The following is a 72,089-nucleotide window of genomic DNA, read 5'->3' as shown; positions in this document are numbered from 1 at the left end:
AATTTCTTCAGTTACCCATAGTTTTTTTGGTACTCTTTCTACCTTGTCAATGCCGGTATTTTCTGTATCTTGCAAAATCCGGTTAACTTTTCCCCAGCCTTCTTCCACTCTGCCTACCCTATCGTCTACTGCACAGATTTTTCTTCACTCTCTTCTTTCACATGGCTGTCCATACTTCTTAGTCTTTCTAAATTCCATATTCGATTTCTCCTCCCATTTTTCTTGGTTGATTTTAACCAAGTCTGCACCCGCTGCTATCAGGAGATTGTAGTCCAAATCAATGTCCGCTCCAGATAGTGTCTTAAAATATCGTACAGTATTCCTGAAACGCTCCTTGACAATATTATCGATTTGGAAGTGTTATCTCCTCGACTTTTTCACATGTCCATTTGTGTCTTTCCCTTCCTAAACCACGTATTTGTAATCACCAAATCATATTACCTACAGAAGTCAACCAGCATGTGGCTTCATCCGTTCCTTTTGCCTAGTCCAAATGATATCCTAGTCCCAATGTGCATCCAAATGATGAAGTTTTATTCTCAGAATATCATATACACAAATGCACATTTACAAATGCACATTGAGACAATGCACATTTTGCACTTGCACATGTGAGAAGTCATGGAAACCTGTAAAACAGTACGTGTAGTACACGATAACCTGTACTCTGTACGTATGCAGCTGCGTTTCTCAACCAGTGACGACGCCAGAGGGGGGCAAGGGGGCGAGCGCCCCTCTAGTAGCTACTTCTGCCCCCCTGACTGCCACCTAGACTGCCCCCCCACACCCCTACAATCTTTAAGCATTCTACATGTAGTATTTTTATCAGTATCATAACCAATCTCATTGACAAATCCAATCTCATTGTATTCTACTTTCCATGCATTTACTATGTGGCAGATTAGTCCTCAAGTTTTCTTCTTTGAGCGTTTGGGTATGCACGCATATTTCTGTTTTCTAATTTAGCGCCTTTTGAGGTAAATTTTAGTTATACTTCTTTCTTATGATTTTTAATTATTGTGCCCAGCGAACAATAGTAGATTTGGTCGACTTGTTTTCTTCTCATTGGATCAACTTCGATTGAAAACAAAAGAAAGATAAAACCAGTTACGTAACTTGTTTGTATTTATCCAGGTTTGAAGTTTTCAGTTTCATATTTCAAGGTTCTATACTTCTTCTTTCTGAAACATTATTTTCGGCTCTCAATATTCAGAGGATGTCCTTATAACAGCTTAGTTTGTAACTACCAGGGCTTAATTTTTTGAAGGGGATAAAAAGAGTTGTGTTTTCCCTTCCTGCAAATGATAATAATAAATTTATGGAATTAAATTGATTCCCAATAAAACGTATTGTCAGAGTGCTGATCTTTAGTTAGTAATTGGTTTATACGTGGTCCCTTACTTATTTTGTTCGAAAGTACTGACGTGACGTCTACCATATTGACTAGGAACTGCTGAAAAATTCGTAGCCCAACCCAGAAAAAGTGCACGTGGTGAAGTTTTACTTCTTCTACACTTCCCCCGAGAGTCAATATACTACCTTGTGTAGTGCTCCAGTTTTTGCAGATTCCTCGCACCACTGTTCGTAGCATTACCCCTATCAGATCTAAAATGGCGTCCTTTCACGTGTTATTTAAGTTTGGGAAATAAGTACACGTAATAGTTAGACGGAGCTAAATCTGCGGAATAAGACTGATGATCTAGACATTGAAATCCTAGATTATGCAATGTCAGTTGTGTTCGCAGGGGCTTGATGGACAGGTGTATTCTCCTGAAGGAACAGACCTCAGACTATAATAAGTATATCGTGAGTTTACTATACACTTTAAAAACTATATAAATAATAGCTTAAATTATTTTTGTAACTCAAAAACTGGGGTGGCCTAGGCCCTCCGGTCCCGGGGTATATCCACCACTGGCTGAAATGCTGCAATTCTCAAGAATAATGTCACAAATTGCATCCATGATTTCGGGAAGAGTCATTGCTTTTAATCATCCTGGATGTAAAGCCTAATTTGTTGAGAAATCGCCACGTTTATACTAAGCCACTTACTTCTTCACCACTGTATATAACGGAGGAGAGTCCCGTGGTGTTTCACTAATTTCCTAATTAATTTACTTCGATGAGTTTCCTTGGTGGGACAAAAATGTTATAACAGTTAGGATCTGGATGTTTGTGAAATTATCTGTTTGGGCACACTTAATCACTTCAGAGGCCTGGGAAACATTAAAAAAGTCATTATTAATATGAAAATTTGTATTTGTACATACAGAGAAATGTTTTTCTAAACTACGGTTTCATTTTTCTACCACTACCTATACTCCTTCTGGATTGGACTACGACATTTTCAGCAGCTCCTCGTAAATTCTCTCTTATATATATATATATATATATATATATATATATATATATATATATATATATATATATATATATAGAGAGAGAGAGAGAGAGAGAGAGAAAGAAAGATATGTAGTATATAGTACTAGACGAATGTGTTACTTGTAGCATACGCGAAAGTAATTCAATTTATGTTTAGGCTTTAAAAGCTTCATTGAAAAATATTTCATGTGCAGACGTTACTTATTTGTTAGTTACAAATTTTACTTGAAATAAGTTTAATTTATAATCATATAGGTCTAATATGAGAACAGCAACGAAATACACAATGTAATGTAAAATAAGTCAGACGTAATAAATATGTCATTTTTGGTATGGCAAATAGCTGCTCCCCCCCCCCCCGAAAATGTTTCTGCGTCTCCTTCTCCCCCCTAAGAACTTAAAGCTGGCGTCGTCACTGTTCTCAACCCTTTGGGTAGGGGCATATAGGAGATCGCTAGAGGCATGCCTGGTTATTGAAAAGAGAGGTGATAAATGTAATTAGGACAAATTAGCGAAAAAATATATTTTTAAAGATGATTTTGAATTTCTTAATTTAACAGACGTATTTTTTGTCTATACCCATTGTGAAATACAGCAAGGAATAGAAAATTTCAAGTGGGTTTTCATTTGAAATTTTTAAGTTGCCCCTAGGGGCTCTATGATATGATCTCTGGGGGCACTTGTTGTTTACAAAATTTTATAGGCCTCTGATATGAGTACATTCTTACGTAACTAGATTTGTCACACTTTTTGTCATTTCGGAAATATTTCAGGTCGCAAAGTTAGGTGTACACACAAATATATATATATATAATTGTGTGTTTTGTGGTTATGTTCACACAAGGTTAAGACATATGTGTATAGATTTTGATGATTTTGTTTTGTTTGAAATATTATATCTTTTTGGTGGTCCCATGAAGAGTCCATCAGGTTGTAATGTGGCTTCGCATATTGACCATGAAACACTTCAACTGGTGCAATGTAAAAATGGTAACTAACCGACTTCAATGTATGTATGTTAACGCATAACTTCGACATGAGTTCACCGAATTCAATATATATTTTTTGTATAAGAGATTATAACTTTCTTACGATTTATTACTGTATTTTTAAATTCTTACACATGATAACAGCATTATTTATAGTCTATAGTGTCTGCATATAGTATACGTGGACCTAGACTGCGTATAAATTACGATAGACAACACACACACGGATGTAAACATAGTATGCGGCACATAGTTGCTTAAGATACCATGATAAATTTGTTAAAAGAGATGTTCAGCGTCACAAACAAACAAACAAAAATATTTTTGTATTACAATACCGATGAAAATCTTGAATCATTTTATAACGTTTACCTTCGGGCACTGAAGTCGTAATAAATAAGTGAAAAGTATTAAATATTCTTTTATTGTCGACTTTAAAGTAATGTACAAATTAATTATATTACAAACCACAAAGTATTCACTGTACGTAATAGTTGTATGAATGTTATAGAGTCAATTATTTATATGCAATTGTTTAAAAATGCTCAATTAAAATTAGCAATAAATTGAATGTTATTAGTTTAAATAACCATTAATAGCCAATAATACCTAACGGAGAATTTCAGCACAAAAGAGTGAATTTTTAACGCGGGATTCAGTTATTTTTTAATTTATAATGAAGCAAAGAAGATTTTATACGAATGTTAAATTAAAGACGTACATACTTAACATATGTATCTATCAGGGGGATATAATTACAATAGTTTATTGAATAACGTTATTTTCTTCTGCTCTTATAACTCTTATAAACAAATTCTTTATTAAACTTCTTCGAAAATTCTTAGAAAATTCTCCCCAACAAGAGATTAGTTTTGCTGTCATCTGTTAAATATGTTGAATATATACGGAGTGCCTATCAAGGTTTAGGCACGTAATATTATATGAAAAGTTCGTATGCAAGCACTTCTTACATACATTATACATAGTATCGCACGTGGTGAGTACTCAAACACACTGGGTATGTTTCACTGAAATGCTGAGTTACAACTCTTAAATTAGCATGTGCAGTGTTTTGTTCCCTCATCACAGATCGCTAAAGAATGGTGATTAAGTTTTGCGAAAACTCGGAAAAATACTCCAGAAACCGTTGAAATGCTAAACACTAGTTATGAGAATTAAAACGGATGTTTTCATTTGAAATTATCGATTCTAGGTGATCGGAATGATATGGCTGATAATCTCGGGGAAAGTCGTCCTCAACCCGTTCAAAATGTTGTCTGAAAGATGAATGGAAACCGTGCGCAGTCACTAAGGATGGTTACTATGGATTTTAGCATCCACAATGAGACAGTTCAAAAAATTGAGGTTAAAAAACTAAACAAAAAGGGAAAGTAAACAAAAAAACGTGATGTGCGCGTTTTGCAGAACAAAGGGAAGAACGGGCTAAAAAAAGCAAGGGAATGGTTGTCCAATAGTTTTGGGCACATAAAAACTAACTGTGTTAAACCGTCCTGTCAATTTATCAGGGTTGGTACTGGCCGACAACTTTTTCCACCAAAGAAATGCCCGACTTGAAGGGTCAATGTTCTCACTCCATTTTATAAATCGAAGAAACAATAGCGAGTTATATAAAGACAATTCTAAAAGGAAACTTTATGAAGCACCCAACAAATGTCCAGCAGTCGTGTCGCTCTATAGACATGAGGGATGCAGCTAAAAAAACTTAATATACAAACTGTATATGTATCTAATTTTGAACACTTTGTAAAAATTGTTCTCTGTTTTCATTGTTAAATTCAAAGCAAAATTATTGAATCTCTTGTTAAAAATTCACTATTTTTCCTACATTTCTTCAAAAGGTACTGCTAGTTATTAATTATACGAATAACCAACATTAACAAACTTTCTCACAATAACAAGAATGGATTCTTTACAAAATTATATGAATCAGATTTGGAATTTCGTAATAATAAAAGTATTACTCTTTAGTCCCTAGACCAATTTTATTCATTCATATTTTGTTTAATTAATCGATTTGTATTAAAAGACTCAAGTCTAGTCTCCACTTAATCACAATTATATAATTTTTGTTAAACATAATAAAGATATAACAAATTGCATTTTATGGTTTTACAGCATTGCAAAATATCCAACAGAAATGCTCTTTGCTTTAGATGTATCAATAGTTATTTAATAGCATTGTTTGCAAATATACCTTAATAATCTAAAATACTACAATTAATATTAGGAACAATTTCAAGCCAGAGATGTTATTATGTATACATGTATTCAGAGAAGTTATGAATCAAACAAGTAGGAATATTAAATGTGAATTTTAAAAAATAAAAGTTGTACTAATGTTCACATGTTGTACAGGAAACTTGTATTAGACAAAATTTAACTTTCCTCAGATGTTGCATAGAAAAATGGAACATGCCTTTTTGTTATTGTAGTCAATTCAATTCTTAATAACATAATTTTGTCAATCAATACATGGACGACGTCAAAATACGACGTCCTCGTATAGTGGGAAGCAGCATGAGTTTATTGTTACGGATTACATTAAATGCAGTATATGAACATCCAGGAAACGTTTGTCTTACCCAACCATGATTATGATATTGTGGTCTAACAATATGGTGACACATTCTATATGGTAAACTTGTAAATAATTTATTAGTCAAGCACTTTCCTAATTGCAACATTTTCACAGGGAAGAATATGTTCTTTTCCTCACTTACCCAGGGGTGCCCACAAGGGGGGGCTATGACGCAAACTGCGTCATTGAAATATTTTGGGGGGGTTAAAAATCTATATAAATATGTTTGATGGGGGGGGGGTAAAATTAATCGAAAAGAAGATTTTTTTCATGGAAGAACACCTACGGATAGACAATTGGGGGGGGTGCGTCATGGACATAAGGGGGGGTGGGCACCACTGACTTACCGATCATGTAAAGTCATATTTCTGGAGTTTCCTCAAGGGCAATTTTGTAAAAGCTCAGTTAGCGTGCATTGGCAATCTAAACAGAGTAATTACTAACGGCATCAATTGTATTAGTTTTCTAATCTTATTGCTACCGTAAGGAATACTGCACTTAGAGTAAAAACGTGTTTGACTGCGTAAGATGATTATTTCTCACATGTATATTTGGTGTTGGGGAAAGCAGAAATACGTGACCCGAGAATTGTCATTTTCCTATGAACCTGAGGAAAGATGTTAAAAATTCATCTTAAATTTATTCTAATCTAATCCACATTAAGATATGTTTTTTTTTTTTAAAAAAAAAGAAAAAGATCCTTTCTAAAAGCATTTCCTAACGTGATACAGAACTTAAGGACTTATACGTGTTTTATGTTTATATAAATTAAACTGAATAATACAAATATTACTCAAAATAGTTTTGTGTATAAAAAGACCAGATGGAAATAAGATAGCATTTTAGCTTAGCTGTTTTTGTGCCGATTAACTCAATAGGAGATAACATCAGGAAATTAGTGAAGTATCAATAAATAATTAACTATTTGCTGCAAAGTAGCATCGCAAATTCACCATCATTTTTATGATCAGTATATATTTTATTTGTGCCGATTGTTTCCAAGATAAAATAACGTTTTTCAATTGTATTTACAATTTAATTGAATTAAAAATAACAACTGTACCACATTAATATTTTACATATCTTTCAACTTTCATTCGTAGTTTTTGACATAGTTAGTACTCTTTCAGTCTATTTAAAACGTTTTGTCCAAGTTTCATTCTACGTTCTCAGCTGTTTTGTCTTTTTTGTTTCGTTCTTGTAAACGTTACAAAATCCTCAAAACGCAAGAATAACTAATCTTGTGGTTGACTAAAAGACACGAGTAATTAACACAACTATATGTACAGTATATGACATTAAAGCATATAGTACACTGTTTAGTAAGGGATTAAATTGTTGAGTTATATTACTTCACTAATTTAACTTGATGATAAACAATTTACATAAACATAGTAGATTCATGGCAAAGAATATTTGTTACTGATATTTACCCTGAAAAGAAATAATCAGACAAAATGCATTCTTGCTTCACTTGTAACAATCTCGGTTAATTCTTGTTTCCTTTATTGTATTTTTATTGTTACTTAAATATTAAAGTTTCATGGGAAAACCTATGAAAAATAACACTTGTGAATGAACAATATATAATAAAAATATAGCTTCAGCTAAGCTACTGTTTCTTGATAATAAATTGTTAAGGTTGGTTTTTCGAATTACAAATTTATGTATGTAAAGCAGGAATTGGATAACAATTGTAAATAAATATCGTTATTTTCTAATAAAAACTTTGTTCTAATCACAGACTTGATATATAATATATACGCATAGTAGTGCACTGCTTTATATACATTGTGCATATAAGTATTTACTTATATATATGTATATATATATATATATATATATATATATATATACAAATTTTACAACTGTATCTCGTTATATAATTTACGATAAGATAAAAAGGCATGTATGTATCTATATACAATATACACATCCTGAATATATACATTATATTATACATATTTTTTTGTACTGCGATATATAATCAACTTGAATGTTTGTCAAGTAACCAATTCTCAAATAGAGCTACTTCTTAGAAAGTGTATATTAAAAATAATTATAGTGCGGTCCCATTTGATAAAATTCCTTGAGGAAAGTTTGTTGAACAACTAATAGGAAATTTCCTTCTATGTAAATGAATGACAAATATTAATTTTTAGTGTACCAACAATATCAGTTGAGCAAAAACATGGCTATATTGAGAACTATATTTTGAATATTTAAAATGCGTAAATTTGCTAATTTTAAGTTCTGCTAAGAAGATGTGTTTTATTTAAACATATTATTTACAAAGTTATAACAATCTAACCAAATTCAGTCCTATTAAGTACTTGCACTAACACCATACTCTTTCTGCAAACAGTCTTCCAGCCATTTAGTCTTATATACTTGTGTACTATAATATCTAATTTACATTTTCAGAATATATAATATTATCATATTTTAACAAGTTAATTCTTTAAGTACAAAGTGAAGTTACATTGGTAAAAAGAAATATTCTATTAATTTTTAACGACTTTATGCAAACGTTTTAAAATTTATTTTTCTTAGTGATAAATCTGTAACTTGCTATTTACTACTTGGCAATATTGTATCATAAAACGGAATAATAATAATAATGACGTTGTAAGGAAATATTTATTTTCAATAATCTTGAAACTGCCCTTACGTATTTTACAGTTCTTCTGTATTATATATTTACTTTTTTGAAAGGCATATTTCAAATTTATTTTAGGCATTTCGATTTTTATGTAAACCTGACTACTGTACGTAATACTTGTTAGCTAATCCAGGATATAAGATACAGGTAAAATATATAAAATGGATTTGTAATAAGAACACTATTTTTCCAGTAACGAAAAATTCTGTTATAAACTACAGCAAATTTTACTACAAAGTTGTCTGACTCAACACAAATCAGTGATATCTATTTTCAAGCTTTCACACTTTACTCTGATATTAAATAAGTTAAATGACAAAATACTCATTATTTTACGCAAGTGGAAGTTACAAAAGTTTCTTAAAATATTTATTAATTTCTTTCAAAGAAAAATATTTACTTCTTATGAGGAAAATCATTACATAAATTATAAGTTTTAAGTGAAACACTGTAATACATAAACTTGTTTCAGATTGTTCAAGTTAGAAAACAGTAAAATTAGATAAAAATCCTAGACTTTTTACCATTTTGTAATTTCTGTTTTCTTTTATGCTCACAAAAGGTCAAATGTTCTTGTTAGTAATTAAAAACTCACTCTTTTTTAGTTGAATGTCCCACGATTATGCACCAAGGCTAAGGGAGACGGTGATTACTAGATGGACGATAACAGTGTAATGAAGGGGAAGGAAACGGGAAAAACCGATCCCTAATGAACTTCTTCACGACCATCCACCAACAATATTTAATAGACTGATTTCTCCTAATTATAGAAAAGTTCTTCTAATAGTTCCCTCTACATTGAGATGTTACAGAGCTTGTGGGAAACACGCTGAAAGGTAGAGGTTGGACGGAAACTCTCTCCTAAGCTGGTATTGTTACCCAGGTGTTGCCGAAGCATGACTCACATTATTTCATGTAAAACGATCGAGATATTTTTACGAAGTGAGCCTTACATTACTGCACTACATACAAATGCAGTCATTCCAAGTGACTGCAAATTCAAGCACAGCTTATTAAGAAATTCAGCCATGGATTTTTAAAGAGAGCACAGTTCTCACAGTTGCTTTATCTGGAATCAACTCATAGAACCAGAAAGTTTGCTTTTATACTTCGTTTTCAGCATCTTCCACCACACCCACACCACATGTTTTTGGAGACATTGGAGCAAATATGCTCATGGACGTTTCCTTTTGATGCAGTTCATTATTTTCGATGGTTGGTTATATTATATTGTTGGTTATATTTTATTGTTGATCTAAATGAACATTGTAATCAATTTGAAGGTTATATATAGATATCAATTGACATTCGGCAGGTAATATTGAAAGATGAAACGGAACAAAGGGTAAACAAACTGCATGAAAAGTGATTTATGTTGTATAAGTGATACGTAACAAATCCTCTTGACTTTGTTCAACACTCAATATACAAGGTTATTCTGAAAACTATATTTCTGTATTCAATGCACCTATTAGGGAATAAACTTCCGCAAACGACAAGATCCAAAATTTGCAAAGATTTTCAACTTTCTACTGTAAATTGTTCATCGCATCGCAACCATGTGAAAGTGATATTCATGAGTTTCTTGCTCAAGAGATCCAATTATGCACCCCCTCAGTATTTGACGGAGACTACGTAAACTTGCCAACACACAACACGTACTAGAATGTGTTAAGATCGAGGAGAAGGAGAGACCTAGCACACTTCATTTCAGTGCTAATGCTCTAGGTTGGGTAGCTACAGTGCACATTCTTAAGGTCAGAAATCCACGACGTTGTAGTTATTGGGATTTGTGTGTTTAGCAAGATACAGCACCCTGAAGAACTGTGGCTTGTCTATGAATCTGAAAAATTCAGGTATTGTATCATAGTTCCTGACATTTGTTTCCGTCAATATTCCAGGTTTAGAGAAGTCTACGTGTATTTTGGAGAAATATCATTCAAAGAAACTTTGTACAAACTGATATTGAATTCTGAAAATAGGGCTACGGTTTTATTAATCTTAAGAAATGATAGATTGTGAGGGATGTATCTGACCATTTCAGAAACTATTCTAGTTAGCTTAGCCATCTCGAAACCTATGAGTAGACACAATTTAACACTTGTATGACTTTTTTTCTCTGATTTACACTCATACTTAGGAATACAGGGCAACTATCTTGGAGATTGACTGTTTTCGGCACTCATCAGACATAATAAGAGATTATTCTAATCAACTCAGCAACCTCCAAAACTCATAAAAAGACACCAATGTTGTTTCTGTTGGGCACTTTGTATCTTATTTCACTCGCGCATAGCGTTAACATGGTTACTATCTTGGAAACTGGGTGCCAAGTTAACCTGTGGCTGGGTAAAACATGTGTTCCGGCCTTTTACGATTTCCCATTATCTATACTTATTGACCTGAAAATAACAGACTGGTACTCAGAAGTAAAATATTTTTCCGCTAAGTTATCCCACAAGTATAAGGACTATTGAATGAAATTTGCAGGAGAAGAAAATAATAAAAGAATCTGAGAAAAATACTAATACTCCAAAGAAATCAAAATGTAGATTTTTCTACAGAACTACCATGATTTTAGTTTAGAATTAGGTTATTTGATATTGTTTCAAAATATTACTGTCTTTACAATCAAGATATGAAAGATGGTTTTGAATATGATGTAATTTATGAATGAAAAATCTATTATATAAAAGAGAACGCACAAATCCTTTGTTCCCTTATCACGCTAATACGGCTGAACCAATTTCTTTTATTTTTGGGGGGTTATTAGGATTTGGACCCTAGATGGTTTTTATCATATCACTTTAATTTTTAATTACCAGTGTCTTGAGATAATTGACCATTCAAGTGTCCATAACGTACAAATCCTTTGTTAGTTCATCATAGGTAAAAATAAACGTATTTATATGCAACCCGCATGACCGTGTCACTCGGCGGGTTAACATAAATGACAGGCGATATAATGTTAACATTTACTGCAATCTACTATGGTTTTTATCATATCACTTGAAAGCGAAAACTTCCGGGGTGACCGCAGCGAAGCGGGGCGGGTTAACATAAATGACAGGCGATATAATGTTAACATTTACTGCAATCTTCTATGGTTTTTATCATATCACTTGAAAGCGAAAAAGTAAAAATTATCTAAGTAACAAAGTTTATTGCGTTCCGGGGTGACCGCAGCGAAGCGGGGTGAACGCTGCTAGTTAATAATAAATATAGCACTGTCTATGGAATAAAAGAACTATTAAAAAAGCTTTACGACATAAAATAATTTGAAAATATGAATAGATTAAATATATACGTAGGCCGAACATCAACCTTTTGTGAACATAAAATTACAAACAAAAACATTAATTAATCATCAATTAATATGCAAATTTATAATGTAATTACATACTATTTACAACTTATAACAAAAATATATAAACGACAATTTAAATATAATAAGAAAATTGAGAATGCAGAAACATGTTTCATAGTAGTTGCATATTGTGGTATCAATTCCAACCCTTATAGAGCAGATCTATTCTACAAAAATATATAAACGACAATTTATATATAATAAGAAAATTGAGAATGCAGAAACATGTTTCATAGTAGTTGCATATTGTGGTATCAATTCCAACCCTTATAGAGCAGATCTATTCTACTTAGAAGTAATGAATCCACGACCTATAGATGTGGACAAAATTGTTATTTTAAAAGTAGAATTTTATATTACAATTTAGAAGCTGGATATCATATTTTTTTAATAGGGAAGAAAATGGAGGGTTAAACATTTTATTTTATTTTTATATTATAAATTGTAAGAGTAAAAATACGATATGTATAGTAAAATTTGTATAAATTGGACCTACAAAGTGTTACGAAATTGAAGATAAAAGGCAAGATGTACATTATAGCACCATAGAGATAGAGAGAGGATAGGCCGGTATATTTGTTAATTCTTATCTCATTGAAGTAAGAAAAACTTTGGTTTCAGTAAAAAAAAAAGTATATTTTATTTGATGTTTGAATAATATATGATCAATCATATACGCTGATCAGTCAAAACATTATAATCAGTCGTTACTTATTCAATTAAGTCATTGTGCTGGCTGACGTAAGAGGCACAGGGCACGGCACAACTCTTTGCCAGACGGTGTAGGGATCTCACTCAATTGGACAGTGTGATGCTCGTGTGTAGTATGGGGAAAACTGAGCTGACATGGGCCAGATTGTGATAGCTTGGCGATAGTAAACGAGCATCTCGGAAACAGCGCGACTTGTCGGGTGTTCAGGAGCTGCAATGGTTAGTGCATTTGGAAGATGAAAAAAACGGTGAAACCAACAGCAAACCACAAAACATGTGGCGGCCACACCTCATTGAAGATGCCGGATTCGTAAAGTGTCGAGGATGGTACAACAGAATAAGGTGCAAACTATGGCTCAATTAACAGCAGACTTTAACAATGGACAAAACACGAATGTGTGTGAGCATGCAGTTCAACGTACACTGTTAGGTATGGGACTTCACAGCTACCCCACACGTGTACCAATCTTAACTGTACGGCATCATCGATAACGAATGGAACGGTATAGTCATTAGACAGTCGAGCAATGGCACAATGTTGCATGGTCCGATGGATCACGATACTGCCTTAATCACATCGATAGTCAGGTCAGAATCCGTCGTCTTCCAGGGAAACAGCTGTTCGAGACGTGCACAGTAGGATGACGACATGCTGTTGGTGGGTCCATTATGATTTGACAAATCTTCATATCGTCACGCATGGACCAGTGGTGCGTGCGGAGGGCAGCATGACAGCTCGTAGTTAGTGGCAGATCATTTCTGATCAAGTACACCCATTTATGTCGGCCATATTTCCAGTTGAGAATAATAACTTTTAGCAGGACAACACTCCTGTCACAATGCCAGCGTTCTGCTGCAGCGGTAAGAGGAACAGCAGTGAATTTGGATTGTTGCAATGGCTCCCAAAATCACCGATCTTAACCCAATTAGACACTTGGGACGTCATTGAACGTCAAATCTGAGCTCATAACTTTCTCTGCGGAATTAACACGAAGTGAGTGAGTTGTGTGAGGTGTAGATGAGATGCGCAATTTCTCCAGCACCTACCAAGGTTTTATTGCTTCAACACAAATCTACATTGCTGCTCTCCTACGAGACAAAGGTGAACATATCAGATATAAGGTAGGCGGTCATAATGTTATGGCTAGTCAGTGTGAATGATATCTCTGCCAATGTTCAAAAGTGAAATTCATACCTGATTAATTGTTAGTTTTTTTTTAAATCCTTTGTACTCAATTCATATTTGTATGAACCTCATTTTCTATCAATATTAATTTCATTATATACTTTTATCATATATTACGTACTTCAATAGTTTCATTTCCCATTATTTTTCCATTGAATAGTCAACAGTAAATTTACTTTTTGATATAAAACCTCATTCAGAGATCTTGTGAAAATGTAAAAATTGGTCAAATATTTCTTGTTAATGTTCAGATTGCATTAATTACATAACCATGATAAATAAAATAACATGATTATAGAGTATAATATAACTAGGCCATAATACATTTTCTAAAAGGATGTGAAAATAACTAGAAATCATTTTCCGAATTTGATAATATACAATATAGTACTTCTAAAAGAATTAGTTTATATTAAAGAAAAATCATTAATCTGCAAGAATATTCAACTTTGAAGCTTAAATTACATTCACTTCTTACCATAAGCTGACAATTGGCATACAAAAAATATCTTACTGGATATATTTCTGAAAAGAAGTTTTTTTTGTTGCTGGTGATACTATGACTCAAATACGATTATACTGAAGGAAAAAAGTGTTTGGAAAATTTCTTTTAGTTATTAACAGAAGTTATGATTGTTTCCAAAGATGAAATTATATTGTACTTCATGCAGCATACAAAAATAATTTTAAAAAAAACAGATGTTGCACTGTGAATGGTCATGAAGCTAATATCCTTAACATTCTTCAATTTAATATTTGATGCATCTAGTTTTGCTTACTCGTGAACATAGTCTCTAAACATAATATAAATTAGAATATTTCGTTGAATCACATATTCACCCATTTTCTCAGCGTAACTACAAAAATAATTTGTGTTCTTTATGTCTTCATTTTCTCTGCACAATTATCAGGCTCCTATAAGATATACTTTGACGAAAGACAACTACTAATACTTTTCAAACAAAGAGAGAGCGGTGTTATCGCGGTGACTTCCACACTATTTAACTACTTAAATTTTGAGGAACTTGTATATGACGCCAAATACCAACAAACTTACAAGTACCAAAACCAAAACAGTAATAACTTTAGCGAAGGCATTTAGATTCATTTCTGTTTCCATGTGCGGATCTATCCTACGTTGTTTTTCCCTTTCACCCCTAGCTAGTCCAGGAAAGGCCAAGCTTTGTGTAAAAGTAAGTTTATGGATAGATTCAGATATGCTATAAGGGCCAATGCTGCCCCTGGCAGAACGCAACATGTATTCTAAATCAACACTATCCAACATGGAATACCTGTTAGGAGATGTGCTAACAATTGAGAGTTGTCGGGAAGCTCTTCTTTCGTCGTTCCACATATCACTTCTCAAAGAATAATTAGAAGAAAATCGACGAATTCTATCATCCCCAAGTGATAGGCACGACATCTGGTCTGAAACACCTGAACAAGAGTCAACAGATTCACTACGATCATCGGCGGAAGAACGGCGACTCCAGCTGAAATGTAACTGACGAGGATCTAAGCTGTTTCTTTTCTCTTCCAAACTTCTACTTCCACTTCTGTCTCTCTTACTTTGAAGTAAAAATAGTCCGTTACTGCTAATAATAGAGCCTTGAGGAGATTTAGCGCGCGCTTCATCCACTGGCGATGAAGGAGGCTTTTCTGAGCAGTCTGAATTCACTATTATTTTTGAAGGAACTTCCACTATCTTTTTGTCAAGACTGCTTTGTGAAGAACCTGTAGACTCTGGTGGTGACGTTACTGCTGACTGTGCAGATGTTGTTGGAACTACAATGGCTATTGACCCGTCATCAGTTAAGTCCTCAAATGACTGAAAGTTAACATGTCCTCGGCTATCACTTCTGACCTTCCCAGGTCTTGCTTGTGGTAAAAGTTGTAAAGAACTATTAGAGGCACTAGTGTCCGCAGAAGATGATACTGGAAGTTTAATGTAACGAGCATCATCTGGATGAAGGCTATTGCTGTGACTTCTGGGTCTTCCAGGACCTTCTGGAGGAGCCAGAAGTCTCTGATCATTTGGCCAACTTGGATGTTGACCAGAGCGAAGGTGACGTCGTAAGGCTGGAGGTATAGGAGACATTCCATCACGTGGGCTCGCTTGGAATGAATCGATTCCCGAATCATGATGCCCAAAAGATGGCAAGTCCTGTTCACTAACACCATTTTCAGGTGGGAAGACAAAACTTTGTCCGTCAGCTTCTCCGCGTTCTCCACTGTATGGTGGAGAATCTTGACTAGGCCACACTTGCAACAAAGGAAGCGAACACGCTGCTGCTTCTTTTGAAGATTCATCTCGTCCATCAATATTGCGCCGATCTTGAGTCGAATCACTTTTTGGTTTCTTAGAGCTACTGCTTGCAGACGAATCCGATCTTCCAGAGGTTACAACATTCCAAAGTCGTATGAGACCAAGATCTTTCATGGGCATCTGTAAATTAATATAAAAGTATTAATTTTGTATTTCATTTATTATTCTTAACTACAGAAGTAAATTTAAAATGTTTAAATGTTTCAACATGTACGGAATTTTCAACGATGATTCCAATGTCGTAAAATAAGTAATCTACAGCAATTTATATCTATTGAAAATCGTCTAGCTAATCTTTATATTTAAGAGTAGTGTTTAGACACTAAGATGAGCATGTTAGTAATTCGACTCTATTAACTATATTTTGAACAGCAAAAAATTAGCACATTTATACATTCTTACTAATGAAGTTGCAGGAATAAACTCAATCATTTCAAAATAAGTACGAAATTAATCATTATAGTTGTTTGAAAATCAATTCAGGTTGCATAATTATACATTTATTCGCTAAATTGTAGACGTTAAATTTTCCAGAAAATATTAATAAACAGAAAATAGTTACTATACGACAGCCGGTGTTTACTTATTTAGGATAGCTATCAGGTTCCATACAATTAGCAAGGATGAGTAATATTACTATGTATATACAAATATAAATGAAATGATTAGTTTAGTGTCTTATGGTTATACCCTTTCGGCCAAAACAGGCACATAGATGATGGAAGTGAATAATTGTGAAAGAACTGGTACACTAAAAATGTGGCAGAAAGCGGGAGATCTTCAAGAAAATTCTCGATCACGATGTTGTTTAGCTCAAACTCGTATACAAGGTGGACCATTTACTGTACATTGAAACGCTCTCCTAATGAAATTTTGTACCATACAAACAAAAACAGCGGAACATTGTTTGACATAACTTACAATGCCACCAGATTAACAGTGTTGCCAATCCAACATAAAGTTGTACTATTTCAAATAGCACTACGTCAAGTTATTACGTACTTCAAATCTACATATAACACAAAAAGTTCCAATATCACGTTTGTTATTCGGTGTTACAAAGTAAGGTAAGGTTGCCATATTTTAAAACTCAAAAACCTGGAAGTTACTAAATTATAAGAATCTTTGAAATGCTTAAAATGAAAAGAAGTGTTATATACTAATTTACTTTCTTTCATTAGATAGAGTTGTTCAAGTATTACTTAATCATATTTTTAGTCATTTTAGTAGACCTTTTCCTCCTTATTAAGCAAACGTAAGCAGATGATTTAACTTTCGCCCGGTAATCATTTTTTTTAAATTTCTCAGGTTTCGTTGTTCTGTTTTAGCTCATTCAAGGTATATGATCTTTTCTTTCACACGTTTTCTCTCTTCGTGTCGTATCCTTGTTTTTTTCTTTCTTTTCTTTCAGAACGGTTAATTTTTGGCAAGATGGCAAAATATTTCAGAAGCAAGATGCAGATTGAAACGGAGTACTAAATATAACAGTAAGATTGAGCAGTAAGACCTTTTGTCCCTGGCCCAATGAAACAAATACTTCGTTCAATGTCAAAGTAGTTAAATCGTGAACTTAATTAAATCTATGTTTTATGCATTCAAGTTTTTTTTTTCACCTTTTGATTTGACACTCAGAAATTGAAGAGAATATTTATATAAGTAATTCTGTGAAGAAAGCAAACTATAATATTTCCTTCCTTTCTTCTTCGCTGAAATCCAAGACATTTAAGCGTTCCGAGAAATATTTTCGGGACGGAAAAAAAAGGAAATGAAATCTTTGAGTTTTACGTCCTGCGATTATGCCGACTAGGTTAAGGGAGACTGTGATGATGAAATAATGAATGAAATTTTGAAATGAAGAAAGTGGGAGGAAACGGAGATCCTCGAGAAAACCCAAGCACACGGTGTTTGTCCGCCACAAGGTTCACTTGGCGCGAGCTAAGATAGACCTAGGGACCCCAAGCACTAGAGGTGAACGCTTTACCACTGAGCCATCGCGACCTCATTTTCGGGACGCCGGGACGCAAATTTCGATTCCGTGACGTTCCCGAATTTTCCGGGACGAATGGTAACCCTAAACTAAGGGCGCTACAATATCCAAACAGCCATAAATATCCAAATTTTCGAGATATCTACAGCAATAATAATGAAAGTGAGATAAATGTAGCAATGCACTTATCGAAATTACCTTAGCGTCGAATACTATGAGCATGGTATTTCTATCAAATAAGAACAAAATGACAAGAGATTGAAAATTTTACCTTTTCTTAAAAAGATTTATTTCCAAAACTATTCAGATAAGTATCGCAACCAATTCTATAGATAGATTTCAATAAGAGTAAAAATCAGAATGTCTTCTACTAACTAACTAACTAACTAGCTAACTCTATGGCCTATGGAACCCGCAGGTTCAATGCCGCGTTCACAAAAGCTCTCCACTGACTTCTATCCTTAGCTAACTGCATCCAGTTTCTACTTTGTATTCCAATCTCTGCGAGATCCATCTTAACATTGTCCTCCCATCTGCGCCTAGGTCTTTCTCAAGGTCGTTTTCCGATTGGTCTTTCAGTCAAGACTTTGAAAGCGTTTATACTTTCTTCCATTCTAGCTACATGACCCGCCCACCTAAGCCTCCTAGACTTGACGACCCTAACAATGTTGGGTAAACCGTATAAATTATGTAGTTCCTCGTTATGAAATTTCCGCCATTCCTCATTCCTGTTAATCTTGGGTCCGAAAATTCGTCTCAGGATCTTGTTCTCAAATACTTTCAGTCTATGTTCTTCCCTCAGACTAAGTAACCATGTTTCGCAGCCATACAAAACAACAGGCATGATTATCGTTTTGTATATTTTAAGCTTCAAATTCCTCGACAGAATTCGCGACGATAAGAGATTTTGAACCGAATAGTAACACGAATTCTCTGCTTTTAGTCGACATTTAATTTCTTCGTGGATATGATTTTCCTCTGTTAATATTGATCCTAGATATTTGAAACTATCCACTTTATCAAAAGTATTATTTAATATTTTAACGCATCTATAATTTGCTGTATTACGGTCCCGACGCACTTCCATGTGTTTAGTTTTCTCTGCATTTACTTCTAAACCCATGTCCCTGCAAGCGTTTAATAAGATCTCTGCATTTCTTTCTATTGTTCTCCTATCACCCCCTATTAAATTTACATCATCAGCATATGCCATAACCTGGTGAATACCGTTCAACTCTAGGCCCTGGTTGCTATCTTTGATTTTCCTTATAGCGTATTCCAGAACAAAGTTAAATAATAATGGCGACAACGCATCTCCTTGTTTCAAGCCATTTTCGACGTGAAAGCTCGTGGACAAAAAGTTTTCTACCCGGACTTTACTTTGGGATTCATTTAAACATATTTTGATTAATCTAATTAGCTTTCTCGGTATTCCGAGTTCTGTAAGAACGTTGTATAATGTTTCTCTCCTAACCGAGTCGTACGCCTTTCTAAAATCAATAAATAGTTGATGCACTGGAGTATTGTATTCCCACTTTTTTTCGAGTATTTGGCGAATGGTAAATATTTGGTCGATATTTGATCGATTTCGTCTAAATCCACACTGATAATCTCCAATAATTTCATCTGCGTATGGGGTCAGTCTTGCTAATAAAATATTTGAAAGGATTTTATAGGATGTTGACAGAAGAGAAATGCCTCGATATTTATTACAGTCAGTTTTGTCGCCCTTCTTGTAGATTGGAACAATTATTCTTTCCACTCTTATGGCAATTCTTCCTTGTTCCAGATAAGGAAAATGAGTTTGTGTATCTTGTTCCACAATTTTTCGCCTCCAGCTAAAATTAACTCAGCCGGAACCCCACCTACACCCGGAGATTTGTGTTTCTTTAATTTCTTCATAACGGTTTCTACTTCTATTCGGTTGGGTTCTGGAATATACGGTTCTGCGGTGTGTATCTCCTTTTCTCCACGCACACTAGTTTTTGGTTGCGTGTTAAGCAAATCGTCAAAGACATCTTCCCACATATTTAAGATGCTATCCGTGTCAGTGAGAACTGTACCGTCAGATTTCTTTAATATATAAGCACGAGGTTGATAGCCTTTCTTAAATTCGTTGATTCCCTTATACATGTCCCGAATGTTTTTATTTTTACTATTATCTTCAAGTTCCTTAATTTTAGCTTTCAGAAAATCGCGTTTCTTTGTTCTAAAAGTTTTAGAAGTTTCCTGCCTGATATCTGCGAAATTTTGTGTAGTTATTTCATTCGGATTTTGTAGCCAGCGTAATTTTGCCTGTTTTCTCTTTTCTGCTAGTTTTATGCATTCCTGGTCGAACCATGGTTTGTTCCTACGTATTTCCGCGTGTCCCAATTTTTGTTTTGCTGAAATTTTAATGCTATCTCTAATTTCAATCCAGGTATCCTCAACACTAGTGCACTCCGAATCTTCTAAAGCCTAGAATCTATTCGAAACTTCAATCTGGTATTTCTCACTTACCTGGCTCTCTTCTAATTTCTTTAAATCGAATCTCTCCGTTTTCGGACAATGAATATTACCTTTATTCAACGATAACCTCTCTCGTATTATCGCTGCTACCAGGTAGTGGTCAGTGTCACAATCAGCCCCTCTAAACGACCGGACATCAATTATGCTAGATTGCCTTCTTCTATCTACTAAAACGTGATCAATTTGATTATGTGTTTTCCGTCTGGTAATGTCCAAGTGTATTTATGAATGTCACGATGTGGGAATTTTGTACTTTTCATGATTAGGTTTTTGGATGTTGCAAAGTTCACGAGTCTAACACCGTTGTCATTACTTTCCTTATGCAGACTTTCGTTCCCTATAATTGGTTTGAAAATATCCTCTCGTCCTACCTTCGCATTGAAATTCCCTAACAGAATTTTCATATGGTATCGCGGGAGTTGGTCAAATATCCGTTCTACTTCTTCGTAAAAACTGTCTTTTATATCGTCATCCTTATCTTCAGCTGGGCATGTACATTTAAAACAATAATATCACACCACCGTCCCTTAAGAGTAGTAAAAGAAAGTCTGTCAGTAACAAATTCAACCCGTTTAATTGCTGGTAATATACGTTTATGAACGAAAAACCCTGTTCCTAACTGGTGATTTTTATTTCCTTCCCCGTAAAAGAACGTAAAATTTCCGGAATTCACAGATCCATTTCCATTCCACCTAACTTCCTGAACTCCTACTACATCCATCCTGTATTTCTCTAACTCACTCGTTACGGAGTTGAACGCGCATGCCCTATAAAGACTACTAATATTCCATGTTCCAAATCTCATGTCCATTTTCTTTTGGTAAGGCCGTGCCAAGTTATCAGTTCTTGAGCAAATTAATATCTCAAACTGCTTCGGAGATGTGGGAAATATTTGTAAAAATTGCTTTACTGCTTAAATAACGTATTTGTGGGATTTTTTCAAGAGCAATTATTGCTTTCCTTTGGTTCTATATCATTACAACAGTACTTTTAGTAATTATAATTATAACAAGTTCTCAGGATAATATATTCAATAATTTTAAGCACGTCACAGACTATACCAATGTTCTTCAGAACAGTTTGAAATATCAAATTGATGAAAATCCTTAGGTCCCGAAGATCCTTAGGTCGACTGACAACTCGATATAATTGGATGTTATACTAATTTAAACAGTTTTTCGGAATAAAATCTTTTCTTAAAAAGTCAAGTTTTTGATACCATCTACCTTTCTTCCTACTTGCTAGAAATAAATCATGCCATGATCATAGTAACTGGCACTAAGGTGGTTTGATGTACATTTTCCCATCTGTCTCACGTTATTGCTGTTGTAGAGGGTTCCAAAATTTGGATTTTTATGAATGTTTGTAATATTGTAGCGTTCTTTGTTTGAAACACGGAATAATAAGTATAATATTGTAAGTTTTCATTGAACTTGTAGATTTGAAAATGTGTAAACAACCAGACCTAATGCCATTAAAAAAACTTTATGTTGGGTTAGCAACGCTGCTAACGTATTGGTATTGCAGAGTATATCAAACAATATTTCCCTGTCAATGGTTGCAAAGTACACTATTTCAGCGTTCTGTGTCTATTAGTTGAAAAATATAAAGGTGTATCAAGATAAATGATCCATCTTTACATATAGATAGATAGTTAACAAAATAATAGAAATTACTATGTACACATCGCAAACGGAAGTAACAATAAACATTCATGTACTGCAACTACCTTGTGAGTGTGCTATATTAGATAACTAGCAGCGTTCACCCCGCTTCGCTGCGGTCACCCCGGAACGCAATAAACTTTGTTACTTAGATAATTTTTACTTTTTCGCTTTCAAGTGATATGATAAAAACCATAGAAGATTGCAGTAAATGTTAACATTATATCGCCTGTCATTTATGTTAACCCGCCCCGCTTCGCTGCGGTCACCCCGGAAGTTTTCGCTTTCAAGTGATATGATAAAAACCATAGTAGATTGCAGTAAATGTTAACATTATATCGCCTGTCATTTATGTTAACCCGCCGAGTGACACGGTCATGCGGGTTGCATATAAATACGTTTATTTTTACCTATGATGAACTAACAAAGGATTTGTACGTTATGGACACTTGAATGGTCAATTATCTCAAGACACTGGTAATTAAAAATTAAAGTGATATGATAAAAACCATCTAGGGTCCAAATCCTAATAACCCCCCAAAAATAAAAGAAATTGGTTCAGCCGTATTAGCGTGATGAGGTAACAAAGGATTTGTGCGTTCTCTTTTATATATATAGATAGAGGAGGTGTAGTGCAATTTTTTGTGTAATAGGTGCGGTTCCCTATTTTTTCCACTGTAAATACAAGACGCGTGTTGTAAGAGAAAGATAGAAAAAAACTGAGGGCGAACTTTTAAATATAAATGCAATTCATGTTAATTTAACATTTAAAATCGTATTAAGTTAACTATTTTAACAGTTCGGTTAATTAATTGACAATTTTGATTAATAGTTATTACATGAAGTTCATTAAGGCCATTTCTAACACAGATTGATACTAAAAACCACGGAATTTATATGTATATTTATCTCCTGGTTCGGCATTTGGTGACTTAGAAACTTGAACTGCTGGTGCTAGTTAGTTTGGTTTGAGTTTATTGTCCGTTCACTCTAGGATGGAAAATTGTTTACAAACAACAATTGTAGTGCGAGTGTCAAAACCTTGTTTCTCAAACCTACATGGTTAATTCATGGTTGCCAGGCACATGAATCGTCAAACTGAATGCACCTACTTCTGCACTGTCATGGACCAATTATTATTACTACATAAATTGCTACTTTTGAGATGACTGAGACATTAGCATTATGACAAATAGACTTAGCTAGACCTATTATGTAATACAATCTAACATATAATGCTCACCAGAGGAAACTTTCTTATTTTATATAAAAATAAAACCAACCCCAGAGTTTGGAGCTCTTAAAAGTAACTCTAAATAGCAGTATTACAACCCACCGCCTCCAGAAGTTTGTCCTGGATCCGCCCCTGATGTTCACTCAATTTTGTATAATCGTTCTTGTTTGAAAGTGTGCGAAATCTTTGTAAGCCTGGCAATATTGGAAAGTTGCAGTTTGTGTTGTAAATAATAAACAGAGAGAGCAAAGACCGTTATGTTCGCTGGACAGGGTTATTTTCGTATTAAGGCGACAGAGAGCTCATCCGTGGCTAAGTGGTTAGCATACGCGCCTTTGGCGTGGGAGACCCGGGTTCGATTCTTGGCGGGAGCTCATGTGGTTTGGAATCAACGTTAATCAGTAGGTCCACGTCTCATATAGCCTCGCTCCTGAAAGGGACGTTAAACTCAAAATCAACTTAATAAGGCGACAGAAACGTATTGTACTGATTGTAAACAGGGGCTGAGAACTTCGATGCGAGTGTGGGTGGAAATATTCTCGCCACATATTGCCTGTTGGTGAAGGTTTGCAATGTAGCAAACTGTCAAGTCTAGAATTCTATAACAATTGAACGAGCTTTGAGGATTATGATGCAATAATTATAATGACTAACAACCATACGCTTAAAGTACTAGGAAATAAAGTATGTTGCTACAAGAAGAATATAATACACATTAAATTACGTGTTACACATTAAGTACAGTATAAAGCAAATCTTAACACATAAAGATTTTTAAGCAGTACAGATTTGCCCTCACTGTCTGTGTGCCCTTATCAGACATTGTGCAACACAAAAAGTTATTAAAATAGGTAGATCGAGCATGGGCATGAACCCGGCTCCGGCCGGTCTTCCTGATTAAGGTTTTCCTCAGTCCCACGAGGTGAATGCCTAGATGGTAGCTTCTGTGAGGCCTTCCAGAATTGGCGGGAGATTCCTCCAGAATATTAAGTTGCCAACACTTTCGCAAATATTGTGGTGGTGGGTTCCGACATCCCTCTTTGGTTTTATGACTGCTTAAATTCCTTATGAATTAAATGAAGAAGTGTTTCTTTCATTCTCTTTCTTTCTTTGTTGGAGATCCTTCGTGGCTAAGCGGTTAGCGTACGCGCCTTTGGCATGGGAGACCCGGGTTCAAGGGTTTAGCGGGAGCTCATGTGGTTCGAATTCCACGTTAATCAGTAGGTCCATGTCTCATATAGCCTCGCTGCTGAACAGGACGTTAAACTCAAAAAATCAATCAATCAAAAATTTCTTTCTTTCTTCTCATCTTTCTCATCTTCGCTCTCTTTTCCCCACCTTCTTAAAATCCGAATACTATCCTCCTGTAAGACTGTGTTTCTCTCTATGGCGCAAGGTTTAAAGAGACCAACCTGATATAGTTAACTATTAGCAGAACTCTACTAATAAATTCACATTAAAGAAGTAAACTGTTTTGAAATTTACGCAACTTGGAAATACCACACTCTACTAGTGCTAAAGTTGATGAGTTAGTGCCACTGTTACCATTGCGATAAGGGGAAAGGAACGGAAGGACTGATAAAATTCGCTAGCCAGATTTTGTGTCAAAACACAGCGCCAAGCTATAGTAAACGGACAATAGCGTCCCAATAAGAGTTGTATGAGACTTGAACATACAGCTTAATGTGGGATCCGAAACACATAAGCTTCTACTGGGAATCGGACTCGGATCTCCCACGCCACTAGTTAGTTGGCAAGTACATTGTAAAATACAGCTCAATCCTGTATATGCGGGACGTCTGGAAACCCTAGCAATAAGTGAAACGTTGCAGAACGATAGACCTCTGCGATATTCAGAAAAGGTAAATTGTGATTGCAAGGTTAGAGCAAGCTTATCCAAGATTAATAATTTATTAGGCGTATCAAAAACAACGTGTCTGAGATTATGGTTGCGTACAGAACTCGTGACATAACATCAGCAAAGGAGAACAGCGAACGAAAACGAACCTTAAAAGTGAGATATTGCCATAAAGAACCGTAGAGCTGGAACGACCAGTTTTAACAATCAGTCCGACGAAAGCTACACAACCTAAACATCCGAAGTCAGGTTTGAAATCTTGCGGCAACTTACGGTAGCGCGAAAAGATATTGCTGCCAACGTAAAACAGCAACCGCTGTTGTTATGTTTAAAGAAGACTGTTGTATACGATTCCGTTAGACATCTTTCCATTTATTTTCAAAAATAAGCTAGTTTAAGCATGGTCTTTTAGACTACATTTTTGGGTAGACATCAGGTCGATAGCCAGCCCAAAAATGTAGTGGGAGCGTTAGAAGTTAGGCGGGCGACCCAGCCATATTATAGTTCATTTGCAAGGCTACCGTGAAAATTTTAGAATGGACACGGCCCACCCTAGCCCTCCGTGGATACGGGCCTGGTGGACATCCTAAGAGGTAGACAGCTCTCTTAGCTGGTCTAGTGTATGGTGCGTGCACCTTTGTTGCACAGGGTTCCAGGTTCGATACCCTGTGGGACACTGGCGCAAATCCCGGGGGGATGAGGGGGACATGTCTCCTCCAATCTTGGAACTGGGGGAAACTGTCCCCCCAATAATCCGATTTGAAATGTGTTTTTGGGAAGAAATGTGATGATTTGTGTCCGATTGCCACAAAGGAAAGTTAGATGAAATTCATGTTCCCCAAGAATAAGCCTCAAATCTGCCCACTTCCCAATGTTGAAGACAACTCTGCTCCCCTGATCCTCCACAGCATTGTTTTTCACCTTCATAAATATTTTGAGCATCGCTAAAAAAGAAAGAAAAAAAAAGATTATGGGAACGGTCTTACCCGTCCCCACCAACCTTGAAGACAGATTTGTGCCGCTGCTGTGGGAGAGCCTTGAAACCTTTGAACGTATTACGGTTGTTCGGATTCCACGCCTTATTTATCTTAGTCACTGAAAAGAGATACTAAACAATCCTATGAGGCATACGCTAAGAACTGCTTTCTTCTTACTATTAAACATAGAGCCTGCCCTGTGTGTGAGCTGCAATTTCATGGCATTCTGTTAGCCTATTATTGTATTACTTTGAACATACGAAGTACTTTCAGTGGAATCACGATGCAGTCTTCCAAGATGACAATGGTCTAATAAACACAGTCAAGATTAAATTGTAAGCCTATGTTCTATATAGCTTTATTCCAGAACGGAAGTTCAAATTCAAAATCATAAAGATAAGAGCATGCCTTCTTCGCAACAGCCCATCAATATGTAAACAGATCTGCAAATGGATTTAACAAAACCATGTATACAGATTCAGAGATACTAAAATGACTATCCAAAAGTAAAACCTTGTATTTACCTTCTCTTTGTAGGTAATGGCATCAAACTTCACATGCAGTCGTGCAAAGTATCAGAAGTTTAACTCTGGATGTCAAGAGAATAATCCGGCATTTTCGAGATCAACTAATACATAACGCCATATACTTTGAAGCAACGGATTTTTATTCTCCAAGAGTAATAAAAATGCATTAACAGCTTGATCATTGTATTGACCGTGTGCTGTTTTGGTATGGTTCACCCTTACTGTTTGGAGAACGTTCAGTGAACTGTTTCCAGACTGTTGTTGCATTTGTATTATTGTTGAACGAGCAAAGTCCGTTGCTCCAAGGTATATTTTGCCACCTATTGGTTGACCTTAAGAGTGTTGGATTATTCTCTTGACATACAGAGCTGAAATTTTTACACTTTGTACGGTTGCCCGTGAAGTTTGATGCCTTTATATGCAACAAGAAAGGAAATATAAGACCCTTTTTTACACATTGTACTTATCTATTGGATGGAAACACCTGAAGTTGGAAACACGTGAGATGTCAGGGTTAGCAGCGGCTGTGTAGTGACAAGAGCTTCGAACTGTTGGTCTAGGGCAAACTCCATACTACATGAGGAACAGTAGGACAGCAGTCTGAAGTGAATTGAGCAGACAGTAACAGTGTAGAATGGGCGTCCTCTCTGGTTTTCAAACGGGAAAATTGTTGCCTCTCGATTTTGTAGAGCGTGCGTGGCAAAAATTGTTAAGGACATTGGTTACGCCGCGAGGGACAGTGTCCATGGGGATAATGGAATACAAAACTTAATGCAAACCCACTTCGGTGAAGAACAGTAGTAGGAAGAAAACCAGCAACAGATCTAGCCACGTATTAAAGCAGACCGTTATTTAAAACTTCCGTGCGATGGAGTGCAACTAACGGAGGAAATCAAGCAGCAGGAAATCACAGTCTGCAATGAGTTACATAATATGGATATCGGTGTCGAGTGCCACGAGGGAAACCGCTAATAACGGACCATCACGCTTTAGCAAAACGCCAATAATGATGCCGTGAGCATACAACTTGGACCGTTGATGACTGAAAACGTGTGATATGGTCGGATGAGTTATTGTTCATCTTATTTCAAACCATTGGTTGTGTTTATATGTGCGGACGGCCAAAGAATTGTATGATCTCCATTGTCTCCGTCCAGCCGTGAAACATGGCAGCAACTCTGTGATGCTGTGGGCTGCAATAACCTGGTTTTCAGTAGGTCTTCTGCTAACATTGTTAGTCGAGTCACTGCCCATTATTATTTCGCTATTTCAGAGAACCACGTGCATCCTATAATCCAGATCTTGTTTTGGGGCAATGGCGCCATATTTCAGAATTAAACAGTAATTCACAGCTCGAGTTATTGAGGCATGGTTCATTGGGAGGCATGGTTTATGAGGACATTGGAATAAAGATCACTTCCTTCTGATTGCCCAATACCCGGACCTGAACATAATCGAACAACTATTTTGAAGACATGAATCCGTCACAGATTTCCGCCTCCTTCTCTCACGGGACTGAGTGATGCCTGCACGCAAAATGATGTAATGTTACACTTGCTACCATTCACAACCTCTTTGACTCCATTATACATTGCATAAGAACTGTTCCGAGGCGAAAGGTGATCCAGCGCCACATTAATGTGGTAATTTGCACTTTCTGTAGGAGTTTCCATTAAGTTGATAATCATGTGAATATTGTCCTGTTCGGACTAATCTGAAACACAGACTATGTCAGCATGCAGAGAGAATGATGTATATAGTTTGAATGTCCATAGTTGACAGACCAGACATAATGTTTGTAGGGCATGCTGTTAGTAGTTTGAAGCTTGTTGAACAACACATGTAAGTGTATTGTGTGTGGAGCATAGTTTGTGTTTGTAGAGCCAGAATGATCTGTTGCGCAATGTGGTGTATTCAGTGGATGGCGTACAGTGGGGCTGGGCCGGATGTCGATCTGTTCAATTGTTACTTTGGGTGATTGTGACATATAAATGGTCCTCGTTGGTCCACATAATGGTTTAGAGGAAGGTGGAACTTATGTAAACTGCAGCTCATACTAGTGGAGGCGGCTTGGACTATCCTCCGAAATAGACAATTAAGACTTGTTCTTGTGTCAGGGAAATAAAATTACGTGTTACTCCAACACATCCCCAGAGTGATGGAACCAAAGAGAAGGGACTACAAGCGCGAGTGGTGCATCCTCTCGTGTCCCAGGTGGGATACTTGTATTCTAACATACACTTGGCCCCTCAAGAATATTATGAAGTATTACGGATCGTCCTGTTTATGGTTTGGCTGCCATGGATAGTTCCTCAGGAAAGATTCCAACGACCTTTCCAGGAGAGATGACGCTTCAAAATGACCTTGTCTTTAATAGCAGACATTCTACATTGGTCATTGTTGCGGTAATGTACAGAGTACTTCTGTTGTAATGAGAGATACGTGAGACATCAGTATGTAAAAGAGATGAAGTACTATATTACTTGTACTGGCTTCCTAGGGATCAACTTTGGCACACTCCCAAAAGTTCATGTCTATTATCATCAGTCATTGGTTCCAGAAATGTACGGAGTTCCTCTTCTAGAACTAGAGGAAGTCAAATATTGAGGGTGGGAACGGGCGAGATGAAGCACGATTCACTTGCTTATTTTAAACACGTGTGTTTTACATAATCTGTTAGATAGCAGGGCATCCATAGCAGTGTCTTATTCTCACTATAAAAGCAAAAGCAGAAATACTTAAGCGAAGCGCGATTTACTACCAGCCTTTATTTAAAAAGATTTTGTCCAGGAGGGCGAAATCTAAATGTTACGGGGCTAAACTGGAACACTATTTGCTTAAGAACGTGCCATGCACAAGAGTGACATGTCTAAAAGTGTTCGAGAGAAAAGAAATTGGAACTCACAATTAGACTACGTCTGAGGAAACAAAATGCTTACCTACTGAAGCAATGTTTCATTTGTTTGGGTTGAATGCATACCACTGACGTAGAATTGAACTCTTACTGCCTGTTTTCGTCCGTACGTTCACATTTATATTGATTAGACAAAAGTTAGGTATACGTCAAACATTATGGCCGACAAGTATTCGAGATATCCAGCAAGTAATATTACGTCTTTGAGAAGCTATATATTATTTACGTAGCATGTGCAATGTACTACGAAACATTGTGATTGTGAATACAGTTACACTTCAAGCGACAGAAAACAAGACCTAGCCACTGGATAACAGTACCTGAGCAAAAGAGAAAAGATGGAAAAGAAGAACTAAGCAAAAAAGACACCATTTTTATTCAAATAAGGTACACAAGATCGGTGTAAAGTGCTTGTAATTATATAAACAGAGACAGTGATCTCCCTTGAAGCATCATCAACTCAAGCCTTTGATATATGAAACAACTACGTTAGTAGTGCGTTTCGAATTTCATCGACCAAACAACGAAAACAATACTGTACGTGTCTAATCTCTCAGGAAGAGATTTTTTGATCTACTTAAAGTGCAATGACCGTTTTCGTTTAGTATAGTCTGCCCTTGAACTTGAATTGAAGGTCAGTTTGTTCATTAATTGAAAGTGCCGCTAGTTGTTTTGTGTGAAATTCAACCCAACTTTGTTAACTTTATAATGTAAGTGTTACTGGAAACCCCAAGGACAGGTATTTTTTTCTTTTTACAATCAGTACACCAAAATGTCAGTGTCGGCCGGTCGATACTCTCGGAACAGCAAGATCTCGATTCAATGACAGACAGTGACAGTGAACGTGAGAAAGCCAACGCATTTATCGGTGTAATGTACAGAAACAAGACCGCAGATAATCTCGTTCTCTCTCTCTCTCTCTCTCTCTCTCTCTCTCTCTCTCTCTCTCTGTGTGTGTGTGTGTGTGTGTATTTTCAATATACAATTTTTACTTCCTTATCAGAATCTGAATTAGTAGCGGGCTTAGGCATCTTGTTGCTCTAAGCAATTTATGATCGGAGGCCCTTCAGTTGCCATTACACCCACTCCGCGAAAAGCTTTCCGCTAATGAAATCGTCCCAGAACATTTTTGACACTATTGCTTTTGCCACAGACTGTTTTATAGTACATTTACTTTTATAAAGTAATCTTCGCGGGTCTAGATTGTTCGTTAACCTTTTTCATTAATTATGTTCAAAACAAAAGTTACAAAATTGTTAATAATTCGTCCAAACTAAACGAAACGTAAAGTTAGGAGATTATTATTATTATTATTATTTTTTTTAAAAGAGAGATTTCAAATGTTGATTTTTCTTTTGCGGCTCCTCTGAGTTCTATGGCTCTAGTAAGCTTGCTTTGTTTGCCTAGTCGGAAACCCGAAGATCAACTGAATAAGGAATATGTGTATACTTCATGTCTAAATCATATTTCAATTAGCAACATTGTAGTGAATGTTATACCATTATTTACAGGACATTCGCTCCAAATTGAGAAGTTTCTTACTTTTCCTGCTAAACTTCCCTGTCTTGATGTGAGGCTATACTCTATGATAAAGTGCAGTACATTAACTACAATACACTAAACTAGGATGCCGCAGTGTCACAAGTGATAGAGCCTTTACCTCTGGTACGTGGTATCCCTGTGTCGATCGTACGTATCGCCAAGCTTTTATCAATTTATTCATTCCGACCATCACCATCTCCTTTAGCCTATACATCATAATCATGAAATGTAAATCTGATACATTTTACATTAAACTAAACTAACCCCTGACGCAACAGGCCTTACAGGGCCAGGGGTCACCAGCCAGGTTGTACCACTCATGCGTTTGGGGTGATGTGATCAAGACATCGATTCCCCTCACGATGAGTTCTAGATCGGAAATCGTTATTTCTTTCTTTAAAGTACCTCCTTAATTGAAGACCTGAATTGAGAAACTCCAAGTTCACCGGAATATTTTTTCAGGAGGAACAAAAATCATTGTAATATTAAATGATTTTGATTGGAAAAGCTTTTTAGTGGTTTATCTTATTAATAATGTTTCTTGCTGTCGGTCCTTGAAGCTCCAACTGCGTAACACATATATCAACGTGAGAATTATGTATACACGACGTATGTCTATGGACTTGAGATGTTTTTCAGTTCAAGTTCTCGATTTCAAATATTTTTGTCTTCTTGGACGTTGGACTATGTATATATATTTTATATTTTATAATGTCCTATTAGGTTAGAGTGAACGTCATGTAATCCCCAGGTAAGTCGTTTCCTAAAGAAAGAAATCTACAATACCTGGTTCATGTGATTTGAGATTAGCATCCCTTTCGGCAGGAAAACTATATCAGAGTTGTATCCACAGAACGTAGCCGTGAGATATCAGAGTTGTAGCCGTGAGATAAGAACAACATGAGCTCCAGGCGTGAATCGAACTCGAGTCTCCTACGCCAAAGGCGCGTACACTAACTGCTTAGCCACGAGGGAGCTCTACAGTACCTGATTAATCAATATGTCGCTGTCTTCACTACAATCAATTCTTGTCATCGCTCAGCCAACGGTTGGATTCCATAGCGAAACAAGTCTGGTGTGTGGGAGGTAAAGAAGTCCACATCATCAGGGAAGGTCTTTCCTTCCAAGAAGTGATCGAAAGGCCGGTAGAGATGGTAGTCAGTAGGAAAGATATTGGGGAAAACGGCGGATGATGAATGGCTTAATGCTTCAACTCTCGGAGAGAGTACACAGTCCATTGAGCGAGACTATTATCGTACAACATGAATACACCATGTATGTCTATCATTGCTGGATGCTTGCGGACAAATATGTGATTCATTTCATGGAGTTTAGCACTGTAACAATCTGTATCTCTATTTTACCTCACATGAATAAGAGATGATGGGTCATTTCTATTATATACCACCATAGAAGCAAAAGCACCATCTGTTAGTGGAGAGGTGATTTTCGAAACCATCTTGTACGTTGATGAAGATCCATTGTCTTGACACCGTTTACGACTGTCATAAGAGATCCATTTTTTAAATCTGAAGTGACAATCTGATAGAGGAAACTTTCTAGGTTATTCTTAACACTGAAAGAACTTCACACCTCCAGATAGGAATTTTTGTTAGCCAATGTCAATTCATTTGATAACCATGAGTTCAATTTGTTGGCCTTACGAATTGTACGGAGCGGCTGTACGACAGTGGTATGGTGTATGTTTAACTCGTCTGCATTGGCATACGAACACTTTCTGTCTCTGTTTCCACCGTGTTTCTGTGGAGCTCATCCGAACATAATGTTAGTCAATGCTCACGAGGTTCATTTTGCAATGTTGTGTCACTGGAACGAAATTTGACACACCAATATAGAATGGTGAGTTGATTCGTCATTCCTGGTCCAGATGCATTGTTAATATTTCTTTGGGCTGTCTATGCGGAATGTCTCAGTTTAAATTCATTAAAATATATATACCTAGGTATATAGGCGTAATTCTGTGTTCTCCATGGTGCATTTTCATAAGACCCTGTTTAGCAATGCACTGTCTCTTGAGTGTCTGGGAACCCCAGCCTGTTTGCTGGAAGTGTACTGAGTTTGTGACATTATACGCGTGACTGTAGTTTATTCTTATGTTGTGCTGCTGAGGTACGTTTCCCACCAGGCATTAAAGTGGATATTTCATGCATGCCAATCTAATAGGCATCGAGCGTTGCGTTGTATTATGAAATTACATGAATTAAAATTTAAAAAAATAATTATTCTTGAAATTGGCGAAGGAACTTCACAAAAAATGTTCCAGTAAGATTTTGGGATGTGTAACAAGAAAAAAACTATGACCTACAGTAAATGCATTAAGCTAGCTTATGGAACCTTTGTTCGCGACAAGAATTTTACATACATTAAGTGTGTAATATTCCCTTGTTATGTGTTGTAATGGCTTGTGAATGATACAGTGTACGGGCTATGCATTTCAACATACAAGCAGAGGTAAAACTGGATTTGAAAACGTAGGGGGACGGTAGGTAGCAGTATGACATCACGCTGTCCCCCTGTCTAACTTTGCTCATTGTAACTTTTAGGAACTGGGGAGACGCCATACATATTTTTTTTCAGATGGGGGAGGGCGTCCTTCTGCGTTCCCCCCACTTTTACCCTTTCATACAAGTATAGTGCAAATTGCAGAGAATGAATGAAATTTAAATTAATCTTTTACGTTATTCCCTTTAGACTAAAGGAGATGAATGAATATGAAGTAATTAGTAGAAGGAGAATGTGGAAAGAAACCCACATAGATTTTGGCCACCACAAACTGACATAGCCTGCCCCCAAAGGTGAGCTCTACCACTGATTTACCGTCGTCTCAGCAACATCGTGTTCCTATAATGACATTGGTAAGTAATATTGCATATATTTGTATGTTCCACTATAGCAATGCTATAGTCTATAAATATTAGTTTTATAATGGCGACTAAAAGTGTGCAATATGAGGACAACAATGAGTATAAAATAATTTTTCTAGGAGTCAAACAATAAGCAGTAGTAAAGTGCAACTGGCCTACTTATTCGTGGCTCACCCTGTATAACGTCTCATTTAGATAAAAGCATTCCTTTTATCCGATACAAGAATTTAGAATACTCCATTTGCTAAAAGTGAACATTTCGTGAGCATTATTCTATTTCCTCTTTTGTTGCACCTGTTGCTTCATATATGAGTTCACGTATACATATACCTTTTGTCTATTCACCCATATATTGTCAGCGAATTAGTCTAGTACTAAGAAGAAATGACGTGGGCGAGCGTATTTGATGTAGTCGGTTTCGCACGTAGGTGTTGGATGGATGTTGTTGCATCCTTTGCGGTCCTTGTCTGGATAAAATAACAGGGCAACAAGCTTCTTTGATTCTTTAACAACAAAAAAATGGCTACAAAGAGACCATTTTTTTTTCATATACACACTTAACAAAACGTTTCTATTTACCTTAGCCTTGACATTAAGGGGAAAATATATATGTATATACATACAGAATATTGCGTAACATACTCAACTATTTGAGGTCAAGGCTCTACACCAATTGTAAGAAATAATTTCATGTAATTTGCGCAGGATTTTCTTAGTACAACTCTAGAATCCATAGTGACATTTCTGATTTGGCTTGGGGGGGGGGGGGCAAGACCCCTTGATATAAGTAAAATTTCCTGTTTTCCACTGACTTATTACTATTCTATTGATGAAATCTATATACATCTCAAACTCAGAGGGGAGGGGCAATTTCCCCTCCCTGACCCCCTAAATGACTCACCTGTCTAGAATGCTCTAACAAACGCATAAGCAAAGTGAACGACTATACTTATATACAGTATTTGAAATAACGTACGTATTCAAACGACAGAGAAGCAATAGGCTATTTATCACTATAAATAATAACAGTACAGTAATAACAAAATAAGAAATTTGACAATATTACACGTTGAGGAAATAATTCCTGTGCAACTCTAGAGACTGACAAAACATCAAGTACAGTGATTGGTAAAACTAAACCAAACCAAATCACTTGGCGTAATGGCCTATTTGTGAGCCTAAGCCTGCTCCAGCGTCATCTGCTAGCGACCGACTGAACTACGTCCAGGCTAGCGCCGAGCACGTGGTCAGCGCGCTGCAACGCCTTGTCCCTAACAGGCGCATAAGGAGATTTCTAGACCTAGTGACCGTCACGTTTGGTTTTCAAGTGACTTCCCAGTTTACCTCACGACGCTGGGTGGACGCCAAAAATTGGGAAATACCGGCTGGGAATCGAGCCCGGGACCACGCGGACAAGAAAAAATCTTTGAGTTTTACGTCCCACGCACGCGGACAAGAGTCCAACGCTCTAACTACTAAGCTACTGTGTTCCCACACTGATTAGTATTCAACATATACTAGGGATGGCCATTTCCGGAAAAAGAGTTTTCCGGTTTCCGGAAATCACATTTTCCGTTTTCCGTTTTTCCGGAAAGTTTTCCGTTTTTCCGGAAAATTTTCCGTTTCCGTTTTTCCGGAAATTTTTCCGTTTCCATTTTTCCGGGAAATTTTCCGTCTTTCGTTTTTCCGGAAAATTTTCCGTTTCCATTTTTCCGGAAAATTTTTCGTCTTCCGTTTTTCCGGAAAATTTTCCGTCTTCCGTTTTTCCGGAAAATTTTCCGTCTTCCGTTTTCAATTTTCCGGTTTCCGGAAAAAATATTTTCCGTTTTCCGTTTTTCCGGAAAAAGTGGCCATCCCTAACATATACCGCTAGGATGCCAAGTGGTTTAAACTCCAAGTCCAAAGTTAAAATTTTCCAGGAATTATTTAAAGTTCAATAACTCATAAAAATTCATGTTGCCGTTATGTTGGCAACCAAAATCATAGCTATGTAGTTTGTGATTTTATTACCATGCCGTTTACTAAAATTACTAAAGTCTTCTAAGAAAGGTATCTATCTATGATAAAAATGAAATCATTAGTCATTTTTTTTTCATTTTTTGGACTTGGGTCACTTCGCATCCAAGCGGTCCATACTCTCTCCTTCAATCGATTGAGTTAACATTTCAAATTAAGCCTGACGACTCATATTGTCCTAATAGGCTTTCCAAATAATAACATAGACACAATTTGCTTAACAGAAACTCCAAATACAACCTTTCTAGAACAATGAAAAAATCCAGGACCGCCCCCAGTATCAATCGTATGAAAGGAGTGCAGTGGTACGCAATGAGCATGCCGTGATAAATTGAATATGACTTGAAAATCAACCAATTAATAGTCATCAACTGGAATCCACTCAGAATTCCAAAATATAAACTATTGCAACGTGAAATACGTATATATTTTTACACCTGATAAATGACACGAGTTTAATTATATTTCGTTAATAAACCAAGAAATTTAATAGAAAATCTATGCTTTGTACATGTGTTTATTTATTTCGTCTGCTGAATGCTGTTCTGCAAATAAGTACACAAATAGCAGAATACGCAGAAATAGAAGAATACGCAAAAATAGCACTACTTTCAAGGTCGTTTTTCGTTTGAGTGATCACTCTCTATTCAAGTATGGACACCAAAAGCAATAAACCTGGTTTCATTGTTTAGCAAAAGTACAAAATCTACTGTGCCATGTCTTAAGACGCATCTCCTACGAATCTGGCTGTCTTTGGAAGTAACCACACACATTCGCGCCAATTTCTGGTGAACTTTGGGAACCCATTCAGGTAGGCGTGTTTCGTTGTAATCATATAATCAAGGTTAGATCCAAGCAAAGATACCCAGTTTTTGGGGACCTAAGAAAATTTTGACGAAGACCGGGCCTCCTCTGCTTCTGCCCCAATCGGCGTCCATCATCACATATTTTCCTTTCTGGCTCGAATGTAACGATACACTTACCTACAAATCGAGAGGTATAGAAAATACATATACCTGTTTTAAAAATACATATTTTACACATTATTATTATTATATTTTATACTTCAGAAAGTATTTTGTATGGAAAATAAATATTAAGAGTTTTTAGTGGAACGCTATTTAGATTACTTTTAGTTACAGTAGGCGTTCTTTAATCCGGTATTTTACGGTTCGGTACATTCTGTATTCGAGATTGAACGAGCCGCTCGCCTTTTTTAAAAAGTTTATTTTATTTTTATTCTTTATTTTATTTTTATTCTTTATGTTATTTATTTATTTATTTATTTTTGATTCGGCGTTTGTTCATCCTAACTGCTGCCCACGTTCTTAGACTATCAGTGTTTATCGTGTCGCCTATTTCAGTACAGTGTTTCCTATTTTCCAGCAGGTTACATGTCATGTTTGCACAACATTACAACTGTGTACACATGGCTGTAACTTGTTGGGGGGGGGCAGGGAGGAAACTGCCCGCAGGGAAGCTCCTTGCCTTTCGAGGGGAGGGGGCCGTTTTAAGATAAAACTTTCTTACTCCATATACGATACGAATATGATATTATAAATGAAACATCAAATGCAATGGTCGAAGTGAGACGGTATGCGGTGGTATGCCATACCGCCTCTGGTTTTTCAGTAATGAGGACATACCGTCTCTCGTTTTTCAATGATCGAGACAATATTTAAATAGCCGGTATGTTGAGTCAAAATCATAATAAAACATTATGAGTCAAAACCACCTCTGCTTTTTTCCACTTAGAATACTGATCAAATAGGATCACTACATTACATAAACAAAACAGCACACAAAATGTAATAAAATAAAAATGAGTCGTGGGCCCATTTCAGTAAAAAATGTCTATTATTAGGGGCCTAGAAATAATATTTATTCGTATAACTTTGAGATTTGTCAACATTGTCTCCTTAATTAATTTGTCATGTATGGAACAGGGTCAGGGACGAAACTAACGGCTCAACAGACCTTGCCGTGCGGGAGGGAAAAATGTTCCACACTGGTGCTTAGAAATCTGGAACACATTGAATGAGGAATTCTCACAAAAATGAGTTGGGAGAAGTGGTCCAATTCCCTGGCCACCCCGAGGGCCTGACACTACTTCCCTGAATTTCTTCCTGTGGAAATAACGGAAACTAACGGCCCAACAGACCTTGCCGTGCGGAAGGGTCCACAGACTCCGGGGACCCATAGGAGTAAGAGAAAGATGGAAAGAGGGGCCCAAGATTTAGATAAACAACTTTTTCCAGGGGCCCAAATACGCATATTAATGATTGCCCCCCCCCCCCCCAGAAAAAATCTAAGTTACGGCGCTGTGAGAACATGTAGTTCACTGCACTGAAAAATGTTCCCGAAATCAAAGACGAGTCCTTCAAATGCTAATAAAACCAATAATCATAAGCATGCAAAAGCTAGAAATAATTAATTATCCTGAAAAAAGACAAAAAAAAAAAAAAAAAAACTTGATAATGCACGATTTCAATATTGATTCTGAGATAGTTTATGATATATAAAAAACGAAATACTTTGTACAGTAGAATATTTATATCATCTGCACAGGTTGAGAATGCGTGTAAACACATAAAATACAAGTTTCAATTGTCTGCATTTTTATCTATAGTGATTTATCTTTAGCATTCCCGTTAAAACTATATTGACGTTCGATAATCTGGTAACATTGCTAATCCGGTGCCGCGGTAGTCCTGAACATGTCAGAATAAAGAGCACTCACTCCATTTCTAATTAGTTTCTATATTAGAGTTTTTCTTTTCATTTGGACATATTTTCAAAGATATATTCTAATTATAAATGTTTTGCTTTATATAAAAGTAATTAACAACAATTACGATATGTACACTTACCTTCTGGATTCAATAGCTTGTAACCCTATAATTTGGGTTTGTCTATTATTGGCCACAGGTGTGGTATTTGTTTTTGTAACATGACTCTTCCTCCCTTGTTCACAATACTTGTTGAAATCTGTTCAGGTCAGTTATAATTGAAAAAGCTAAAAAAATAGAAGAAGAAACATATAGTTATTACACACTGTATACGTTTTTCCAATATACATATGTATCAAAAGTCCGAGGTCATAGGCCTACGTCGTTATGAGTAGATACGACAAAATGGAAAAAGAAATGAAAAATGGAAAATGAAATGTGTTGGAAATAGGTGGTTGCCAGCAGAGCTGGATTTAGGTTTGGTGGGGCCCTAAGCTACTGAAGATAATGGGGTCCTTTATGTATCCAGATGAACGTATGTCCCTATGTACAGAAATGAAGAAACTTTTGATATTTTAAGATGCAGGCTAGCAGAAGGGGCCTCATTACTTACATCACAGGGTCTTACACAAATGAAGCACTGTTGCTATATGTAGATTTTATTTTATTTATTGTTTTTCTTATATTTTGAAAATGTGCATTCAATTTCTTGCTTTAGTTTTTGGGACCCCTATGAGGGTGGACCCTAAGCTTGTGAGCTTGTTTAGCTTATACGTAAATCCGACACTGGTTGCCAGTCCTGTGCCGTGGAAAATCAGAGCCCGGGGAGAGAAAAAATGAAATGAAAGCTTTCAGTTTTACGTCCCACGGTTATGCCGGTTAGGTTAAAGGAGACGGTGATGATGAGTAATGAATGAAATGGTGGAATGAAGAAAGTGGGAGGAAACGGGAGAACCCCGAGAAAACCCACGCACAGGGTGTTTGTCCACCACAAAGTCCACTTGGCGGGGGCCGCCAGGGGAGAGAGTATACAGCGGCGCTCCAGTATATATGAGTGAGATGGACGGACCAGCCGCGAAGCGCCACCATGACTGACGCAAAGCGTAAGGAAATTTTCAAAAATAAACATTGATTTTCCTTAATTTTGAGCACTTTTTTATTTACGTTTTTGCTTCCATTTTACATAGTGCACATGTATTTTCCTAACATGAGTAACATTTTTCCTCTTTTTTTTTCTGTCTTTCGTTTCCTTTCGTTTTCCTCCCGAATTTTGCTCCGCTCTTACTTCGGCGATCGGGGAACTTACTTCGGCACGGCACTGGAGGTTGCCAATCTTAAATGATGGATAATTTTCAATCGCGCTAGCCGTTTGCAGTCCACACTGGTAAAATGCCCTATGTTAAATGACAAAGCAACATTTCGAATGCATAACATTTCGAATTTGCTATGTTGTTGGTATGATGAGGGATCAAGGAAACAGATTGCTGTACTGGTAATGTTGCTTTTTCATTTAAAATAATCTCCATACCAGTGTTCATATTTTAGGGAAATTTCCCTAATTAGGTCGCGCACGAGGCGAGTCAAGACAGGAATTTCCTGACAAAATTCGAGTCGAGACACGGCTCTTGCAATAGAGAAATATACATTTTTCGAGTCGAGACATTACTTTTACAGCACATTTTCGAGACGAGACAGCCACAAATCTTGTCTCGTGCGCATCCCTATCCCTAATCTAGGGAAATCTCGTAGTTTTTAGGAAAAATAAAGAAGAAGAGGAAGGGGATTTTTTTCGATAAAATATGACAGTCTAAGGGAATTCTGATTGACCAAAATAAGTAGGTAAATATTTCACTGTTTTTCAGAAATAAGCCAATACAATAGCAATAGTGTGTGTGTTCAAAGTAATATAATTTGCACCCACTGTTGACTGGTTGTGTTTGTGTGTATTTTTTGTAAAAAAAAAAAAAAAAAGAAAAGAAAAGAAAAGAAAAAGAAAAAAAGAAAGAAAAAGAAAAAGGAGAAAGTGAAAGAATGGGAGCAAAAAACAAATGTGGTTAGCGCTTCTTTTAATATAGCTAAATTAATCTTCTCACATAACTTCTGTCATAGAAATTGGACACTCAACAAACTAGAGAGAATTTTATAATAAAAGGGAAAAATTTTGTAGCAGTCGAGGGAAATTTTCTTAAGGAAATCTACGAACAGTGCTCCGTACTAGCGTGGAGTCCAAACAGAACAGCTGTCCCGATTGGAAAAAATCCACCATTTTAGACTTAAAACCACTTATTTCCAGGAACAATTTTCCTTACTTTTTTTTTTTTTTGTATCTTTACTCATAACGGAATTAGCCTGTGGACCCGTACTTTTGATGCACTCACCATATTACAATGAATTAGTAATGGTATTAAAAATTCTATTGATTGCATTTTTTAACTAATTACAGATAATATAGTTTATCGAATAAAATTACGAAGATATTTTGCATATGTACACCTTGAATATTTCTGCATTTACAGCCAGGGGACGTGGCAAACATACACAGTAAAAATGAAGTGTTAAAACATCTTAATGTGTCTATCGTTGTTAGCGTATTTTTTCAACGTCATGCCATCATCTTCCCAGCGTATGAAGAATATCTATTAGTTGACAGTGAAGATTCTTACTAGTTATTTTTTGCTATAGACAAAGTTTTATATATATGACATTTATTCCAAGTAATGAACTTTAAGTTTCCTGTAAATCTTCACGAAAATGGTTTTGTGAGTGTATGGATTTTCATTTACATGAGCAGAAGTCCTCTCATCTGTTATTTCTATGTCCATTATGTCCCGAGTGCACATAGGAACAACAGATGGCAGGACTTATGTAAATGTTGTCCCGTTTTATGTTCACTACTGTCGGGACCACATTGTTCAACAAATCAAGACCATATTTGAAACTTACTATTTTCATAAGATTCTAAAGGGCTTTAGTTTTCGAATGTACAAAGTCCTTCGTACCTGCTTTACCTTTATTGTACTTCCTACTTCAAAAAAATAAGAGCTGTTTACTTAAGGGCGAAAATCAAAATTTGGGATTTTCTCGGAAACGGCTCTAATCATTTTGTTTATATTTTATAAATCAATATTCCATTTATAGCCCCATATTATGATATGAACCTTTTCTTCTAGAAAAAATCTATAAAAGAGGCAATTCATTCTTGGGGCTGTTTTTTTGGACGATTTTCTTTTTCAAAAAATGATTCAGTCGATTTTGTTCACATTTTATAAATAAATATTTCATTAAAAAATCTTATAACATGATAAAAGTCGTGAAAAAATCCACAAGGTGTAGTTCTCACTTACGAGTGTGCTTTTTCAGGACGAATGTTTAGCAGCATATCAGGAAATTTTGTTCATACTTGAAAAATAAATATAACAGCCGTATACTATGGTCTGGACCATATCTCCTTAAAAATGTCAAAAGGGGTAGTTTAGTCTTGAAGCGAGTTTTTATTTGGAATATTTTCACAAAACCTTTTCAGATTATTTTACCCATATTTCACAAATAAATACTTCAATAATCTATCTATCTATCTATCTATCTATCTATCTATCTATCTATATATATATATATATATATATATATATATATATATATATAAATTGAGAATCACTATGTTTGTGACTCTAAATCTTCTGAGCCGCCTGACCGATCTCGATCAAATTTGTAACATTGATGAGGTTCGAGGCTGGGCTGGTTTTAGACTATTCACTTTGATGGTAGAACTGAGGGTTGGGGGAGGCGTTATAAAAAATAAATAAAACTTAAGAACTCCTGAACCACTCGACCGATCTTGATCAAATTTTCAATATAGATGAGGTTCAGGCCTGGAATCGTTTTTGTTTAAATTTGACGGAGCAACGTAGGGGAGGAGAAGGCGGGGGAGCTATATAAAGCTGAATTTATATAAGACTGAAGGTGACTATTTCTGTAACTTAATAACTCTTGAACTATCCGACCAATCTCAATGAAATTTTCAAGTTACATGGGGTTCGGATCTGAAAACACTTTTGTAATTTCACTTTAACGGTTAATCCTAGGAAAGGGGGACGTATGCATAAAAACTAATAAAACCTAATAACTTTTGAACCACCCAACCAACCTCTATCAAATTTTCAACTTATATGAGGGTCGGGTCTTGGTTGTTTTTTTGTCGTTTCACTTTGACGAGTCAACCTAGCGGAGGGGAGGGGAGAGATATATGTAAAAAAGTAAAATATGACTGCCTTTGTGACTTCATCATTCTTGAACCACCCGACCGATCTCAATCAAATTTTCAATATACATGATGTTAGGGGCAGGGATTACTTTAGGCTATTCACTTTGATGATACAACGTAGGGGAGAAGGAGCGGGGAGAGAAATTTTAAAATGATCAAAAATGACCGATATTCGTGTTGAATCCATAGTTTTGGAGGCCGATGAGAGAAACATTGACAATTCTGATTCTGTTTCTATCTAAGTTCAGCCCTGATCGTTGGTGAGGGGGAGGTACAATGTAGGGGAGAGGGATAAGTATGTAAAAATGATCAAAAATGAGTAATATTAGTGTCGAGCCCATAGTTTTAGGAGTAGCTGAGATTAACAGTGACAATTCTGATGCCGTGTGCAGCAGCACGGGAGAGGGGGAGCTATACATAATAATGATCGAAAATGGCCAATATTAGTGTCTAATCCATAGTTTTCGGGATCATTCAGATAAAGAGTGACATTTTCGATCCGATTTAAATCCAAACTCAGCCCCCTCCCCACTTGGAGAAGGGGGAGAAAGAGATATATAAAAATGATCGAAAATGACCACTATCGCTGTCGAATTTATAGTTTTCTATGTCGCTTAGATGAACAGTAATACTTTCGATCCCGTTTAAATTCAAATTCAACCCCGTAACTTGGGAAGGGGAGGAAGAGATATTTAAAAATGATCGAAAATTACCGATATTAGTGGTGAATCCATATTTTTGGGGTCGCTGAGATGAACGGTGACACTTCCCATGCCATGGCCGGCCCGCAACATGGGGGATATATATATAAATGGTCCATAATGACCGATATTAGTGTTGAATCTATAGTTCTTGCGGTCGCCGAGATGAACAGTGACATTTCTGATGATGCTGTTTAAATCCAAATTTAGCCCTGCATTTTGGCGGAGGGAGAAAGGGGAATACATAAAATTGATCAAAAATAACCCATATTAGTGTCGAATCCATAGTTTCCGGGGTCACTGAGATAACCGGTGATACTTCCGATCCCGTTAAAACCAAATTCAGCCCCGCCACTTGGGAGAGAGGAGATAATAAAATGATCGAAAATTACCAATATTAGTGTCGAAACCATGGTTTTCGGGGTCACTGAGATGATCAATGATCTTTCCAATGCCGTTTAAATAGATGCCATTAAAAACGAAAACAGCATATTTCACGGGTACTAAACACATGAGATACGGAGTTGTGCATTTAAATTTTCATTTCAACCCAGCGAAGCGGGTAATATATGCTAGTAGTTCTACCTAGGTATAATATGACAGAAACTTTTTTCTTTTCTTTTCTTTTCTTTTCTTTTCTTTTCTTTTCTTTTCTTTTCTTTTCTTTTCTTTTCTTTTCTTTCTTTCTTTCTTTCTTCCTTTTTCTTTTTCTTTTCTTTTTCTTTTTTTTTTTTTTGAAAAGTCCATAAGGGGTAGTTTAGTCTTCAGGGTGAGTTATTTTTTCAGGTGATTCCTCAAAACAACTGCTCATCCGTTTTTGATCGTACTTAATTTTTTTAAAAAAATATTTAATTAACAACGCTATAATATGGTGTAAGATATGTCTCCTTGAACATCCACAAGAATTAGTTTTAATAAAAGAGAAATTTCTTTAAATTGGTGACGCAATTTTATTGAAATATTTGAAAGATGAATATTATAATAACAACCATACACTATAGCACATGCTATTTTAAATGAACAAGTTCTCAACGAACAATTTAATGTACGAGATGAGTTTTCTTCCACATTTGACGAAAACGCCTATTTTGTTCCTATTTCATAAATAAATATTTCAGCAATAATCTAGCTACATGTATGACTTTGTATAATTTAATAAATAGGACCGAATAAGCTTATTGCGATGGTCCGTACCTTTTGTTTATTTATATACTTGAAACAAAACATCTGAAATTGGCTCAATAAATGCATGATCAATTTCTGTAGTGTTAAAATTTTGTAGGTTTCACTGTCGATCTTGATGTTGAAAGGATTTCTGGTTGAATTACTTTGGGAAGTATTGTCACACTGGGACGTTATGTGTTTAATTTTATGCCTCATTAACTTATTACATTACAAAACATTGGTGATCAATAAATTAGCGTGTTTAAATAATGCTCCTATCTCTTCCATTGGCAGACTATTTAACAATAAAGGCCAATATATCAAGCTAGACTTGTTAATAAAATATAGACACGCACAAATAGAGAGATTTTATGGCTTTTCAAAACTGTTAATGAAGCTCGAGATAATAACTGTACGAATCGTTAGACACATACAAAACTGAGCTTCTATTGTGTGTAACTAGGCGGAACTTAACTGCTCGTATTCCTAAGTTATTAAACCCTTTTTGATTTAAAATATTGTCAAGAGGCGAGTTTCTATGCGTTGTGGACTATACCCTGTACCTACCTGCTATGCAATGAATATATAATATTACCTAATATTCCTGAAGTACAGTAGTTTTTTCGCTAGATTTCTTTTCACTAATAATACGTAAAACTCGTTTACTCTTTAGCTACTTATGACTTTCATAATGGGGCCTAGAAAACGTTCGTACTACGTTGAAGTGTTAGCTGAATATTTTTTTTTCTTTTTGTTAAATCACGTACTTCCAATTACTCATTTAATTACCTCTTTGTTATATTTATCAAATACTAGCAGCGTTCACCCCGCTTCGCTGCGGTCACCCCGGAACGCAATAAACTTTGTTACTTAGATAATTTTTACTTTTTCGCTTTCAAGTGATATGATAAAAACCATAGAAGATTGCAGTAAATCTTAACATTATATCGCCTGTCATTTATGTTAACCCGCCCCGCTTCGCTGCGGTCATCCCGGTGCTGGCATATTGTAAAAGTGTCTGTAAAAATAAGCAAATCAATTAAAAAATTTTAAACAGAAGATTCAAGCTATTTTCCGCTGTATATCGCCTGTCATTTATGTTAACCCGCCGAGTGACACGGTCATGCGGGTTGCATATAAATACGTTTATTTTTACCTATGATGAACTAATAACAAAGGATTTGTACGTTATGGACACTTGAATGGTCAATTATCTCAAGACACTGGTAATTAAAAATTAAAGTGATATGATAAAAACCATCTAGGGTCCAAATCCTAATAACCCCCCAAAAATAAAAGAAATTGGTTCAGCCGTATTAGCGTGATGAGGGAACAAAGGATTTTGTACGTTCTCTTTTATATATATAGATAAGAATATCAGAACGACTAATTTACACCAACCAACTTTTAAAGCAGCTAATATCAAAAGATTTATTCTATGGGATTCACTTTCTAGACATATAAAATGATTAGCAACTTAGGTTTCAAAAATTAGGAATAAACTTGCATGAATATTTGTTAGAAAGGAAAATAAAAATACAGTATGTCCGAATTTAAACACAATAATTTCAAGTATTCATAAGATACAAAATGAACAGGCAAGAACAGTTTGTCAGGTGGTAGATGGTAGCTCAGTTGTACAAATTTAAATAATAAGAGACTCGTTTATTTTTTATCACTCCAGGTACTGAAAACTGAGAGTGACAATCAATACTGAAAAAATGAAGCTGTATTGTGGTACGCAGAACTCGATTTCATTATTGTATTTTAGCGACGGTTCCACGAAGAATATCACAGAAGCCTTCCCAATACCGATGGAGTCAAGACGTGGAAAGCAGCACTTCTATATACAGGATGTTTTGCTAAAAAGCATAGTGATGGCCGATCCGAACACAGCGGAAAGCATTCAGCGAATCCGAAACATGCATTTGTAACAAATTATAAGAAATCCGTTCATACAGCGTCACGTAAACTTGCTTTCCCACAATCCATAGTCCACCATGTACTTCACAAGCGTCTTTAGCTTTATGCCTATAAATTTCAAGTTCAATTTAAGTTAAAACCCGACCGCAAACCCAAACGATGAACATTTGTCATAGACATTCTTGAGCGCATGATAATCGACAACAATCTTTTAGCAAAGATTCTCTTTTCTGATGAGACAATGTTTCATCTAAGCGGTGTAGTCAATAGACACATCTTCGAATTTAGGGCAGTAACATCATCGAGAGCCCCAAGTTTAATGCGACTACCCTAAGGTCAACGTAAGGTGTGGATTAAGTTATTGGACCATTTTCTTTGCAGAGAAAACTATTACTGTTTTCACATATCTTAATATGTTACAAAATTTTCTTCTCTCAGATAAAACATCGAAACTCAAACCTGCTTTTCCGGTAGGATGGAGCACCTCCACACTGGTAGAAATCTGGAATACATTGAATGAGGAATTTTCACAAAAATGAGTTGGGAGAAATGGTCCAATTCCATGACCACCCCGAGCGCCTGACACTACTTCCCTGGATTTCTTCCTGTGGAAATAATGTTAAGCTTCGTCAGAGGTTCCGCGGTGCTATTGAAATAGTTACGTCACAGATGCTGCAGGCAACCGGGAGAGAAATTGAATATCGCCTAGACATCCTCCGTACAACTCGCGAGGCCCCCAGATATTTACTAACTGCACAGACAAAGCTTCATGCCTGTCTGTATTTATTGTATAAATATTTTTAATTCATTGGATACGTTCGGTGTTACAGTCAGTTAAAATTAGGACGTTTCAATTCGGATCCTATAATTCACGCCGCTTAGTATCAATTTACATACTTGATTAACCAAGAGGTAAATTTAATATTTCAAGATTTAGTTGGTCTTAATCCTAATTAATGGCATAACAAACTATTTCCTAGCTAGAGGCAAGAACTGTCTACATCTTCTCTTGTTGCCAAACGTTTATCGCATTTAGTTTAATTTCTTCCATGTCTATGCATTTAATTGTTGACAAGATGTTCCGCCAGGCAAGGTTAAAATAAAATGTCTCATTATGTTGCAAGATATGAGGTAGATGCAATTATGTCCTTTTGTTTACTCATTCTTTTATTAGTGTTTACAAGAAAAGAAAAAACGATTTTCTCAAAATGATCTAATTTAGAATAACTGCTTGGTTTGATTGGACTTGAGAGCACTTTCAGCACTGAGGCTATATAAGATATGGCTACAGCTTAAGGTGGATTCCAAATCAGCGTAGCGTTCAAATTTCAAGACTCTCTCACGAAGAATTGAACCCAGGATCCGATGTCTCAAATAAGCATCGAAAGGGAGAGCTAATTTAGAATAATTGTAGGAACCACAGTATTTTATATTTTACTTTCTTCATGCAGATTCAAATGCAATCGGAAAAGTACTTGAAGTGTTAAACTTAAGGGACTTCCTTCTTTGTGTTTCAAATGTTTGCCGTTAGTTTTTTGTTGCTGGGTGCAGAATGGACTCTTGAGCTAGTGACATAATAAAAGTACACAGATCCAAGACACAATGAAGCACAAGTTACAATTTATTAAACCATAAATTATTCATAATACTTATGTCACAGCCTCGTTGAAAATGATAATGAATTAGCTTTCAAGTTTCTAAGAGATAAACTGGGCATCGATAACGATGATAAAAGAAAACACTAACAAGTTATTTTGATTTCAGAACCTCCAAATTATCAGTCGAGCATATTATTACTGAGTTGAAAAATATCTTTTTAGAAAGGATCTGGCCCTTTACTTCTGAGAATTGAAAGAATCTTACACGTAATCCAAAAGTATTCTACAGGCACTGTTCTCCTCCTAGTTACACCTATGGTTGTACAGTATTTATCTTATTTTATTTTATTACCAATATTGACGTTCTTTATGTTCTCAAAGCACCCTATGTTTTCTTCCATCTTTTTGCAGCAACAATATCCTATTAATAACATTTTACTACGAAACCCCTTGCTGCTTCTTTTATATTTTCTGCTCGTATTACAATATGGATCCCAGTCTCTTTTATGTCTGAAGGGAACAAATGCTTAAGCATTGACGGCATCAAACTCATCCCATTTGCCAAGAATATAGACGTCGAGGCCCATGCGTTATTCAAAGACCTTTTCTTTCTATCTGAAGTTGTTCCAGCACTTGGAGAGCTTTTGCATGTTTGATGAGGTGGCTTTCCCGTTTGTTCTCTTCTTCCGATGTGCAGATTGGATTCATCTGTTTCTATATAAGAAGAATGACGGAAAACAAGCCGCAAAGACATATACATACGTGCGTTCATTTGCTCGTAACAGTAAAATATTTTTGTGAAGTAAAAAGACATCTTGCAGAAATTAAAACGAATTGAGCGGAAGTTCAACAACCAAAAGAGGAAACGTGTTTCACTATATATATCAAAAATAGCTATTAAAACATTAACTATCTTTTTTCTAATATTGTATAAGATTACTGTGTAAAATGAAACTGCTTTTCTTTCCGGTTAAATAATATTTGTCCTGAAATTCTCCAAAACCTTTATATTGTTCAGGGAGCAACTAATCTGAGTTCTAAACTTTTTTGTAATATCCTTCCATTGCGTTAGAATCAGCGATTCATATAATTCCCTCAACTGCGTTCATTTCGATTCCCGGTGGTAGAACACAAAATATTTAATTTCAGAATAATTCAATTTCATGAATTATCTGCTCCTTTAGCCGAAATGGCATAATCCTGGGACGTTAAAGTATAAGAGAACCATTGGTTCTCTAATTGTCATTGTTAAAGTGTCTCCAGGTGCATCATGAATGGGCGTTTCTTTCTTTTCGAGTACGCGCCTTTGGCGTGGGATACCCGGATTCGATTTTCGGCGGAAGCTCATGTGGTTCGGATCCAACGTTAAGCTGTAGGTCCACATCTTATATATTCTCACTGCTGCAAGAGACGCTAAACTGAAAATCAAATCTTTCTTCTCGAGTCAGCAATATTTCGATTGGTTTGACACAGCTTTCCACTTTTCCGTATCCTGAGTAAAACTTTTCAATCGTATTTGTCTTTTCTTCTTTACATTTACGTTAGTATTATTTGGTCAATATATTTCAATCGCTGCCTTCCGCTAGATATTTCTTTTTCTCTCATTTAATGCATAGTCAATAGCTTGATTTCTCCATCTCTAATTATGTGTTCAATCATCTTAGTTCTTTTTTCAGAAATATCTTTCAGCAAACTCCATTTGTTTTCTCCTACCATTTGCAACAATCTTTATTTTGACACGTTATCTATCTATCTGGTATAGTAGCACTCAGGGGAGCATCCACGGGAGGAGTCCACCGGGTCCAGTACTCATCCAAAATTTCTTAACATACTTTTGTACACTTTTTCAGTAAAACTGTACTTGTTAACCAGGAAAATCATTGATGTAGCACGAAACTTTGATTTTACTTGCTATTTGTAATCTTTCTCTTAAAAACAACAATGTAGTTCTATCATTTTGTTCTGAAAATATAGTTGGAAATATTTTAGAATTATTTTGGGTCTTTTCGAGTGCAGAGTAATTCATACTCAATACTACATAGACATACTGGCTTGTGGTATTGAACCCCGTTCTCCCAAAGCTTGGATCGCCTTCCAACAAAAATTTCTGGGTGCGCGCCTAATAGCACTACAATTCGATGACATTCAGTCTCAGATTTTGCCCTTTTAGAGTCATTGTCTCACATCCATACAACGCTACACACACCACATATATTCTTTCATCGGCCTTATCTTTATCTCTATGTCGATGTTTTCGGTTGTTTCTCTTTGAACGACTTTTTCGCCTAGAAAACATCCTTAATATTCCAAGTTCACTTAAATTTAATCTACTATTGCCAACCCATCGAGAGATAAAAAACAAAACAACCCGTTCTGCGTTAAAAGTAAATGTGGCTATAAGGTGATAGGCCAAAAGGCTCTATCTACCGAGGGAACAAATGAACACATGTTCTGTAACACTTTCAACATACTTTCTCAAACGTTACACTAGTTCCTTCCAATTTTCTTCAACATTTGATGATTTAGAGCAGGCGTTGCAGTGTCTATCCTTGCTTGGAGTTGATTCAGATCCTTTCGTGGAGGTTTTCCCAACATGCATCTCAAATTTTAAAAATGTCCTCATATAATGAAGTCTATGGATCTATTTTACCAATAACTTTCTCTTCATCTAGCTTCTATCGAGTATGTCTTTATGTTCCTTGTTCAGTTCAGTTAATGCATTGTTTGTCGATCCTTTCCTTGATATATTGTATGTAAATGATATGTGAAAATGCATGGATCAGTATTTGAAATAAAATGTCAGTTACAATTTTAATGATTCTCATTTATTCCGTTTTTCAGAATCTGAATGGATAGGGTAATTAAGTATGTTTGAGATAATTAACAACTGAAAAAGAATAGAATAAAGTTTCGTAGTATTATAAGCCTATGTTATAATTATCTAAAAACTTACCTTAATTTTTAAAATAATAAATAATTTTTAAACAGCAAATTGGCGCAGTAAAGTCACGTTTCTTTCATAGGTTGAATTTTCTGTGAAAATTTGTGCGTGTATAATATTCCGTTATTCCAATTCCGGCTATTCAAATGGGTCATTATTGAGAAAAGTTTCAGAAACTTTTATCTAAAATAAAGTTTGATTTTGTTTCTTCTTGGAAATTGTTCTTTTCATCCGTTCTATACCATATGTCTCCATACTTGCGAGCCCGACGCTCGAAAACTTGGCACTCACGCACAACAATGCTAGGGTGCAATAATCGAGCGCGAGCCCGAGTGAGGCTGAGCCCCAATGAAATAAGTGAGTGCGAGCCCAGTTGAGGCAGGGAGCCCCAGTGCGAGTGAGGGCAGGCCTAATTGAGGGAACTGAGTCCGAGCACGAGTGACCGCGAGCCCAATTAAAGTTAGTGAGTGCGAGCCTGAGTGAGCGCAAGCCTAGTTGAGAGAAGTGAGCGCGAGCCCACTACAAGATGGCCATCATGCTCTGTACGTTTGTCCATAGAAATCCGTGCTGGTCGGTGGCACAGTAGTAGGCCTAAGTGACACAAGGTTCCCGCCTCAATCCTAGTTCACGTGAATTTATGTGAGAAAACAGAACTTTTTTGGTGTTCTCCCGTTTCTTTTCATTTTCGTATTTCACCAACTATTCAGTTACGATTAAACACTTCCAGTTATAGTTTGCCTCATTTCAGTCCATGTCACCCAACTCTATAACTGAAGGCCATTAACCTATAATGAATCTATTTTATTTCAGACTTACTTATTAGAGATTGAGGAACAGTTGTTTATGATAATCCAGACCTATTTGTTTCCAACCGTATATAGACAATTTAACACATAGTGATTGATATATGTCAAAGAAGTTACACAACTCTCTTGACAGTGAAGGAGACGCAAAGAGAGAGAGAGAGAGAGAGAGAGAATATTCTGCTGGCCAATGCTAACAAGAGTTCGTGACATTCAATAATCTTGTCAGACTTCTATTCCTCCTCTGTGTTCCAGATTTATTTACAGAACTCGGTTCATCTTGTTTGAGGATGTACTAGACACATGTTAACGACCTCTAAATGTTGAGCTGGAACATTATTTGTTGAAACAGAAAAAAAGGAAAATTCACTGCTATGAGTACTTATTGAAGTTTCCTTGTATACCTGGCTTAGTTACTTCTTCGAAAATAAAATAAAATAAAAGTACTATTTTCTACTCGCATGAGTTAAATTGAATTAACATATTTCTCAAAAGTGCTTTGATTTTTCTTTTATTGGCCGAATACAAATTAGAAAAGATCATTGTTCATGCTTGTCAAGTGCTTCCATCAGTTTCTTTATGTTGGTAGGTATGGAATGAGGCCACGGGCTTGTAAGGTTTTGATATAATGTCACATACCTCTATTAGTATGTTGCTAGTGGATATACGGTGAAAACAGCTAGTTCATGAAATGAATAAAAATATATATATAAAAATTGTTGTTAATACAAGTGGTGAGAATATCGGCTCTTCGATGTTCAACTAATAAGTGAAGTTTTTATTTAGTGAAAGTGTATTAAGGAGTGAAAAATGTTTTTCTAAACTTCAGTAGACTTTCTAAACAAATCGAGGAAGCATTCTACAGAGGAGCTAAATAATAATTCGAACGATTTCTCTAAAGAATTAACACTATTAAAATCTAATACATGGATAATAAAGAGACTACCTAGAGGAGCTAGAAGCTCTGTAGCAAACAAACTTGCCTCCACCATCGTTGATTGTGTAGACCAAAACGATTTCAGCACTTGGAAGAAACTCTTCATTTTCGCTTTCTACCACCTTAAAATTCCAAAAAAGCGTGCTGCAACTTAAATCACAAACATTATCAAAAATAACCTTAATGATTCACATGCGCCCGAAACACCTCCTGTTACAAATAAAAGGCCGAAACCTAAGTTTGATTTGGCTAAAAGTATAATATCTAAAATATCAGACTTTGATACAAGAGGCGCTTTAAGATTATTAACTTCTGATGATACGTTGGCACCTTCCAATGATAAAACATTTCACTGCCTGCTGAACAAGCATCCGGCTCCATCTAGATCCCTTGAAATGCCGGACCCCCCATCTAATCAAGATTCATCTGTATACGTAAATAAAGAAATGGTTCAGAAAGCCATAAATAATTTTGCATCCGGCTCAGCGTCTGGGATAGATGGGATTTCCCCTCAACATCTTAAAGACTTAATCTCGAGATCTGCCGGTGAAGCAGGATCTTTTCTTTTGAGTCAGATCACGAAATTGATGAATCTCATCCTTAATGGAAGAGTAAATCAAGAGGTGTGTCCATACCTGTTTGGAGCTAACCTCTGCGCCCTAATGAAGGACGGGGGAATCAGACCTTTTGTCATCGGCAGAGTTTTCAGACGTTTGGCATCAAAGTTAGTAGTGTCCTCAGTCTACAATCAATGTTCTCAGTATCTACAGCCTGTAACGGACCGTTTCTATCGATCCGTTTACAGAGTAATGTCATGAATTAATTTCTTAATGTTCATTTTTATTTAAGCTTTTCAATGTTGACTGATTTAATTTTATTTATTTGCCGACATTATATTAATCTGTACGTGTTTCTTAATTATCTTGTGTTTATGTACAATGAAATTCATATTCCGTTTTGTTTATTACGTATCTCGTGATATGCGATAATATTCTTTATCTGCACCTAGAATACAGCACAATGGACTTTCTAGCAGATATAAATTACCTTTGAAAGTTTTGTAACCAAGATTGATACAAAATATACCTTGATACATTGTGTTGTCGTTAAAAAGGGTAATGACAAATTATTCTCAAACTAATCCTGTTTAATATTTTGGCTTAAGAATTTTCATGAAAATGAAGAATCTGTAAAATATATTTATCTCGGAATCCTAAAATTGACATTAGCTGTACGAAACAGATCGGATGTATTTTTCTTTTGATGTCATTAAACCAAGTAAGTTGCTCATAATATTTATTGCACAAAATGAGTCCTGAAGATAACGTGATCTTATGTTCTTCAAAACTGAGTTTGAGCAAAAGTACTAATCGCAATTAATTAATATTTAGTTTATTGGTCATAATAGAGCATCTAGCCTGCGATTTTGTTTAGTAAACTGGAACTGGAATTTGACTTACAAACATAGATGCATGGGTATATTCTTCGATATGTACTATAAATGATTTTAAGATATTGATGGTATATTGAGTTACTACTGCAACAATTAATGGAAGTAGTTATTTCACTGTGCATGTATGAAGTTTTGTCAAATGCTCAATGTGCGAGTAAATGCTAATAATTGCAGAGCTGACATAATATGGTTTGCAACTCTCGAAATAAAATATGTATTAGTGACATATCATTAATTGCAATAATTTCCAGGTCTCGTTGAACATTTTAAGACTGCTACAACTTATCTAATTGTACAGTATACATCCGATTATATTCACCTTCTTCCGAGAGCCACAGCGTCGTGTTTCCGAACTTGCAATCTGGATAAAGTTCTAAATTTAAAGACAGTTGTTGTCCAAACAGTAGATCAGGACAAAATAACTAAGCTAGTTACACCTTTCAGCCTGCGTCTACGTTCGGAACACAAGGGTGTTTTGCATCAAGCCTCATCAACTGGGATTTGCAACACCAAAAGGCAGTGAAGCTATCATTCACGCCACTCGAACATTTATACATGCTAATAAAAATTCAAACAAGGTCATTCTAAAAATCGATTACAAAACTGCCTTTAACTCAGTTGAACGAGACATCATTTTAACGGAAGTTAAACAAATCATACCTCAATATTATTCATATTTTTGGCAAAGCTATGCAAATCCATAAACGTTATTTTACAAAGAAAGGAAAATATCCTCGCATGTAGGAGTTCAGCAAGGCGATCCAGCAGGCCCGATGCTATTTAGTCTAGCAATACATCCAATTGCCCTTTCTCTTTCTTTAGAGCTAAATGTCTTCTACCTTGATGACGGAACTCTTGGAGGATCACCACAAACCGTGTTGGAAGATATAAAGAAGTTGATTACAAATTCAGAGAAAATAGGTCTACAAATAAACCCACAAAAATGTGAACTTTTCTTCAATTCGCAAAAAATCGACCCTAAAATTGTATCTGAATTTTCAAACATATTACCCGGAATACGAATAGTGAAAAATGAGATCTCATTGCTGGGTTCACCACTACACGAAGAGGGAATCGAATACCAATTTGAGAAACACCTGAATTATCTCAAAAGAATATCATTCCGATTAGAAAGTTTACCAGCCCACATTGCTTTCTTTTTGCTCAAAAAATGCTTTGACATTCCTAAACAAACCTACTTTCTCCGAACAGTTCCAACATGGGTCAATCCCTCCAGACTTCTACAAATGGATCACATACTGAAGAAAGCGTTACAAGCAACAATAAATTACAATATCAACGAAACGCAATGGACTCAAGCAAGCCTTCCCATCAGAGTCGGTGGTTTAGGCATAAGAAAGGCTTCAGACCTATGTCTTCCAGCCTTCATTTCCTCGTGCCACTCGTTTCCAAAATTATAAAGTATCCTGTTGACGAAGTGGGAACAATCCATTTGACAGAGGCTTTGGAAATTTGGAAAGGCATTTACGATGGAAAAACCCCGGTTTTAAGAGTCACAGAAACAATGAGATCAAATTATTCTAAATGAGGTAATCGAACACGAAATAGTCGCTGAAAACAACATTGAAAGTGCACGCATCAAAGCTTTAAGAGAGAAAGAATCAGGAGCATGGCTACAGTCAACAACATCTATAAACATAGGGTCATTCTTGAATGACAACTTTTTCAAAATCTGCATAGCATTGCGCTTAGACCTGAATATTTGCCATGAATTTATTTGCACCTGCAACAACAAGATGGACAAGAAAGGTCTTCATGCTTTGAGCTGCAACAAAAGTGGAGGAAGATTTGCACGTCATAGCGAATTAAACAACATAATCAAAAGAACTCTTGCAAGCATCGACTTTCCGAGTATATTAGAACCTCCAGGAATGTTAAGGAACAATGGTAAACGGCCACACGGAATAACATTAATTCCGTGGAAAAAGGGTTTAAGATTAGTCTGGGATGTCACATGTGTGGATACGTTTGCTCCATCTTATCTACAATCCACAAGTATAAAAGCAGGGAGTGCAGCGGAAGCGGCTTGTTCACGCAAACACTCAAAATACTCTAAACTTAAAGATCATCATTTTATAGCCTTTGCTACTGAAACAACAGGTGTCTTCAGCAAAGAAGCAATTGATTTTTTGAAGGAACTAGGAGCAAGTCTGACAGCAAAAACAGGAGACCCGAAAAACTATCAATTTTTACTGCAACGTATAAGCATGGCCATACAAAAAGGCAATGCTGTCAGTATTTTGAGTTCCTTCCCTTCTTCCCATAAGCTTGAAGAAATCTTTTACCTCAGATACAACACTTAAACCTAGCATAAGGAGAACACGCGTCAAGCCTGAATCCCTAAAAATAAACCCACAAAACACTGATCCTTTCTATAGTCGACGAAGGGCATACCAAGCAATATATGAATACGTCGTGGATTAGTAGGGAAAGACTGATGATTGATTCTACCAAATGATAACAAATACTTTTTTCAACATTAAAAATGTACAGAAAAGTTACACAGTATGAAACTTGGTAACATGGTTATTATACGTTATACGTTATAACTTTTAAATATTATGTAAAGATTAGAATTGTTCAATAATATTACGTAATGGATGATATCAATAAAAATAAGTAACTACTCCTGAGAAGTCCTGCTCGAGAATCGGAGTAACTACACCTGGAGTAATCTCCTCCCTCAATTTCGTATCAATAAAACAAGCCACTACTCAGGTCTGGTCTTCTCCAGATTTATGAACGTTTACTCGCGCTTCCTCTGCACGTAGCACTGAGTCATATCAATAAAAGAAGTAGTTACTCATTTCTCCCATCGGTCATTTCGTTGTGGGTAACTTCTGGCGCAGTATCCTAAACGCAATGGAAGGGAGAAGTAGCAACGACAGTTTCAATTAAAGTGCATTTGTAGATATTATAAAAGTTCCAGTGGTATTTTCAAAGTCACAGTTACCAGAAAGTAAACGAAGGAAAGCCGAAGCTTTGAAGGCAATTACAGTAAAATGCAACGAAATATCAAATACATCTACAAATGAGACACAAATCCAAAAGAGAATCTTTAATATCCGAGCGAGCATTAAAAAAATTGAAAAAGAAAACGGGAAACAAGAAAGTAATACTGAAACCACGGGAACGAACCTCTTGAAACTGATGGATGTTGGTTGGAATCCAGTAATATCAAGATGAGCACGATAAGTGCATATCACGTGTTGTCCAAGGTCTTGTCCAAGATTGTTTGGCCTTAAGAACGAAATCAGACACTTAGCCCCTTTGTTTACTTTTTTAAATAGTCCAGCCAGTCACGTCGTAAAACACGTCCATCTGATTGCGTTTTCCACACTATACGTGTCCCCTCTCACCTTGGCATAAAAAATATACATTCTCATGTATACACCTTTCCTATCAGCGTTGAGTTGAGTTGATTTTGAGTTTGATGTCCTTTTCAGTAGCGAGGCTATATGAGACGGGACCCACTGATTAACTTGGAATCCGAACCATATGAGCTCCCGCCGGGAATCGAACGCGGGTCTCTCATGCCAAAGGCATGTACGCTATCCGCTTAGCCACGGAGCTCTTCCTATTAGTGTATTCGTCTCCAAAATACTAGGTTTCTTTATTGCCACGTGTTTATAGTCAAGTGCTCCGATAGCACCCGGAAATGCATATTGTTCTTGCCACTCTGCCTTTGCTGTTTGAATATTACACACACCTCCGGAAACAATCAATTTTCAGATTTCGCAATAATCTCATCCATTACACTTGTAGTAGTCATAGACACAGTACTTTGAGTCACAACAGAATCCCCTGACATTCAGACCTGGAATCCCGGATCACTCACGTAAAGCAAGAAAACCCGCATCTTTTCATCATTACGTAGTGCATCACCTCAAATTTCCATTGATTCTCCTAAAACATGTTGTGCTAACCACTTTACATTTTCTTTCATGAACCTATGTTTTTTGTAATCTCCATTTGCAACATTTCTATGCAATTTATAAATTTTGCTGCATAGCAAAACAATCATATAGCCTACTCTGCCATATTTCGCACGGAGTCACCTATTTAGCTTGCTACACAAATTTGGAGAAGTTACTAGCATCACAGAAGAGTCTTTGATTTTTATTGATATCAAACGCAGAGTAGTTACTCGGCTCGAGAATAGAGGTGTGGTTACTTCAAAAGGACGGGGCTTCTTTGAGGTCAGCCGAGACGACTAGTGCTCAGTTCTCTTTTTATTGATACCAATGCAAGTAACTACTTCAAAATTGGGAGTAATGAGTAACTTCTCCGTTTTATTGATATCACTCAATGTAAGAATTTCTCTTATTGTTACAGAATAAAGAGCGTCTTAACACTAAAATAAATATGTTAGATACTTTAACAATGTGATAAAACTCAAACATTACGTTGTTGCAAAATAACTAACATTCCCACGTACATTAAAATTTCATTTATTAAAGGATTAATAATTACATAACTACTTGTGAATACATTATGTCATCTCTTAAAATCCAAAATCCAACACAATCAGGAGAGAGAGAGAGATTCCTTAACTTTGTCAGGATTTCTTCAGAATGAAAGTCCAGTTACGTAAAATGAGCCAGTAGGTGGTATGCAGAAATTTGGAACCAATATAATGATGAAGTTCTTGTTATGGATCTCAATCACTGTGCAACACACTCATGGAAATGCAGATCAATTATCGAATTTGATTGTCAGCTATCGGAGTAGTCGCTTTAGCAAGGAACTTCATGGTATGTTCTTTCTTGCTCGGGAAGAGACCATATGTCAATATATGCAGTGGGATTAGGTGAAATGACTGGTAAATCAAGATTCATTTTCAGATTTCTTCTCATGTCGTTCTACCTACTTCATGCATCCTTCCAAGATCGTTTCTGGTGAAAGATGATCATCTTCCTGAGACATCAACAGCTAGAACAAGATCCAAGAGTCCAATCTTTGATGTATATCCGGTTTCTTCAAATTTAGGTAGAACATCCCATAGTTCATAGTGCTTTTTCCATGTTTCATGAGTTGTGGTAAGTCACATCAGGGTTACGTCACAGTTAAGTTACATCATCTTTAGGAAGGATCTAGTCAATAAATATAATCTGCTTACTTTACTCTTAAGAGTAGCTCGTTTTTTAATCGACTAGAGTGTCGTAGTTGCGGCGTCGACTCGATCTTGGCTGTCCATATTCAGAGGTCTTGTTTGGTGTTGTCAAATCCGGTGTTGTCAAGTCGTGGTAGGTATTGCCAATTTTAGAGTCGCCACCGGTAACCTTCAAAGCAATGATGTTGCTACTAAAAAATTTCAGTCGCTAGGACAGCATAACCAAAAAGAGATTCGCCACAATCCTTCTAACCAGCCCTTCTGGTGAGGTATGTCTGCGATTACAAAAGAAGTTATTCCACGGTCTTCGTCTGGGACCAAAACCTGGATTACAAAATTTCAACACTACACTGTATGAAGGTTACTTTACAGAATGATGGCTTGTATTCAATGTAATTTAAATAATTTGAGCGCGTACTGAAATGAAAACGGTTTTTGTTAGTTCATTGTTGATTAGGTAACTATATTAACATATTCTTCTTTTGAATTGTTACTAAAAAGTAACATAAATATAAAACAATCACTTAAAATTACAGTTATGTATTGTATATGTAATGTACTATTATATGATATTACAAATTTTACAATCTCAAAAAAAATGAGTGAAATATAGACGAATGTGGAATATTTGGAATCACGATTGGTAATAAATATTGATCGATTTGTTTATACAAGATGGCTATAAAGTTTATGAATATTTAAATAACTAGATATTGATTGAAGATAGTTTGATCAGAAAAGATTATGTACTGAAGATATAGTATGGTTTGTTTATTAGAGTAATATTGAGACTTATACCCATGTTAGTGTAATTGTGGAATATTATGGAGATAACTGAGTGACGGTTGGTACAGATTAAGAATAAAGGCATAGAATAATTCAGTAGTGATCGTGTGTATATTTTCAAAGAGTAATAACACTTTAAAGCTGCCAAAATGAAAGGAAATGTCGTTTTTTTTTTTTACATGCATTTACGCTAAAGGAAAAGGAGGATTAATGACGATGATAGTTATGAAAGAATTGGCGAAATAAAAGAATGGAGAGAAGTGGGAAAATGTTGAAATAACACACGGAGAAAGACCTATCAGAAAATCGCATGGCCTAGGATCAGAGGCCCTCTCACATTAGACGTGGGAGCTCTACCATATCTTTCTAAATAACTATATTACTTTAGTGGAACTTTCTTTTTCTTTTCAAAACTACTGTACCAAGACTCGACAGGTGCACGAACTCAGAAATATGCTCTTGAGAGAGACTCGAACTCCGATGGATTGTGTCTCGTGACCAGTATGCTCTTTGAAGTTGCATCTTTTCAGCAATTGAAAATATTTCATAGTCTTCGTAACAAGTGCAGAAGGAACGAGTTGCGCAAAGAATGAAAGGAAACAAGATAGGTGGAACTGAATAAAACTGCTGTTGTTAGAGTACGGTTACTTGTGAAATAAGAATACTTTGACATTCAATTGTTTCCTACCCATATAAATCTTCGACAGGGAGTTCAACGCTTTGTATAAAATTAGAAACTACAAATGGGCTTACAAGATGATTAAAAAAGTTTCTCAAATTCATCCATTCTCATTTAAACTTTTAGGGTCTTCTCTTGTGGATCTGCAGCTGAAACTTTCCTGATATTCTCACAATAACTTTCTTTGGTTTCAACACAGTTTCAACAGTGAAAGCTCAGCTGAAAGATATTTGACCATACTCTCTTCTAAAGGGAAATTACTGGCATGAAGTTACTAATATCAAAACCCCTTAAAATGTAACTCAAATCTCTTTTTACAATATTGTTCAATTTAAATTAGTTTTACTAGTATGAAAATACTAGTAAAACCAGTCCATTGACGTAGACTAAATAATAATTTATATGTAAAAATGAATTCGACCATTTGCGAGATTTAAATATATGAACTCAAGTGTCTACAACATTGAATAGTAAAAATATCAAGTAGTCCAAATCTATTGAGCGCTTTTGCACGAGATGACATTAGCGAATCAAATCTCAGGCTGTGAGTCGCAGTGAGTCAGGTCTCATGCCATTTGACCGTTGATAGTTGAAGCTAGTAGATATGCAAAACGTGATGAAATTGTTATAATCAGAAGTAAGATGTAGCGCCGTGAATATGTATGAACTTTCCACAATTTTGAATTCGTTAAAGATGCAAATGCTGCGTATGAACTTTCCACAAAACGCTACATTTTACAATTTTGAATTCGTTAAAGATGCAAATGCTGCGTAAGACCGTAAGCCACTTTATACTGTTATTTGGAAAGAACGTTATAATAAAGCAACAGTCCAAAAATGTTTAGTCGGTTTCGTTATGGAAATTTTAATGTCTAAAATGTTTCTTTCTCGCAAGAAGAAACCAATTACAGAGAAGTGGAAAAAATTCTAGCAAAAATCGAACAAAAGTAGCTCATAGGCAGTCATGACATTGCAAATAAACATTCTTCTCGAAACATTATAAACAAATTGGAGAAAATTGGCTTAAAAAAAGAACACTTGAGTGTCACATGCTGTGATTCAAAAACATTTACTGGATTGCACTTCTAACTACGAATCTGTATTTAAACTTAATGAACCTAATCCATTCCTAACATAGTTGCTCATGAGTGATGAAAAGTTGATAAACTTACGAAAACAAAGTGTGCGAAAAAAAAAGAAGTAGTCGAAGTGAGAAGAAACTCTACAGTCTGCGACAAAGCCTAAACTGACGCCCAGGAAAAAAATATTCTGTGTGTTTGATAAAATTGGAAAAGCATCTGCTAGGCAAGATGATAGATTCGAATCTGAACCATGAACAACTAGCACAAGTACGCCTAGTAATTCAAAGAAACGGCCGAAACTGGTCAACAGAAAGCGATTCGTATACCGCACTTACAATGTCATACCTCTTACATCTTTAACGATCTATCAGAAGTTGTGGGAAGTTACCTAGGATGCATCTACTGTATACCCCAGGCCAGACTATTATTTGTTTGGGCCTGAGCAGAATTCTCTAAATGGTGTTAAGTTAGTTTGAAACAAAGCCATTAAAATCCATGGGTCTTTTTAAAAATTAGGGATGCATTCGAGTCGAGTCGAGTCGAGATTTAAGCCTGTCTCGACTCGTCTCGAGAAAATGTTGTCTCGACTCGTGCCTCGACTCGAAAATATGTTTCTGTCTCGACTCGTGTCTCGACTCGACAGTCTCTGTCTCGACTCGACTCGAATTCGAGTCGAGACGTCTCGAAATTCGAGTCGAGACAAAATGTACGAGTTAAAATATACGCACACATCAGCCAGACCATCATGACTACCTACCTAATTGTCAGTATGTCGACTTTTGGCATGGATAAAAACGGCGACACGTCTTGGCATACACGCAATGATCCTTGATAGGTCGCTGGAGAGAGCTGGCACCACATGTGCTCACTCAGGTTACCTAATTCCCGTAAATTCCGGGAAGGGGGGCGATGTGTTCTGAAGTCACGTTCAATCACATCCCACAAGGGACATCACTCAAATGTACGGCTCCAATTTCTATGAAACTTTTTTTTGCTGATAGAAGGCATGTATGCATCATTACTTGTGATGACAAATTTTTGCCATGGTGCATGTTTTCTATTTTTTAAAAAATAACTTTTAAGAGTTGTGATGTGGTTATTAGAGATTACTACAGAAGTCCCTTACTACCCTTTGTAAACGGAGCGTTAATGAAGAAAAGTGAAGAAAAATCATGTGGATACATATAAGTCCTGGGGGGAAGTCGTATGGTAGATATGACCTTGATGGCAGCCATCTTGAAATCCGCCATTTTGAATTAAGGTCAAGTTTTCAAAATGGGAATAGGGTAATATGATACATAATTTCGGGCTAGAATTTAATTAGAAAAATAATGGTGAGGTTAGTTTTAAGATACACCCATTTGGGGGAAAGTTACAGGCATATTAATTGTTTTTACTTACTGTGTGCGTAAGTCCCTTCTTACTTTCGTCTCAAGACCTGTAAATCGATCGCAACGGCAGAGCCCGGTTTCGCACTAGTGTTTAGAAATCTTTAAACTCACTTGAGGCAATATTTGTGGATTATTGTATTGTATTTTGCCTTTAATTAAATTTGAACCCACTTCATGATCTTGTGTAAAGTATCATTAAAAGAGAATTTCTGTTTTTATGGAGAACGTAAGCATAGTAATTATAAAAGGTGAGTAAGATGCGTATGTATTTATAAGAAAGTTTATTTTACGAGTCTTTTGTGGTTCCGCCAACCTATTCTTTAGTTGTTTTTTTTTTTTCAAAATACTCATATCTCATAAATAAAAGAGCTATTATAAAATCTCTTACCACTATTCTTTAATACTTATAAAATTTTATTTATTGTAAAAGCACTGGCGAAATATTTCTTATCGCCCACTAAAATTATGGTGGAGCTCCTTCGTGGCTAACGGTTAGTATACTTGCCTTTGGCGTGGGAAACCTGGGCTTGATTCCCGGTGGGAGTTCATGTGGTTCGGATTCCACGTTAATCAGTAGGTCCACGTCTCACATAGCCTCGCTGCTGAACGGGACGTTACATTGACTACATTTAAAAATTGTAATTTGTGACGACTAAAATATCAGAAATTAAAGATTATTCTTTGGGTTTTGGAACATTTTGAAAAACGTGAAAAACTGGTACTGCACCGATACAACACACCTTTTGGATTTGTCATTGTGTAAAGTGATACAAACTAAAGAAGAATTACAATTTTATGAAATTGTATTAGGACTTATTTAGAAATAAACACAAAATAAGTGTAATAGTTCATATCCGTATCAAATACCAAGTTTATGATGAATCAACTACACAAAGTAGGATCCAAAAACGCTCATTACAATTTGTTCCATCCTTCAGTCGAACCAGGAACTGAAACATAAAGAGTGACATTTTCTTTTTAAAGATACTTTGTCCAGCTAAGTATTGTGAAGGTTTATGTCAGTAGAAGGAATTGCATTCCATTATACAAGCGCAATTTCACAACTTTATGTACACATTACTAAATATCGAACACCCTTGTGCATATGATTAGCGTACGCGTCTTTGGTGCGGGAGACCTAGGTTCGATTTCCGATGGGAACTCCTATGGTTCTGAACCCACGTTAATTTGTAAGTTCACGTCTCATATAGCCTTGATGCTGAAAGGGACACTAAACTCTAATCTAATACTAAATACAAATATTTAAAGAAAAATGATGACGAACCAAGATGGCGTGAATTTGGCTATCAAATCCATTTTGTGTTTTCAGTTATTTTCTAGTAGTATTTTTTCTAGGCATCCTTTCAAAAGACAGTGATGCAAATTTCGTAACTGCGAATTCCTGTTAGAAGCCATGAAATTATCCGATTAGATGCAAAATTTCCCGTCCACTAAAATAGATACCGTAAATTTACAATATCTAACAATAAATAATTTCGAAAGATATCGCTTTCGAGGGAAAAAATGAAGTGAAATCTTTGAGTTTTACGTCCCACGGTTATGCCGGTTAGGCTAAAGGAGAGGGGTGATGAGGAGAAATTAGTGAAATCGTGGAATGAAGAAAGTGGGAGGAACGGAAGAACCCCGAGGAAACCCACGCACACGGTGTTTGTCCACCACAAAGTTCACTTGGTGCGAGCTGGGATCGAACCAGGGCCCCCAAGCACCAGAGGTGAACGATCTACCACTGAGCCACCGCGGCCCCGCTTTAGAGGGGCCATGACGTATAGTTGAACTCATTCTCGTAGTATGAAAGGCATTATTTATAATTATGCATGATAGGATCACAAACAAAATTTAAAAATATTATGTGCACTTTCTTTTAACAAACATTATATTGTCTTTTATGGTGTGGAAGGGAATGTTATGTTCGAAAGAAAAGTCCTTAACACGATTCTTTTTGCTACACACTGCATGTTCCTAGCCACAGAAAAGATGCAGCGATAGGTAGGCTATTTTTCAATTGCTTTACATTAGCTTGATGTTTCAAGTCTTTTGTGTGTTTCTGAAGTTCACTTTTACCACAAAAGAGCTCAATATTAACATGTCTTACATAGCTTTGGTTCGATTCTCAACACGAACTGCAACTACCCGTTAAATTGTGCATCCGAAAGGCACTCTTTGTTAAACCTCGCTTATCACCGCTCATCTTAATAATATATATAACTTCACCGCGAAGCAAATGTTGCATTTCTCTCTTTCATCCTAACACAAAACAAAACTAACCACAGCTGTGACACGAAGGAGCTATTTCGAAAAGAAACAAGCTGTGCTTCATAGAGATGTGTACCAAATGATAGAAGTATAAAGTATTGTTTTCTTTCCTGTTTATTGATATCAGTTGGTGTTCTTAATGAGTTTACTCATTAGTTTAGAAAGAGTATATATGGAATTTGGACATATGTTGTACGTATTTTCCTGAGAAATTGATGAGACCAGAAAAATTATAAGGACAGATGGAATAGGTTTAAACGCATCTACGTGACTTTATCAAATATTTATTCTCCATAATGGTACCATGCGGAAAACTTGGTATACTATAATCTTTGCCTCCCTCTGTTAGCTGTTTCGTATCATATGTATTGGATGGTTTTGATATTTCTTCTGATCATTAAAATATAGCAATGGTACCTGTGTGCGTGCAGAAATGCAAAAGCACAAGATAACTTCCTATTTGTTTTGGAAACAACAACACCCATTTCACGTGTGCGAGAGAAATTGAGCACAGCGAGATCGGGTGTTTATGTTTACTCACGGTCAGTTCGCAGCAGGAGTCCATGGTAAAAGATTTGGCTAACTATCTCTTCATATTGACGTGAAAAGACTCGCAAAACCCTACAAATACAAAAGAATGCGCTTCAAAGAAAGTTTAGACACAGATGTTTCAATTTTCTCTTAGCATCTTTCTTCAGCAAAAGAGTCGGTTCATTGTATTCGAAAAAGGGAAGGGAGAAAGGGTGAATTTATATTTTATGGGGGGGGGTAACATTGTAAGTAGTATAAACAATACATACCGCTTCCGACTCGACCCTCATCCTACCTCAAGTTGTAAAGTAGAAACTACTAGAAAGGGACAGAAGTATTCAACATGACTGCGACTTGAGTTTCAGTTCACAATACTAAAACCAGTGAGCAAGTAAACAGTCTTTTGTAGGATCGTGTTTTACTTCTTGAATTTATTTTTGAACATTTCTGTGAATTCAACAACAGAACGCAGTAGAAATACGGACTAGTTTTTACTCCAACAATTACTTTCGCTCCAACTCAGGGATGCCACATTTATGATTTCGTATAATAGTAGATTTAGTGATTTTACTATTGAACTAGTGATCTAGTACGTACTTTGGGTAAATAGGCACATTCTAGTGATTTTTTTGCATTTTTTTCTGATGCAGACAAATGACAAGGAAATGGTTCTTAAAATAAAAGGAAGAAGTATATTGCAGTTCAAAACAAATGTAGAAACTTTAAATTATTTTTTTTTCTCTCTCTGACTGAGTGAAACCCCTGCTGTGTAACGACCTTCGGTAAACAACGGCTATCTTTGGTCCGCTACCTCCTTTTGTTAGCCGACATGAGATGGGTTACTTTTTTTTTTTTTTTTTTTGAAGAAAGTGAAGAAATAATTATCCAGTACATTTACGTTTTGTCAGGCACACAGGCGCAGTCTGTACTTGTTTCCTAACGAATTTTAGCAACATAACATAAATGAAACATGTGTACCAGAAAATAGAGACAGTACAAACGGACATTTTCATCTGTGACACATTTGATGAGAAATATAGTTAGATGTCACGTGCAAGCACTCTAAACATGTCCTATCCTTTAATTCTATTCGTATGTTTATGTAGGTGAGACTGAGAAATCAAGAAACAATAATAACTGGTTTTCTTCCAGAGCAAAAATCTAAATGTGAAGGGGTGTTACACTGGGACTTTAATTGCGTCCTTTGTACAAGATGGACAAGTAATCGCAATTTTACAAGATTAACAAGTAATCGCAATTTTTTAATTTATTAGTTCTTGGGGAGAGGAAGATGGAAGCGAACCCTCGTAAGGACCTCTGCAAGAAAACATGAATACTATCCGCCACTGTTTCTTACATTACACAAAATAGTTATATATATACAGGGGCGGATCCAGGATATGATCAAGGGAGGGGCTAAACCATAGTTTGACGTTTTATCCAGTGTAAAGCAGGATTGAAGTCCATTTTATCCAGTGTATACCCGAGCGTCAAGGGGGGGCTATAGCCCCTATAGCCCCTCCCTTAGATCCGGCACTGTATATATATATATATATAATATTAAGTTTTAGTCAGGGTTTTCATTCTGCAGGAGAGGGGAGGATAGTAATACCTGGCGAACATTTTCTATTCTCAGAGTGTTGCAAATGATAGCATTTCCTTCATTATAGCTTGGCCAAGCTAGTTGCATTATATATAAGGATTAAGTTAGCCTAAAAAGCTTAAATTTTTATGGCAGTTTTACTCTGTAGCCATGTTTCTCATTTTCGGTCTACGGGACTCTGTGTCCGGAAATTTTCGATGGCTTCCAAGTCGGAAAATAAGTGTATCAAAGGCATATATATTATATGTATGGTTATATGAGGCATGGATCTACAGTTTTAAAGTGGGATACCGGTAACAACTTCATGAGCTTCCACCGCAAATCGAACCAGAGTCTCCCGCGATCAAGGCGTATGTGTTAACCATACAGCCACGAGGAAATTCACATAAGCACACACACATATATATTGTTGAGTTGATTTTGACTTTACCGTCTCTTTCAGCAGCGAGGATATATGAAGTGTATGTAGACCTACTGATTAACGTGGAATCCGAACTACATGAGCTCGCGCCGGCAATTGAACCCGAGTCTTCCATGACAAAGACGCGTACACTAGCCACGGAGTTCACACACACACACACACAGAATCAGAGTCCTCACACACCAAGGGTGAAAGCTGTGCCACTGAGTCACAGCAGCCACAAGGCTAGGTCGAGTCCACTTTACGTTCATAGTTTCTTAGTACATAAATGTTACGATTATGAAATAGATTTTCCTTAATGAGCTGGATATAAACAAAAGCTTTCGAAATGTATTAAACAATTAGCTCGATTTGAGTGTGAACTTAAAGTTATATCAGAGTGTAAATACGGATACGCACCAAAGCTCGAAAACTTAATACACTATTTCTCCTATATAGTCAGCATGTACCAAGCAATCGTTCAGCTTTCATTTGAGAGGATGGAAATCGAAGGCTCCTGAACAACTATGTTACTAATGTGCGGAATGTATTTATCTTACAGTGAACTGCTTCGATGCCAAGTGGCCTAACTCCAAAATTGAAATTTTCCAGGAGTGAAAGTTAAAGTTCAATATCTCATGAACAATTCATATTTCTTTTATGTTGGGAACCAAAACCATAACTACTGTATGTAGTTCATTGTTTTATAATTTAGTGTATACAAAAATCCTTTAAAAAAATACCTATTCACAGAAGTGAAAGGTACTTATCTGTACTAGTTCTTGGCATCCAAGCAGTCCATTTATTGTAATACTAGCTTAATATACCCATTCTTCGCATGGGGGCTGTATTTGGAAGTCAACACCTGTGGAAGTATCACCATTCATTTCAGCGACCGCGAAAACTATGGATTTGACACTAGTATCAATCAATATGGGCTATTTATACATGTCTCGGTATTCCTCACCCGCTGACACCCGGCCCGCATACGGTGGTAGCTGAATTTGCAAGTCATCGCTGATGGAAATGTCACCATTGATCTCAGCGACCGTGAAAACTATGGATTTGACACTAATGTCGATCAATTTGGATTACTTTTACTACATGTCTCGCTAAACGCCCCCCTGAGACCCCCCTGGTTACAATTTTGACAAAAACGCTTTGCCTTAGACTGGGACCTGGACCAAGGTATCCGTGACCAAAATTTGGTAACTCTCGGTCAACTTATCTGGTCCCCAGGTCGGTCCCAGTAAACGTCCCCTCCGAGACCCCCCTGGTTCGAAATTTAAAAATAAACGCTTCGTCTTGATCTGGGGCCTGGACCAAGGTACCCGTGACCAAATTTTGGGAACTCTCGGTCCACTCGTCTGGTCAACAGGTCGCACACAAACAGACAGACAAACTCACAAACAAACTCTTTATTTTATTTATATTAGATAAGATATACTATGTAAAATAGTCTCGTATCACAATATGTGATGTACAACAAATGTTTCATTATATATTATCCGTAGCTCTTGATATGCTGCAACATATTAAAGCCTCAAAATGGTTGGGCAAGCGAATAATCCAGAAGTTACGTAACCCTATTGCGTTCATGGGAACAAAAACAATAATTATAACTATGCTAAATTACTATAGACTATCAACTGCTCATTCAGAGAATTTATGAAGTTCACTTTATCGCAATAGTTTTATACAAACTAGATTTAAACTACGGATAATAGTTTTATACAAACTAGATAATCAATTATTATTATTATCACTATATTTGCAGTACAACCAAATACAACAACATTAACTATTAGTTCTAATTAACTGAATTGAGCTGAAAATTAAATCTTGATCTTTAAAGATTAACTATTAATTTTATGCGTTCTGTACCTTTCTGAAGGAATAAAAGCTGGAATTGGTTTCAAGGCTGTTTCTGAGTGAATACTTTCTTCAAAATAATATTAAAAATTATAGAAAAATTTTCGAGACATTCGAGTCGAGTCGAGATTTTTAAGAGCCGTCTCGACTCGACTCGTGTCTCGACTCGAAAATTCGAGTCGAGAAATACGTTTGTCTCGACTCGTCTCGAATTTTATAAAGTGTGTCTCGACTCGAATCTCGACTCGAATTCGAGTCGAGTCGAGTCGAGATTCGAGACATGTCTCGACTCGAGCGCATCCCTATTAAAAATTCAGAAACAACGGAAATTCTATATAGCGACGGAAGCATTTTGGAACAATGATGCATAATAGAATTGAATAGTGCATATGAGATTCCATAAAGCTTTATCAAATGACAATAAATATCTTTCCAATTTTGATCCCTAAATGCTCAATAAAACCCGATATTATAAAGGTAACCAAGAAAGTTCTGTCGCTTTTTAACACACCACCTTTGAACATTGATATGTCACCTAAGACGTACATACAAGATCAAAAATAGTCCTCCCAGTATCGACGACCTTCTGCCAACTTTCCCGAAGGTCATAGAATTCAATGCGGTAAAACTTGGTGGCCGTGATGCGAAGAAGGTATTAAGTGCATTTTGCACCTCTACTAGGGATTTGAGCTGGCGTCCTCTTAAGGTAATTGTCCATTTAATAGGTCCAGGTGATAATCGGACGGTGCAATGTTCGGGGTGTGTGGCGGGTGCAATGTGTTTCCCATCCGTATAATGGAGTCCCGAGAGAGCAAAGAAACACAGGTCTCTGCTCGCGTTGACTTCTGGCCCGGAGTCAAATCATGTGGAACCCATCACCCAACTTGTAGTTCTTCCCAAGTTTATGCAGGTACTGCCGAATGGTTTCTCCATTCACACTGGATTCTGGTCTCAATTCCTTACATGTCTGCCATTGTTTGCCTCAATTGCTGCCTGAAAGTCTTCATTTTGTACATGTGTTGGTGTTCCGGCACGTGGTGCATCTTCGAGTGCTTCGTCATAGCCCTTAAACTTGTTAAACCACCGCTGCATTGTCTGCGTAGTCACGACACCCTCACCAAAGGCCTGGCATATTTTCCGCCCCGCTGTAGCGGCGTTTGACTCCAATTTGAACTCGTACAGCATGCACACCCTTGCGACGCTCTGTGGAGGTCCCATGTTCATTCTGTCCTTATACAAGTTCACGGTGTATCTGAACTGCCACAACCAGGTAGTATGCTGGACATACCCACACCAACAACTGACCTTTGCATTATGTCCATTCGTATTCAACTCACATTGTGAGGGCCAATGAAACACAGACCTCCACAAAAAGCGACAGAACTTATTTGGTTATCTTTATACTAAATCCTAAATTGCGTATATGGGATATTTTATTTTTCTATGATACACTGTGATACTTGTTGCTGCGTTGACTGTTATTGAGTGACTGG

At 36.3% G+C, this 72,089-nt stretch overlaps 1 protein-coding gene across 1 annotated transcript; it reads right to left on the bottom strand.

The window, feature by feature from the left end:
* Nucleotides 1-14,606: 14,606 nt before the first annotated feature.
* Nucleotides 14,607-39,321, bottom strand: LOC145691851 (uncharacterized). The gene is made up of 2 exons (XM_081767164.1): nucleotides 39,205-39,321; nucleotides 14,607-16,342 (listed from the first exon to the last, which is right to left on the bottom strand). The coding sequence occupies exon 2, from the start codon at nucleotides 16,340-16,342 to the stop codon at nucleotides 14,906-14,908; it is 1,437 nt and encodes a 478-aa protein (XP_081623290.1). The 5' UTR covers nucleotides 39,205-39,321; the 3' UTR covers nucleotides 14,607-14,905.
* Nucleotides 39,322-72,089: the final 32,768 nt, after the last annotated feature.

The sequence above is a fragment of the Thermobia domestica genome, chromosome 8 (genome assembly GCF_964235325.1).
Source record: "Thermobia domestica chromosome 8, izTheDome1.hap1.1, whole genome shotgun sequence".
Classification (NCBI taxonomy): Eukaryota; Metazoa; Arthropoda; class Insecta; order Zygentoma; family Lepismatidae; genus Thermobia; species Thermobia domestica.
Note: the sequence above shows the minus strand (reverse complement) of the source record. Positions and strands in the feature narration are given on the sequence as shown.

Bases quoted from the DNA above. Each gene is read 5' to 3' on its own strand.
- LOC145691851 (XM_081767164.1), bottom strand. From the start codon at position 16,342: ATGCCCATGAAAGATCTTGGTCTCATACGACTTTGGAATGTTGTAACC.